Source organism: Somniosus microcephalus, chromosome 2 (genome assembly GCF_052327205.1).
Source record: "Somniosus microcephalus isolate GS21.2 chromosome 2, FLI_Smic_1.0, whole genome shotgun sequence".
Classification (NCBI taxonomy): Eukaryota; Metazoa; Chordata; class Chondrichthyes; order Squaliformes; family Somniosidae; genus Somniosus; species Somniosus microcephalus.
The window spans coordinates 348,042,830-348,114,918 of NC_140988.1; the positions used below are offsets into that span (position 1 = coordinate 348,042,830).

The window sequence follows — 72,089 nt, forward strand, 5'->3', positions numbered from 1 at the left end:
GGTCGACTGACGGGAGGGGGCCCTTGAAATCTAAGCTGAGCCACTCAAAGGGCCGTGTAGCTTTGATTAAGTGGGCTCTATCTGGGCGGTAGAACCGAGGCTTGCACTCAGCGCAAGTGCGGCAGTTCCTGGTCAGAGACCGAACTTCCTCAATCGAGTAGGGTAAGTTGCGGGACTTTATGAAGTGGAACAGCCGTGTGACCCCTGGGTGGCAGAGGTCGTTGTGGAGGGTCTGTAGCCGATCCCCGGTGGTGCTGGCACACATCCCTCGTGAGAGGGCGTCGGGGGATTCGTTAAGGGCCCCTGGCCGGTAAATGATGTCATACTCGAAGGTGGAGAGCTCGATCCGCCACCTAAGAATCTTATCATTTTTGATCTTCCCCCTCTGTTTATTATTGAACATAAACGCTACCGACCGCTGGTCGGTAAGTAGGGTGAAGCGTTTGCCGGCTAGGTAGTGCTGCCAGTGGTGCACTGCCTCCACGATGGCTTGGGCCTCCTTTTCCACGGAGGAGTGTCTGATCTCAGGCCCTTGGAGGGTCCTCGAGAAGAAAGCTACGGGCCGCCTCGCCTGGTTGAGGGTGGCCGCCAAGGCAAAGTCAGACGCATCACTTTCCACTTGAAAGGGAGTGTTCTCGTCCACTGCCTGTAGCGTGGCCCGCTCAATATCCTGCTTAATGCTTTTGAAGGCGGCGTGGGCCTCAGCAGAGAGCGGAAAAGAGGATGCTTTCAAGAGGGGGCAGGCTTTGTCGGAGTAGTTGGGGACCCATTGGGAATAATAAGAAAATAACCCCAGGCACCTTTTCAGGGCTTTGGGAGTGTTGGGCAGGGGCAGCTCCCGTAGGGGGCACAATCGGTCGGGGTCTGGTCCGATTTCCCCATTCTCCACCACGCTGCCTAGTATGCAGAGGCGCGTGGTGTTGAAAATGCACTTGTCCTCGTTGTAAGTGAGGTTGAGTTTTTGTGCGGTTTTCAGGAACCTCTCGAGGTTCGAGTCGTGATCCTGCTGGTTGTGACCGCAGATGGTGACGTTGTCGAGGTAGGGGAAGGTTGCCTGCAAGTGGTGGTCATCGACCATGCGATCCATCTCCCTCTGGAAGACCGAGACCCCATTCGTCACCCCAAAGGGGACTCTGAGGAATTGGTAGAGGCGTCTGTTTGCCTCGAAGGCAGTGTACGGGCGGTCCTCTGGTCTGATAGGGAGCTGGTGGTACGCTGACTTGAGGTCGATGGTGGAGAACACCCGGTATTGGGCAATTTGGTTCACCATTTCTGATATGCGGGGTAGCGGGTAGGTGTCTAGTTGGGTGTACATGTTGATCATTTGGCTATAGCCGATCACCATCCATTTCTTCTCGCTACCCCTCACCACCACCACTTGGGCGCGCCACGGGCTGTTGCTGCGTTCAATAACGCGCTCCCTCAGCAGCCTGCCCACCTCGGTCGCGATAAACCGCCTGTCCTCCCAGCTGTACCTCCTGCTTTTGGTCGCTATTGGCCGGCAGTTGGGAGTAAGGTTCGCGAATAGCGAAGGCGGCTTTACCTTCAGGGTAGCCAGACCGCACACTGTGAGGGGCGGCTGGGACCCACCGTAATTGAACGTGATGCTTTGGTGGTGGCACTGGAAATCCAGGCCCAAGATCACGCTCGCACATAGACTCTTCATGATTAGTAATTTAAAATTATCGTATACAGTTCCATTAACGGACAATTGTACCACGCAGTAACCCATAATGGTCGATGTCTGGGTTTTATCAGCCATAGAGATGGTGCCCCGAGCAGGGACCACCGTTAGAGAGAGTTGTTGTGCTAGTCCAGGGTGGATAAAACTCTCCGTGCTTCCACTGTCAATTAAACATTTAACCCCGCACCCGTTTACCTCGATGTCCACCATTGATTTGGATAGCGGGTGCGGTCTGGTCTGGTCCACTGTGACCGATGCCACTGTAGGGCCCTGATCGAGACAAGATGGCGTCCATGCTGTCTGCTCACAAGATGGCGGACCCCACGAGGTCGGGCAAGATGGCGTCCAAGATGGCCGCTCCCACGGCGCACACGCGGTGGTGGCGGGTTTTCCAGCGGGGTTCCCTCTGCACACCTTCCCGAAGTACCCCTTCTTACCGCACTTAAAGCAGGTGGTGCCTTTCACCGGGCACAGGTTTCTGGTGTGCTTCGGCTGCCCGCAGAAGTAGCAGTTGGGGCCCCGATGCATCGCGGCTGTCGTAGGGCTTCTGGGGGGAGAGCGTGGCCCCGACGGTGTCGGGCTTCCGGGCGGGGAAGATGCCTTCCAAGATGGCGGCGCCCTTGGTGCACACGTGGTGGCGTGGGCGGCGCGGGCTGAAGAGTAGGCATCCGAGTTTCTCTGGGCCACATCTAGGGATCGCGCTGTGTCCACAGCTTGTTTCAGGTCCAATCCCGTTTTTTCCAGTAGTCTCTGCCGGATGTAAGTGGAGCTGAGGCCTGTGATAAAGGCATCACGAACAAGCTCGTCAGTGTACACTGCGGCTTTTACATCTTGGCACTTGCAGTCTTTGCCAAGCGTTTTCAGGGTGACTAGGAACTCATCCAGCGATTCCCCAGGTCGCTGTGTGCGAGTAGCGAGCAGATGCCTAGCGTACACCTCGTTCGTAGGCTGCTGGTAATGCGCCTTTAGGATGTCGCAGGTGGCCGGGTACGTGTCGGCGTCTTGGATGAGGGGGTAAACCCGGTGGCTTACCCAATTCCGCAGGATTCCGAGTTTCATACTTTCAGCGTCCGTAGCGTCTGTGATGGCTGTGGAATTGTTCAGGAAGAATTCCATACACTTAAACCAGTGTCCGAATCGTGACAATGCTTCCGAAGCATGCGGGTCCAAATCCAAACGTTCGGGTTTCAAGAGTTGATCCATTGCGTTGAAAATTGAGTTAATAAAATTGATGTGCCTCAATGAATCCGAGACTCAATGTTAACGGAGCAAGGCAAGGCTTTTATTAACTCAGAAAGCAATACACAGTGGAGAAGTGTCTCTCATCCAGAGATCTGCTGTACTGCCTGTGAAACACGCTGGGGCCTGCTTAAGTAGGGGCCAGGTATGGGCGGAGCCCTACACACAATACAATACAGGTAAGGAAATGAAACTGAAACTAAACTCCCCTGCTTGTCACAGTCACAATCAAACACAGAGAATACAGAGTGCCTGATGAATGGCATATTTCATCACAATACTTTTGCAGAGTGAGTTTGTGGAGGGCAGGAACTGTTTCACAGGATTTACTTGTTCTCAATTGTTGAAGATGGGAATGTGACTGGGCCCACCCTTGAGGCTCCCAAATCAGGAGGTGGAGCAAAAGCAAGGAAGGCATCAAAGACCTGCACAGGCTGCAAGAAGAGGGCGAAGGAGGCAAGGGGGCCAGAAGCATCATAGCATGTGGGTATTCAGGAACAGGAGCATCATACTTGAACAACCTGTTGGAGTTCAAATTGGAGCCCAACAGCTCTGTCTGTGGCAGTGAAGGTCACCGTGGCTGTAAACATTTATACTATCCACACTCCCTCTTTCTACTTGACCCAGTCTGACACCCACCATATCAATGCCCTCAATATGTAAACTTCATCACTAAGATTATAAATACCAATAGCTATACCAAAACCAAACATTTTACTTCACTACTCCAGAAGACTCAATTTTTGGATCCACAAATGGTTACATAAGAAAGACTTGCATTTATATAGCGCCTTTCACGGCCACCAGACATCTCAAAGCACTTTGTAATGTGGGAAATGCGGCAGCCAATTTGCACACAGCAAGCTCCCACAAATAGCAATGTGATAATGACCAGATAATCTGTTTTTGTTATGTTGGTTGAGGGATAAATATTAGCCAGGACACCGGGGATAACTCCCCTGCTCTTCTTCGAAATAGTGCCATGGGATCTTTTACGTCCACCTGAGAGAGCAGATGGGGCCTCGGTTTAACATCTTATCTGAAAGATAGCACCTCCAACAGTGCAGCACTCCCTCAGCACTGCACTGGAGTGTTAGCCTAGCTTTATGTGCTCAAGTCCCTGGAGTGGGACTTGAACCAACAACCTTCAGACTCAGAGGCGAGGGTGCTACCAACTGAGCCACAGCTGACTGCTACATATCTATGAATCTAGGCCGCGACTTCCCCTACCTTGGCGGGTCTGGTGTGGCCGGGGTCGGTGGCAGGTGCCGACCTCGATGCTGGCTCCAGCTCGCTGTGTAGAATGATTTTACTGTGATTGTGCTTGTTAAGCCCGCCCAGCGCGTTTGCCGGCCAATTGAAGGAAGCGGGTCTGATGATGTCACTTGATGATTTGCCATTAGCCGGATTCCTTAAAGGGACCATGTGTAAATTGATTTTGACATTTGTGCTCTCAGTGTTCTACAGCATTGAGGTGCTGCAAACACTGACGAGCACTGCACCGAGGTGCACGGCTGCACCCAGGCTCTCCCACGACTCCCTCCATATGCTTATGGAGGAAGTCACAGCACACAGGGAGGCTCTCTTCCCTTCCAATGGGTGGGTGAGACCTCCCCAGGAGATCAACGCAGCCTGGTTGCACATTACACAGGAGGACACAAGCAGGGATGTTGTCAGGAGGACCAGGCTGCAGTGGCGCAAACCTTTCAATGATCTCAGTAGTTTACGAAACGTTACTGCAAAGCCGCACACAACCTCATTCTGCTGTGCCACTCATCACATCCCCATCACTCTGCCTTCCCTACCCTACTCCTGCATGTCCTTACTCATACCAACTTACCATGCATCTCCACCCATCCATCTCTATCTACATTTTCACTTCCCTATCTTCCCCACGAGGCACCCCTCACACTCACCCTCATCCTAGTCCAATGATACCAACTAACAGCACATTGCTGAACAGACAGTTTAACTCATTTTTAATAGGATTTCCTCTCACTTTATGTTGAACCATCTTTTTAGACTCCTGTTCTATAACTCTATTTATTCCCTTGCCATCAATGTCCTCTCTTACTTTATTCTTTCCTATACTCTCTTTTCCTGTTTTGTTTATATTTAGGCTGGTAACATTTCTTGTAGATCCCTACATTATCACTTCCCCATCTCACTAGCCAGCCCTCACACTCACCCTCATCCTAGTCCAATCATACCAACTAACAACACACAAGGGTAGGCACTTGTGTGTTTTAGCCAATGTTCATGTGAAGTTTCTGCTAATGTGCTGTCAAACATTGAAATCTTTATTTTCAACACTTTGCGTTCTTGGACAGATTTGTGTGCACTTTTGGAAGTGGCTTAGTGAGTTGCAGTGAATAGTGAGACATAACGGTATCCCCCGCAATGGTGATGAGTGAAAATAATAGCTTGGGCATTGTAGGGATTTTTTATGGTGTTGGGTGTGGGGTGGTGCCAACCTGGCGCATCATGTGGAGTAAATGTGGCTATGTTGAGGCCAGCCCTGGCAGCAATGTGGCCAGGTGCTGATGCCCTGTGTCCTGTGCAGCATCAGTTGATTGCGGAGAAGGTTGGTGTTGTTGTTAGTGCTGCTGGTGTGCCTGGTGCTGCTAGTGCTGATATATTTGATGTTGTGTGAAGTTGAGATGTCAGAAGCGATCTGTCAATGGTGAGAGAGGTTGTTCCAATGAGGTGATACTGGATAGAGAGTTTACTTCAAACACTTGCAACCTGCATAAAGCTCAATCATTCCAAATGCAGTAAGCAACAGCTTCTGAGCTTGGAAAGTGAACAGCTGTGAACTGGGAGCTTTTATAGCACATTTGCAGCTGTCGAGTAAAGAGATAATTTGATGGTAACACAACTCCCGACCTCCTTACCTGATGTGATCCCTGAGCAGCGTGGACCCATTGGGCGACCTCGTAAAATTTAAAGTTGAGCTCAAAATACTTTTTAAGTGGATCTTTTTAAATGGATATTCAAGAAGGAGTTGGATATATTTCTTAAGGCTAAGGGGATCAAGGGATATGGGGAGAAGGCAGGGACAGGGTACTGAATTTGGATGATCAGCCATGATCTCATTAAATGGCGGAGTAGGCTCGAGGGGCCGAATGGCCTACTCCTGCTCCTATCTTCTATGTTTCTATGTCTTAATGACCTAAATTGCCTCCCCTGCCGCAGCGTGTCAGGTCTGTTCAACGTTGACAGATCCAACATCTGAGAAAGTTGCATGGTGGCGGGTTGACAGTGGGTTACCGATCCGCTGTCAAAAAAATTTTCGCGCCCAACCCACCACCAAACGCACCCACTGACCCCCTGAAAAACTCCCCCCCTAGTGTCTGTCTTGTGTGCCTGGTTACCTATTCAAGTGCTCCTACAAGGTGGTTCCCCAGTGGCTACAGCCTGGGAGGTGGAAACTGCTGAAGTTCCGCTGTGGGCACTTGAGATGTCTGTGGTGGGTCACCTCGAGATGTCCAAGGTGGGTGACCTCAAGGAGCTCTGGCTGTTGAGGACCCAGCTGAACACTGCTAGGACTTGACTTCTGCCGAGCCAGTCTGGCCCAACTGGCTGACTGGCACCAATATGGGCACTGGTTGAGGGGCTGCTTGGGTAGCAGGTGTGCTGTCACCCTGAGAGAAGACAGAATGTGCTTCTCCCATGAAGCCAATGCCACATTCAGGAGGCTGAGCCTTGGCACTCCCATTGCTGTGTCCAAGAACAAATGCAGGCAGCCTGGGAGGCGCTTGTAGCTCTTCTCCACACTCTCCTTCAGGCTTTGTAAGCCAGAGGACGTGCTGGACCTCAGAGCCAAGCTGACAGCAGTCTGAGCATCCCGCGAAGCAGTCAAAATTGTCCCCAGAGGCTGCACCACTGTGGGTCCCCCTGCAGGTGTCATGGACCTGACAACTCACTCCATGTTTGCCCGCATGGTCTTGATGCCATGCACAAAGACAGTGCACAAGTTGGAGCTGGACTCCTCTACAATCTCGAACAATTTACGCAAGCTCGCTGGCGCATAGCACATTGCACTTCGAAGTTCCATGTGGATCTTCCTGGATTTACAAAAGGTAAATCATGCTTCACTAATCTACTGGAATTTTTTGAGGATGTAACTGGTAGAATAGATAAGGGAGAACCAGTGGATGTGGTGTATTTGGACTTTCAGAAGGCTTTCGATAAGGTTCCGCATAAGAGATAAGCATGCAAAGTTAAAGCACATGGGATTGGGGGTAAGGTACTGACTTGGATAGAGAACTGGTTGGCAGACAGAAAGCAAAGAGTTGGAATAAATGGGTCCTTTTCCGAATGGCAGGCAGTGACTAGTGGGGTACCGCAGGGATCGGTGCTAGGACCCCAGCTATTCACAATATATATTAATGATCTAGATGAGGGAACTAGATGTAATATCTCCAAGTTTGCAGACAACACAAAGCTGGGTGGGCATGTGTGCTGTGAGGAGGATGCCGAGAAACTCCAGTATGATTTGGACAGGTTGGGTGATTGGGCAGATGCATGGCAGATGCAGTATAATGTGGATAAATGCGAGGTTATCCACTTTGGTGGCAAAAACAGGAAGGCAGATTATTACCTGAATGGCAACAAATTGGGAGAAGGGGAAGTGCAACGAGACCTGGGTGTCCTTGTGCACCAGTCGCTGAAGGTAAGCATGCAGGTGCAGCAGGTGGTTAAGAAGGCAAATGGTACGTTGGCCTTCATAGCGAGAGGATTCGAGTATAGGAGCAAGGATGTCTTGCTGCAGTTGTACAGGGCCTTGGTGAGACCACATCTTGAGTATTGTGTGCAGTTTTGGTCACCTTATCTGAGGAAGGATGTTCTTGCCATGGAGGGAGTGCAGCGAAGATTCACCAGACTGATACCTGGGATGGCAGGAATGACGTATGAGGAGAGATTGGGTCAATTGGGCTTATAGTCACTGGAGTTTAGAAGAATGAGAGGGGATCTCATTGAAACTTATAAAATTCTAACAGGACTAGACAGACTAGATGCAGGAAGGATGTTCCCGATGGCGGGGGAGTCCAGAACCAGGGGTCACAGTCTAAGGATAAGGGGTAAGCCATTTAGGACTGAGATGAGGAGGAATTTCTTCACCCAGAGAGTGGTGAACCTGTGGCAGAAGGCAGTTGAGGCCAATTCATTAAATATATTCAAGAAGGTGTTAGATATATTTCTTAAGGCTAAAGGGATCAAGGGACAGGATACTGAATTTGGATGAACAGCCATGATCTCATTAAATAGCAGAGCAGGCTCGAGGGGCCGAATGGCCTACTCCTGCTCCTATCCTCTATGTTTCTATGTTTCCTATGTATGGTGGGTGGATCCTTTGCAGCAGGGCTAGGATGTGAGCTCTCCCTCTGGGGAGCTGCTTCCTTGGTTGTCCTATGCCCCTACCCTTGCTCCTGCATGCTCGTGCCGAGATCATCTCCATGTGTAGATGGACCCTCTGAACTAAAGGTGTTGAGTCTGTGATTTTCCAAATGTAGTTATGCTGAATAACTGGACACAGACAACAGAATACTTAAACAGGTCTTTCGTAATTGAGGGTCAGGGCTGAACTGAAATAGAAACTGCTCCACAGGGTTTATATACCTGTGTGGTCACCACCGGTACTACAATATACAGGAGCCATCAGAAAGTAGTTCATCACCTTAAGGTAGTCTCTTAAGGTGGTACAGGTTACATACACTACAATTCCTCCCCTTTTAGCTTAACAGTGTACACCCCAATTTAAACATAACATGGATAACATATATACAACTTTCATACAAAACTGTTCAAAGATTCAGTCTCTGAGGAGGCCTCCTGACCCGGGCCGGATAACGCCTTTCAGGGGTCTCTGGTTCTCGTTGCTGGGGTGACTCATCCATTTGATCTCTTATGGATTGAACATCATCATGTACGTTCGAGTCTGAGGTAGATGCTACAGGCTCGATAACTTCTTCAACTGGTGTCTCTGCTGTAGACATGGGGTCGACCCTTGTTCTCGATTCCACAAGTTGGTCAGCATGACGTCGTATTACGTTCTCACCAACGTCTACCGTGTACATCAAGGGTCCTTGTCGGGCACGAATTGTTCCGGATAGCCATTTATCATTCCTATAGTCCCTGGCCAACACTGGTTGTCCTATTTCGAAACTCCGAGTGCCCTTGTTATTTACGTGCTGGAATTGTTTGTTTTCGACTTCCCTACGCACATTGGGTTTTAACAAATCCAATCGGGACCGCAACCTCCTGTTATAGAACATTATGGCAGGGCTTTGATTTGTCACTGCATGCGTGGCGTTTCGATATGCCATCAGGAAATTGTCCACCTTGTGTTGTAGTGGAATATGGTCTTCGCTCATGGCCTTTATCGCCTTTTTGAACGTTTGTACAAATCTCTCGGCCAACCAATTTGTAGCCGGATGATATGGGGCAGATGTATAGTGTTTCACCCCATTCTTCTTCATGAATTTCTGGAATTCTTCTGACACGAACTGTGGTCCGTTGTCTGAACATATTTGTTCTGGCAGCCCATTCCTTGCAAATATGGTTCTTAGAACTGCGATCGTCTTTTCAGAGGTAGTGGTCAACATCTTAATCACTTCTGGCCATTTAGAATGTGCGTCTACCGCTATCAAAAACATGGAATCCATGAATGGACCTGCAAAGTCGATATGCACACGTTGCCATGGGGTTGAAGGCCATTCCCACGGATGCAGCAGTGCAATTGGAGGTGCATTTTGAACTTTTTGGCACCCTGAGCAGCTTTTAGTCAGATCCTCTATTTGTTTGTCGATACCTGGCCACCACACATAAGCCCTAGCAAGGCCTTTCATCTTGACTCCCCCCAGATGACCTTCATGCAGTTCCTTCAGAACTTTCTCCCTTAATTTAGGAGGAATAATCACCCTTGTTCCATACATCAATGTTCCTTGACAGACGGACAGCTGCTCTCGTCTGGCTGAGAATGCCGGTAACAGTGGTTCGCCATGTGTTGGCCATCCCTTCACTGTCAAATCGTAGACCCGAGACAGTGTCGGGTCATTTCTGGTCTCTCAATACTCGCATTGGTGACTGGTAAGCATTCGATGATGGTCGAGTGAAATATCTCGACTGGGTCAACTGCCGGTGCCTCTTCCGCTGTAGGTAGTGGCAGGCGCGACAGCCCATCAGCATTACCATGTTGCTTTGTACCTTTGAATTCGATATCATATTGATGTGCCCCTAGGAAAAGGGACCATCTCTGAAGCCTCTGCGCCGTCATAACCGGAACACCTTTCTTAGGGTTAAAGATGGAAACCAACGGCTGGTGATCTGTCAGCAGCGTAAACCTTTGGCCTTGCAGGTAATGGTTAAATTTCTTAACTCCCCACACGAGGCTGAGAGCCTCCCTATCTATCTGAGCATAGTTGCGCTCAGCGGAGGTCAATGATCTGGATGCGAACGCGACTGGCCTTTCCAAGCCATTTGGCAACTTATGTGAGAGCACTGCCCCGATACCATATGGAGAAGCATCACAAGCTAAACGAATAGGCAGCGTTGGGTTAAAGTGAGCCAACACTTCCTTAGAGGTGATCAGTGCCTTGCTTTTTTGAAAAGCCCGCTTACAGTCCTCGCTCCACTTCCATGGTACTCCCATTTGCAAAAGAGTGTTCAGCGGGTATAACACCATGGATAAATTTGGAAGAAACTTGTGGTAATAGTTAATCAACCCAAGGAACGACCTCAACTGGGATACATTTTCCGGAGCGGGAGCTTTCACAACAGCTTCGATCTTGTCAGGTGACTTATGAAGCCCCTCCTGGTCAATGACGTGACTGCAGTATGAGATTCGCTTCTGAAAGAACTCACATTTCTGGCGATTAACTCCGAGTCCATATTCTTTCAATCTGGTGAGCACCTGCTCCAAATTCGCGAGGTGTTCCTTATCATCATCTCCTGTAATCAGAATGTCGTCCAGGTAGCATTGTGTGCCTGGAATTCCCTGTAATACCTGCTCCATGGCCCTTTGCCAAATCGCTGGAGCCGATGCCACTCCAAAAACCAGTCTATTATACCGATATAAGCCCTTATGTGTGTTGATCGTGAGATACTGGCGTGACGCTTCATCAACTTCCATCTGTAAGTACGCCTGCGCCAGGTCTATCTTGGTGAAGTGTTTCCCGCCAGACAGCGAAGCGACGATATCCTCAATCCGCGGAAGCGGATATTGCACCGTGTGAAGAACCGGATTAACAGTGATCTTGAAATCGCCACAGATGCGAACCTTCCCAGGTTCCCCCGGCTTGTTGCTCAATGAACGCTTCATGACGGGAACAATGGGCGTGGCCCATTCGCTCCAGTCCACCTTTGACAGTACTCCTGAACGTTCTAGCCCTTCCAGCTCTGCTTCCACAGCAGGTCGTATCGCATAAGGTACCGGTCTGGCTTTGAAAAATTTTGGGTTTGCATGTTCTTCAACCTTGATGTTTGCCGTAATTCCTTTCAGTGTTCCCAGTCCCTGTTGGAACACCTCCTTAGCATCGTCCAATATTTTGGACAGTCGTTTAGGTTTGACATCGTCCTCTTTACAGGAATCTACAGTTAGTGCTTGTAAGGAATGCCAGTCCATATTTATTCTCCGGATCCATTCCCGTCCCAGTAGTGGTGGACCTCCCTCAGGTAACACATACAAGTCCATTCCCTGACTTTCTTTACCATTGTAGACCACCTTTACCTTTATCTTTCCGATGGGGTATACTCTTTGCCCCGTGTATGTTTTCAATACAATCTCCGTATCCCTCAGGGGAATGTGTGAGAATAACCTTTTGTACTCTTGCTTATTCATGACCGTCAATGCCGATCCAGTGTCCAATTCCATCTTCACTTGGACTCCTGCTATCCGAAGCATGACCCAGATCGTTTGGTGGTCTGCTGTGTTACCCACATTATGTATTTTTAGACAACCCAGTTCCTTACTGCTGGAGTCTGAATCCGTCTTTTGTTCATCCGAAATGTTCTCTGTCACCTTGTGTACTTTCTTGTACTTCTCCTGCAGCGACTTTTTGTTGCTGGTCTTCTTTCCTGACCGGCATACTTTCGCTATGTGACCAAGTCTGCCACATTTCCTGCATTCTTTATCTTTGAACCAGCACTGGTTCTGATCATACGTTGTCCTTCCGCAACGATAACACTTTGCTGCACCCAATGCCATTTCATTGGTGCTGAATTCCGATGGCCTTTGCTGCATTTCCACAGTGCCTCGTGCTGCTGCCTTGTGCGATGCTGCAATGCTGAAAGCTTTGTCCAGCATAAGATCCTTTTCCTCTAGCAGTCGCTTCTGGGTTCCTTCCTTTAGTAGCCCACACATGAACTTATCTCTCAAGAGCGTCTGCTAGTCCTGTACCGAACTGACAGTACTTTGATAACTTGCGCAGTTCGATTAAGAATTCAGCATTGCTTTCCTCTTTAAGCTGAATTCTTTTGTAAAATTTAAATCGTTCCGCTATCAGCAGCGGCGTGGGGTTTAAATGCTCTTGCAGGATAGTAACAATCTCAGCGAAACTCTTTCCTACCGGTTTATCTGGTGTTACAAGGTGCCTTAATAACCCGTACATCTTCGCACCCATCGAGTTTAATATGGTTAGTGCTTTCTTATCCGCCGGTACCTCATTCGCTGTACAGTAAACTTCAACGCGTTCCACATAAGTGGCCCAATCTTCTACATCGCTATCAAAAGCAGTGATGTTACCCGTTTTTGGCATCTTGTTGAGTTTCCTTTATTTTATTTATTTTTCCAAAATGGCGGCTTCCCGCGCTTGGCAGCTTTTCCCACGCTTATCTTCTTCCCCCGCCGACTAAAATGGCGATTACCGCGCTGTTGCCGTTCTTGCCTCCCAGCGGTCCTTATTTCCCCCGACGCTGCTGCTCTTGTTCCCCGCCGCTCCCGCGGTCCTCGTGGACATTAACGCTTTTCTGGCTGCTGCGCGTCTCTGCCCGATTGCAGTCCGGCCCTTTTCACCGGCTGCGGTCATGTTCTCCGCCCTTTTCTTCGGTTTCCCTCCCCTTCTCCCACTGACAACTCGGCCGACTTTCTCTCCGTGTCGCTAGATCGGGCTTACCCGCCGCTGTCGTAGAAGGGATGATCACTGCCTGTTGCTGATGGTAGACTTCGTGGCCAGCAATCCAAACCGGGTTCTCGATGCCTCCCATGCGATGCGGTGCTCAGCAGGATGATGAGGGCGGATGCCCCTTTTCGATGCCCGTTCTGAGGACGAAGCTTCCTTGGATGCAAAACTGCCGCTAGGTACGATCAGACTCGTCGCCACTGTTGAGTCTGTGATTTCCCAAATGTAGTTATGCTGAATAACTGGACACAGACAACAGAATACTTAAACAGGTCTTTAGTAATTGAGGGTCAGGGCTGAACTGAAATACAAACTGCTCCACAGGGTTTATATACCGGTGTGGTCACCACCGGTACTACAATATACAGGAGCCATCAGAAAGTAGTTCATCACCTTAAGGTAGTCTCTTAAGGTGGTACAGGTTACATACACTACAATAGGCAGTGCCAATCTCTGAGCTGGTGTCTGCAAATGCAAGGTCAAGTGATGCTTCCTCTTCTGCAGTGCTGCCCACTTCTTTTGCTTTCTTAAGGCTGTGTTCAACTTCTAGACATGAAACAGAACGAAGGGAGAAGCATTAGCATTTATTGTCATGGGGATGCAGAGACAGATGAGTGGCTTCTGAAGGCAGCTGCAATTTGTCATGGATCATGCGTAAGGGTGAGATTTAAGTGAGAAGGGAATGCAGGGAAGAAGGTTAAAAACCCTGCAGGACTTGTCCTCCAGCCTCACCCGATGCCATGGTCCTGACACACTCACTGTCTACAATGTCCATAACCTGCTCTTCAAGTGGGGACAGCACATGGATGAAACTCCTCTTGTGGCTGCCTGCTCCTTGTTATTGTGTGCAACCTTGCCCACAAAAAGAAAGGAAAGGAATGTGTCAGTGTTAGAGTAGCGAGAAGTTTTGAGGACTGCATGTCAGGGTAGAATAGCATCGCTGGTGTGTGTAAGATGGCAGAGGTGTGAGGAGGTGAAGGAAACAATAGTGAGGAGAGTAGCAGGTGCAGAGTGTGGCATTAAGAGATGAAGGAGGCAGAGTGAAATGTGTTGCCGTGCTGGGCCAACAGTTAATGCAAGGCTAAGCAGAGTAATAAGAGATACGAGTTAGGAGACTAACCTTAGCTATCCTTGTGAGGTCATTGAATTTTTCACTGCATTGCAGTCATATCCTGAGGGGGGTGTTGCTTCTGGCACTGACCTGCTCTGCCACCTCTACCCACTCGTGCCAAGCAGCTTGCCTTGATATCCTCCTGCCACCTGGTGGATAGATGTCCCTCCTCCTGCCGACCACGTCCACCAATACCTCAGAAACATGGTGGGGGGGTTCTTGCAGTTTCTGCTGTGCCTGCCGTGGTCCACAATCTTCAGTTATGATTGCCTGCAGTCAAAGTGCACCACCTCTAAGAGTTGCAGGGCGCCTTTAAATGGCTTCAGCAACACCGATAGAGATGCCAATGAACAGCGCCATGTCTATTTTGTTTTAATTCATCAGGGGTACCGATTGAGGGGAGGGGCAACGTTACGATCACGTGATTGGGGGCGCGCTTCGAGTGCGGTGGTCATTCTTGCTCTAATTTCAGCTTTCCAATGTTAGATTATACGCAATGTATGCAGTGAGGCTCTGTACAACCTTACAATTACTCAGAGTAACAACGTGGTCAATATTTTACCCTGCAATCCCCAGAGGCCAGTTTTCTGAACCAGACACCTAACTGGAAATCGACTCTTATTTAATTTACACACACGGGAAATAATTTTTTCTTTTTAATTATCATTGTTTTAAAACACACAGAATTACCGATTTTTCAGCCGCAACGTTACCATATACATTTTACACTTTCTGCAATGATACAAACAGCAAACAATAGAATAATCTACACCAATATTACTAAATAGTAAACACAAGGGAGACATTACAGGGAGAAAATGTTTTACATCCATCATTGTAGCATTTACCTGAAGAATATTTTGAACATACAAAATTGATTGGCAGGAAAAGACCAGCTGGTCCATCAAGCATGCCCCATGCTCCATGATGGCCGGACCATCATGTAAACACTTCTTCATACACCATCGCCACCCCGTCCCCCACCCCCACCTCCCACCTCCCACCCACCCCCGCAGCCATGTAATCTCCTGGGAGAAACAAAGGTTGAAGCCTGAAACACATCTAAATCTGCTAGGAATGGCTCGAAGACGTGTACCCTCTGAGTGCAGCGAGGTGCAAGTTTCTTCCCAGTTTCCAAAAAACAAAAGAAATAGAACTGCAATGAGATAGCAAGGTGGCACGTCGAGGTGAAACGTCGAGTTCAATGATATAAAGTTCTGACTGCAACTTTCAAGAGCACAAAAAAGTTCGAGATAACATTCTGGTCCTTCCTCTGCACGATGGTCCTGTGATGCATTTGATGTGTTAATTACCTGGAATAAATTTAAACAAAAATATGGAATGGTAAACCGTACCTAACAGTAACAACACGGAAAACAGAATCACAGCAAAAAAATGCACTAACATAACTTTAAGAACGTAAGAAATAGGAGCAGGAGTAGGCCATTCGAGCCTGCTCCGCCATTCAATAAGATCATAGGTCATAGCTGCTCTTCCACCTCAACTCCACCTTCCCGCACTATCCCCATTAAAAACATAATTATTGCCTCATCTACATGAAAGTTATTTGGAGGGAACTAAATACTTGGGGGGAAAAATCCGTTTGCTGTGTGCCTCCCGTTCGCGCCGTGATATTCCCTTGCAGCGCCCCCAAGAGGGAGGCAGGGCACTTCCAGCAGCACCCACCTCCCTCTTGGGGCGCTACCACTCAATTTCCATCGCGAGGGCGCAAATTTTTCCGGGGCGCTAAAAGTAGCGAAGTTAACCATAGGGCGCGCTACTCAATTTTTAGCCCTTAAGATCTAACCTCTCCCACTCACCCCCAACGCAGTGTGAAAGTGCACATAGTTCAAGTCTGATCGAAGGGGACGCATCTGAACCATCATAGCCTGCCTTTTATCTTCACAATGCCAATGGACCTGCTGAGCATTTCCAGAATTTTGTATTTCCTATTTCCAGTGTTTACAGTTTCCACTTTTTATTTAAATGTGACACAAGCTTGTCGATTACTGCGGTGATTGTAATGGAGGCTGTGACCTCAGAAAGTCTGAGCTCTGATCCACAGCTGTCATTGTACGACTGGCTAAATATGCAGATTCATCGTCTAGGAGACGCTGGCTACTCTCATTTGATAAAGCAGAAGCTTTTACAAAATTGCATTAGTAAATTTCTTGTAAGATTACAATAACTTGCGTTTTATATAGCAAATTTTGCGTCTAAACATCTCAAAGTGTTTTGCACAATGAATTACTATTTAAAGCAAAGTGACTTTTGTTATGTGGGCATAGTTCTAGAGTTTTTAATATAATTTTTAAAACCGAGAACAAATTCAACTTTTTGAAAGTGTTTTTTTCTGCAATGGAAGCTCTTCATTGGTTACTGCAAAGAGTTATCCCATCACAGGAGTGAAGTGGCCAACACAAAAACCTCATCATAAAACTGACCTCACCATTTTAGCTACTTGCATGTTTTTTGGTATTTATAATGCTTTTTATTGCGTTATTGAGATGATGTTTTGTGTCATATAACAATTCCTGGCTTTTTTAAGCAAGGTGCAGATCATTTAAACCATTAACCTCCTCTTTTATGATTGGAGCATCTATTCTGTTTGTTCTCCACTCCCTTACACATTTCACTCCAGGACTTGAGTATGTAATCTAGGCTGAGACTCCAGTGTAGTAGTGGCAGAGTGCTGTTGGAAAGGATGTATTTGATGAGCTGAGATGTCAAACTGAGGCCCCAGCTGCCTCTTCAGGTGGACGTAAAATATTTCATGACACTTGTTCCAAAGAAGAGCAGGGAATTTCCTGAGTGTCCTGGACACCAGTCACCCCTCAACCAACAACACCAAAAGCAAATGAACTGGTCCTTCGTCTTATTGCTGTTTGTGGGACTTGGCTGTGCGTAAGTTGGCTGCCGCATTTGCCTAAACAGTGACTGTACTTCAGAAGCAATTCCACCGCTGTGAAGCACTGTGGGATGTCCTGAGGATATCAAAGGCACTATATAAATGTAATTTTTTTGCTTTCCTTTCTCCCTACAGCTGCTGACTGACCTGCTGCACATTTCCAACATTTTCTATTTTTGTTTCAGATCTCCAGCCTTTGCAGTTGCTTTCCTTTTTTATTTATGCAAATTTAAATTCCTACTTATGTAGCTGATTTTTTTCCAAATCAAGGAACAACAATGTGGGTCCCACACTTGGGAATGGAGGTGGAGTTAATCTAACACACTGGAAAACCGGTACATTTAACATAGAAACACAGAAGATAGGAGCAGAAGTAGGCCATTCGGCCCCTCGAGCCTGCTCCGCCATTCAATGAGATCATGGCTGATCATCCAAATTCAGTACCCTGTCCCTGCCTTCTCCCCATATCCCTTGATCCCTTTAGCCTTAAGAAATATATCTAACTCCTTCTTAATATATTTAATGAATTGGCCTCAACTGCCTTCTGTGGTAGAGAATTCCACATGTTCACCACTCTCTGGGTGAAGAAATTCCTCCTCATCTCTGTCCTAAATGGCTTACCCTTAACCTTAGACTGTGGCCTCTGGTTCTGGACTCCCCGACCATCGGGAACATCCTTCCTGCATCTAGTCTGTCTAGTCCTGTTAGAATTTTATAAGTTCCAATGAGATCCCCTCTCATTCTTCTAAACTCCAGCGAGTATAAGCCCAATCGACCCAATCTCTCCTCATAAGTCATTCCTGCCATCCCAGGTATCAGCCTGGTGAATCTTCGCTGCACCCCCTCCATGGCAAGAACATCCTTCCTTAGATAAGGCAACCAAAACTGCACACAATACTCAAAATGTAGTCTCACCAAGGCCCTGTACAACCGCAGCAAGACATCCTTGTTCCTGTACTCGAACCCTCTTGCTACGAAGGCCACCATACCATTTGCCTTCTTAACCGACTGCTGCACCTGCATGCTTACCTTCTGCGACTGATGCAGAAGGACACCCAGGTTTCGTTGCACTTCCCCTTCTCCCAATCTATTGCCGCTCAGATAACAATCTGCCTTCTTGTTTTTGCCACCAAAGTGGATAACCTCGCATTTATCCACATTATACAGGAAACCTTTTTTTATCCGGCACCGACGGGACCGACGTGATGCCGGTTCATCACAAATTCCGGATAACCGAGAGCTATAGTAAAAGATACGGAGCTGAGAGCTCCGTATAAAGCAACAAACCCTGTTGCTTAGCAACAGGTTCAGAACAATGGCCACAAGTTCCAAGCGTCTCTGTAGCTTAGCAACAGCTGCAGCCACACCCTTGCACAGCAACAGATCGAGGAAGGCAAGTAATAAAACTTACCTGAACCTACTCCTGAATTTTGCCGGTTAACCGAGATTTCCAGTTATTTAGGTGCCGGTAAATCGAAAGTTTCCTGTACTGCATCTGCCATGCATCTGCCCAATCATCCAACCTGTCCAAATCATACTGGAGTTTCACGACATCCTCCTCACGCCCACCGAGCTTTGTGTCATCTGCAAACTTGAAGATATTACATCTAGTTCCCTCGTCTAGATCATTAATATATATTGTGAATAGCTGGGGTCCTAGGATCGATCCCTGCGGTACCCCACTAGTCACTGCCCACCACTCAGAAAAAGACCCGTTTATTCCAACTCTTTGCTTCCTGTCTGCCAACCAGTTCTCTATCCAAGTCAGTACCTTGCCCCCAATCCCATGTGCCTTAACTTTACACGCTAATCTCTTATGCGGGACCTTATCGAAAGCCTTCTGAAAGTCCAAATACACCACATTCACTGGTTCTCCCTTATCTATTTTACCAGTTACATCCTCAAAAAATTCCAGTAGATTAATCAAGCATGATTTACCTTTTGTAAATCCATGTTGACTTTGTCCGATCCTGTCACTGTTTTCTAAGTGCTCTGCTATTACATCTTTTATAATGGACTCTAGCATTTTCCCCACTACCGATGTCAGGCTTACCAGTCTATAATTCCCCATTTTCTCTCTACCACCTTTTTTTGAATAGTGGGTAACATTAGCTACCCTCCAATCCATGGGTACTGTTCCAGAGTCTATCGAATTTTGGTAGATGACCAGCAATGCATCTACTATTTCTAGGGCCACTTCCTTAAGTACCCTAGGATGTAGATTATCAGTTCCTCCCTCTCATTAGACCCTATGTTCCCCGACATCTCTGGGAGGTTATTTGTGTCCTCCGTTGTGAAAACAGAACCAAAGTATGTATTTAATTGGTCTGCCATTTCTTTGTTCCCCATTATAAATTTTCCTCATTCTGACTGCAAGGGACCTACAATTGACTTCACCAATCTTTTTCTCTTCACATATCTATAGAAGCTTTTACAGTCAGTTTTTATGTTCCCTGCAGGCTTGCTCTCATACTCTATTTTCCCCCTCTTAATTAATCCCTTTGTTGAATCCTAAACTGCTCCCAATCCTCAGGTTTGCTGCTTTTTCTGGTCAATTTATATGTCCTCTCCTTGGATCTTATGCTAACCCTAATTTCCCTTGAAGGCCACGGTTGATTCACCTTTTTTGTTTAATTTTTATGCCAAACAGGGATGAACAAATTCTGTAGTTCATCCATGCGATCTTTAAATGTTTGCCATTGCCTATCCACCGTCAACCCTTTGAGTAACATTCCCCAATCAATCGTACCCAACTCGCACCTCATACCATTGTAGTTTCCTTTATTTAAATTCAGGACCCTAGTTTCTGAGTTAAATACTTCACTCTCCATCTTAATGAAGAATTCTATCATATTATGATCGCTCCGCCCCAAGGGGCCTCGCACAACAAGATTGCTAATTTTTCCTTTCTCATTACATAATACCCAGTCTAAGATGACCTGATCTCTAGTTGGTTCCTCGACATATTGGTCCAGGAAACCATCCCGTATACACTCCAGGAATTCCTCCTCCACAGTATTGTTACTAATTTGGTTAGCCCAATCTATATGTAGATTAAAGTCACCCATGATAACTGCTGTGCCCTTATTGCATGCATCTCTAATTTCCCGTTTAATGCCATGCCCAACCTCCGCATTACTGTTTGGAGGTCTGTATACAACTCCCACTAATGTTTTCTGTCCCTTGGTATTTCTCAGCTCTACCCATACAGATTCCACATCATCAGAGCTATTGTGTTAATCCCCTCTTTAACCAGCAATGCTACCCCACCTCCTTTTCCTTTTAGCCTGTCTTTCCTGAATATTGAATACCCCTGGATGTTGAGTTCCCAGCACTGGTCACCCTGGAGCCATGTTTCCATAATCCCAATCATATCATATCCATTTACATCTATTTGCAGAGTTAATTCATCCACCTTATTATGAATGCTCCTCGCATTAAGACACAAAGCTTTCAGGTTTCTTTTTTTCACACCCTTAGACCTTTTAGAATTATTATTTACTGTGGCCATGTTTGAAATAAACCCTTGATTACTCTGACTGCCACTTTTGCTTTTCTCCTTTCTGTCTTTTGCTTCTATCCTTGTTTTCTACCACTGTGTGTGTAGAAGTGTTTCCTAATTTCACTCCTAAAAGGCCTGGCTCTAATTTTTAGACTATGCCCCCTAGTCCTAGAATCCCCAACCAGCAGAAGGAGTTAGATATACTCAAGAAGGAGTTAGATATATTTCTTAAGGCTAAAGGGATCAAGGGATATGGGGAGAAGGCAGGGACAGGGTACTGAATTTGGATGATCAGTCATTATCTCATTGAATGGTGGAGCAGGCTTGAGGGGCTGAATGGCCTACTCCTGCTCCTATCTTCTATGTTTCTATGTTTCCTTTCCTCTGTCTCCCTGCACAGGTTCCCAACCCCCTGCCATTTTACATAGAAACATAGAAGATAGGAGCAGGAGTAGGCCATTCGGCCCCTCGAGCCTCTCCACCAATCAATGAGATCATGGCTGATCATCCAAATTCAGTACCCTGTCCCTGCTTTCTCCCCATATCCCTTGATCCCTTTAGCCTTAAGAAATATATCTAACTCCTTCTTGAATATATTTAATGAATTGGCCTCAACTGCACTGTGTGGTAGAGAATTCCACAGGTTCACCACTCTCTGGGTGAAGAAATTCCTCATCATCTCTGTCCTAAATGGCTTACCCCTTATCCTTAGACTATGACCCCTGGTTCTGGACTCCCCGACCATCGGGAATATGCTTCCTGCATCTAGTCTGTCTAGAATTTTATGGCCTAGAAATTGGCCTGAGGCGCCCAAGCGGCGCAAAGTTCGCCTGGGCGCTGGAATTTGCGCTGCGATCGCCGCATTAGCGATCGCCGCAAATTCAGTTGAAGTGCCCCTAGAGGGAGACGGGGCGCGGCTCGAGGCGCTCCGCGTCCCTCTTAGGGCGCTGAAAGTGAATTTCGCAGCGCTACGTGCCACAGCGCCACACGCTGCGGCACTGCAGGCCTTCCTCCCACTGTTAAGGGGGAGGGGCCTGCAGCAGCACGAGCCCCAATCGCGAGTGCCGGCAAAAGAGCCCGGCACCAAGGAGAAGGGCCGGACTCTTGGGAAACAGCCGGCAATGCCGCGGGGGGTGGGACCAGGAGGCCGGGGACGGAGGTGCTGGCAGGCGGCCACCAAAAAAGCGGCCGCCCCGCACCTCCACCTTAACTTGCACCTCTGCCGGCGCAGCAAGGCCCCGTGAACCGGGCACGGGTAGCGAACGGCGCTACAGCAGCGTTCGCTACCAAATATCGCGATTAGGGCGCGAATGGGGCACTGCGCACACCGATGATGTCATCGGTGGCGGCGCAGCGCAAAAGGCTAACGCCACCATTAGCGCCCCTGCTGAATATTGCGGGAGGCGCAGCCAGTGGCACTACAGCCACTGACTGCCTCTTTAGGCGCTAACAGGTGGCGCTACTCACCCAATTTCTCCCCCTATAAGTTTCAATGAGATCCCCTCTCATTCTTCTAAACTCCAGCGAGTATAAGCCCAATCGACCCAATCTCTCCTCATACGTCATTCCTGCCATCCCAGGTATCAGCCTGGTGAATCTTCGCTGCACTCCTTCCATGGCAAGAACATCCTTCCTCAGATAAGACGACCAAAACTGCACACAATACTCAAGGTGTGCTCTCACCAAGGCCCTATACAACTGCAGCAAGACATCCTTGTTCTTGTACTCAAACCCTCTCGATACGAAGGCAAACATACCATTTGCCTTCTTAACTGCCTGCTGCACCTGCATGCTTACCTTCAGCGACTGATGCACCCTCCCCCACAGCACCATCAAACATTCCCCCTAGGACCTCGGTCCCAGTCCTGCCCAGTTACAAACCGTCCATTTTGTACTGGTCCCACCTCCTCCAGAACCGGTTCCAATGTCCCAGGTATTTGAATCCCTCCCCCTTGCACCATTCCTCTAGCCACGTATTCATCTGAAATATCCTTCTATTTCTACTCTGACTAGCACGTGGCACTGGTAGCAATCCTGAGATTACTACCTTTTGAGGTCCTATTTTTTAATTTACCTCCTAACTCCCTATATTCAGCTTTTAGGACCTCATCCCGTTTTTTACCTATATCTTTGGTACCTATATGCACCACGACAACTGGCTGTTCACCCTCCCCCTCCAGAATGCTCTGTAGCCGCTTCGAGACATCCTTGACCCTTGCACCAGGGAGGCAACACACCATCCTGGAGTCTCGTTTGTGGCCGCAGAAACGCCTATCTATTCCCCTTACAATAGAATCCCCTATTACTATAGCTCTCCCATTCTTTTTCCTCCTGTCCTGTGCAGCAAATCCACCCATGGTGCCAGGAAGTTGGCTGCTGCTTAACATTTATAGGTTTAAAAATTGTGGAGAAATAAGGTGAAAAAATGGTAAGAAAGAAAAAAATAATAAATATAACGCGAGTTAAAATTGTGAAAGAAAAGAGAAACTAGGTAAGGTGATGAAAAGATGGGGAAAAAAGTAGACGTGGGCTCTGAACAACCTTCTTCCACAATACTATAAGTAAAGTTTGAAAACTTATTTAATTTGAATAAGTGTTTAATTTCAACAGTGAGTAGGTTTATTACTGTAATGTTAGGGCATGTTTCAACATCATAGTGCATGAGCTGAAATGCTAAGAAAAACTGACTAGTCCAGGAAGCCTTTCCCTGGAACTGTTAGCAGTTTCAGAGCTAACACTTGTCCTACATTATCCCCAAAGTTGAGACTAAGGTCACACAAATGTCAATCTGGTATCTTGGTCACTAGGCTGGTTGGCAGTTGTTTATGGTCCTGAAGAGAATACGTAATAGGATTCTTCTCTTGCCAGCTTTTGTTAATAAAGGCTATGATAGTATCATGTTGATGAGTTGGCGGCTATAGTGTATGATTGTATTTTTGTACAAGGTTTGACCTAGGCAGTACCAATCTGACCTACTGACCATTTCAAAAGTAACTTGTTGATTGCCAAGCGATTTGGAATGTCCTGAGAACACTACATAAATGCCAATTCTTTCCTTTACTGCACTATTTCTGTCTTTTCCAAGTCAGAAATGCAGTCATGATAATCTTCTTCCCACTAATGAGAAAAATGTCACTTTCAATATCCACGCAAAGAAAGTTTGGAAACAGAGAATTTAATAAGTAGAGCATGTGGTTTGTAATTGTAATCGTATCGGTTTCAGTCTGAGCAATTATGTCTCTACACCACTTACTTTTTTAAAGAGAGAAATTCTCAAATGTAATGTTTTCCAGTTCTTTGTATTAGTGAAAATATGTTTTACTTTATAGAGTATTTTATTGTTTCAAATATTCATACATATGATAGTGGAATCAACAAGTCCTTTGGGAAAAGTACTTTACATGTATGATTCTTTTACTATACAGCATTTAAAAAAAAAATTAGTTCCTGGGATGTGGGCATTGCTGGCGAGGCCAGCATTTATTGTCCATTATTAATTGCCCTCGAGAAGGTGGTGGTGAGCCACCTTCTTGAACCGCTGCAGTCCGTGTGGTAAAGGTACTCACACAGTGCTGTTAGGGAGGGAGTTCCAGGATTTTGACCCAGCGACGATGAAGGATTGGCGATATACTTCCAAGTCAGGATGGTGTGTGACTTGGAGGGGAACTTTCAGGTGATGGTGTTCCCATGCACCTGCTGCCATTCTAGATGGTAGAGGTCACGGGTTTGGGAGGTGCTGCCAAAGAAGGCTTGGCAAGTTGCTGCAGTGTCATAGAGTCATAGAGTAATACAGCACGGATAGAGGCCCTTCGGCCCATCGTGTCCGCGCCGGCCATCAAGCCCTGTCTAATCTAATCCCATATTCCAGCATTTGGTCCGTAGCCTTGTATGCTATGGCATTTCAAGTGCTCATCCAAATGTTTCTTAAATGTTGTGAGGGTTTCTGCCTCCACAACCCTTTCAGGCAGTGAGTTCCAGACTCCAACCACCCTCTGGGTGAAAAAGTTCTTTCTCAAATCCCCTCTAAACCTCCCGCCCTTTACCTTGAATCTATGCCCCCTAGTTATTGACCCCTCTACTAAGGGAAAAAGCTCCTCAGCATCCATCCTATCTATGCCCCTCATAATTTTGTACACCTCAATCATGTCCCCCCTCAGCCTCCTCTGCTCCAAGGAAAACAAACCCAATCTGCCCAGTCTCTCTTCATAGCTGAAGCGCTCCAGCCCTGGTAACATCCTGGTGAACCTCCTCTGCACCCTCTCTAACGCGATCACATCCTTCCTGTAGTGTGGCGACCAGAACTGCACACAGTATTCCAGTTGTGGCCTAACCAGTGTTTTATACAGCTCCATCATAACCTCCTTGCTCTTATATTCAATGCCTCGGCTAATGAAGGCAAGTATCCCATATGCCTTTTTTACCACCTTATCCACCTGTTCCGCCGCCTTCAGGGATCTGTGTACTTGCACACCCAGATCCCTCTGACCCTCCGTCTTGCCTAGGGTCTTTCCATTCATTGTGTATTCCCTTGCCTTGTTAGTCCCCCCAAAGTGCATCACCTCGCACTTTTCCGGGTTAAATTCCATTTGCCACTGTTCCGCCCATCTGACCAACCCATCTATATCGTCCTGCAGACTGAGGCTACCCTCCTCACTATTTACCACCCTACCAATTTTTGTATCATCCGCGAACTTACTGATCATACCTTTTACATTCATATCCAAGTCATTAATGTAGACCACAAACAGCAAGGGACCCAGCACCGATCCCTGTGGTACCCCACTGGCCACAGGCTTCCAGTCACAAAAACAACCTTCGACCATCACCCTCTGCCTTCTGCCACTATGCCAGTTTTGTATCCAATGTGCCAAGGCACCCTGGATTCCATGGGCTCTTACCTTCTTGACCAGTCTCCTGTGCGGGACTTTATCGAAGGCCTTACTGAAATCCATGTATACCACATCCACTGCGTTACCCTCATCCACACACCTAGTCACCCCCTCAAAAAATTCAATCAAATTAGTCAGACATGATCTTCCCTTGACAAAGCCATGTTGACTATCCCTGATTAATCCTTGCCTCTCCAAGTGGAGACAAATTTTGTCCCTCAGAATTTTTTCCAATAATTTTCCTACCACTGATGTTAGGCTCACTGGCCTGTAGTTCCCCGGTTTTTCCCTACTACCCTTCTTGAATAATGGTACTACATTAGCGGTTCTCCAGTCCTCTGGCACATCCCCTGTGGCCAGAGAGGTCCTGAATATATGTGTTAGAGCCCCCGCAATCTCTTCCTTTGCCTCACACAGCAGCCTGGGATACATTTCATCCGGGCCTGGGGATTTATCCATTTTTAGGCCAGCTAAAACCGCCAATACCTCCTCCCTCTCGATGTTAACATGTTCGAGCATATCGCAGTCCCCCCGCCCTATTTCTATGTCTACATCGTCCTTCTCCATAGTGAAAACAGATGCAAAAAATTCATTTAGAACCCCTCCTACATCTTCCGGCTCCACACACAGATTGCCACTTTTGTCCCTAATGGGCCCTATTTTTTCCCTAGTTATCCTCTTACCCTTAATATACTTATAAAACATCTTAGGATTTTCCTTTATTTTGCTCGCCAGTGTTATTTCATGGCCCCTCCTTGATCTCCTAATTTCTTTTTTAAGTATCCCCCTGCACTTTTTGTACTCCTCTAGGGCTTCCTCCGTCTTTAGCCTTTTGTATCTACCAAAAGCCCTCCTTTTTTTCCTAATCCATTCTCGTATATCCCCTGACATCCAAGGTTCCCTGTGGTTTTTGGAACCACTCTTGACCTTTACGGGAACATGTTGCCATTGTATGATCTCAATCTCCCTTCTGAAAGCCTCCCATTGCTCCGATGCGGATTTTCCTACAAGTAGCTGATCCCAGTCCATTTTGGCCAGATCCTGCCTTATCCTATTAAAATCGGCCTTCCCCCAATTTAGAACCTTCCGGCCCATCCCTGTCCTTTTCCATGACCACCTTAAATCTTACCATATTATGGTCACTATCACCAAAGTGCTCACCTACTAGCACTTTTTCCACTTGGCCGGCCACATTCCCTAGAATTAGGTCCAGTACCGCCCCCTCTCTTGTAGGACTTTCTACATGCTGGCTCAAAAAGCTCTCCTGGATGCACTTTAAGAATTCTACACCCTCTGAGCCTTTCACACTCTGACTATCCCAGTTAATATTGGGGAAGTTGAAATCCCCCATTATTATTACCCTATTATTTGCACATTTCTCTGAGATTTGCCTACATATCTGTTCCTCTATCTCCCCCTGACTGTTTGGAGGCCTATAGTACACTCCCAGCAAAGTGCTTGCCCCCTTTTTGTTTTTAAGCTCTACCCATATGGCCTCATTAGAGGAACCTGCTAATATATCATCCCCCCTTACTGCAGTAATTGACTCCTTAATTAATATTGCGACACCCCCTCCTCTTATACCTCCCCCTCTGTCTTGCCTGAAGATTCTGTACCCCGGAATATTGAGCTGCCAGTCTTGCCCCTCCCTCAACCATGTCTCCGTGATAGCAACAATATCATACTCCCATGTGTTTATCAACACCTTCAGTTCATCCACCTTATTTGCAAGACTCCTTGCATTAAAATAGATGCCATCCAGCCTTGCCCTTATATATTTGCCCTGTTTACCAAGCTGACTTGTTTTTTTCTCTATAATTGGCAGCACATCACCCCCTATTTCAGCTCCCCTCTGTATCCCATCGCGTAGATGGTACACACTGCAGCCACGGTACGCCGGTGGTGGAGGGAGTGAGTATTTAAGGTGGTGGATGGGGTGCCAATCAAGCAGGCTGCTTTGTCTTGGATGGTGTTGAGCTTCTTGAGTGTTGTTGGAGCTACACTCATCCAGGCAAGTGGAGAGTATTCCATCACACTCCTGACTTTACCTTGTAGATGGTGGAAAGGCTTTGGGGAGTCAGGAGGTGAGACACTCACCACAGAATACCAGCCTCTGACTTGCTCTTGTATCCACAGTATTTATGTGGCTGGTCCAGTTAAGTTTCTGGTCAATGGTGACCCCCCCAGGATTTTGATGGTGGGGGATTCGGTAATGATAATGCCGCTGAATGTCAAGGGGCGGTGGTTAGGCTCTTGCTTGTTGGAAATAGTCATTTCCTGGCACTTGTGTGGCGCGAATGTTACCTGCCACTTATCAGCCCAAGCCTCAATGTCGTCCAGGTTTTGTTGCATGCAGGCATGGACTGCTATATAATCGGAGGCATTGCGAATGGAACTTAACACTTAACTCAGCAAACATCCCTACTTCTGACCTTAAGATGGAGGGAAGGTCATTGATGAAGCAGCTGAAGATGGTTGGGCCTAGGACTCTGCCCTGAGGAACTCATGCAGTGATGTCCTGGGGCTGTAATGATTGACCTCCGACAACCACCTTCCTTTGTGCTAGGTAGGAGTCCAGCCAGTGGAGAGTTGTCCCCCTGATTCCCATTGACATGGTACAATTTTGTTCAATTGACAAACTAAGTGAAGAAATATCTCCAAGTAAATGGGTGTTGTACACTTTAAATGGGAAGAAGAGTAGTAAAACATTGAATGATGATTTTGATCCAGTAAAACTTTCTATGGTCTTTATCAGGCCTTCTCTGTTTCTAAACTCTTTCTGTGGGATGTTGGAACATTGATTGGTTCTTTCATTAAAGAGAACGATCAAAAATATCATAGAACAGTGCTTGAAGCTACATAACACCCTCCAGAATTTATCCTGTCCATTTGATAGAGGGAGTGAGTCATTTAGAGGCAATGGGACTGACTGTAACAGATTTAACTCAACTGAAAGTGGATGTGGAAAAATGAATTAAAACATTTTAGAATTTATGTTGTTTTGTGATCAAAAATTACCATTTCTCATCATCAAAAAGAAATAGGCTGGTACCCTAACCTTAAAAACCCAATGCACTTTACAGAGTTTAATGTAGAAATAGGAGTGGATTTGGCACACAGGCACAAGAGGGATCTGTTTTATAAGTCCCCTGTTACCTCAAGAAACCAGGTGGGTATCTGATTTAAATGCTGAATTCAATTATTCAACATTTGCTGAATACAATTATTATTTTTACTGAATTAAGAACAGTAATGCAAAGCCAAAATCTGACAATTCACTAAGAAGTGTGGTTTATATTATCATGAGTCTATTTGTAAAAAATGAACAGCCAACCAAAAATCACAAGAATATGTTACTATCCCTGTAAAGCATGACATAACACTAACTTATTTGAATATGTTAGGGGACTGCATAAGGGTGGTGACTGTTATTGTTTAAACCTCTATCGCCCTTAGCCACTGGGAACAGCTGTTTTAATTGAGCCTTGGATGAAACATAGAAACATAGAAGATAGGAGCAGGAGTAGGCCATTCAGCCCTTTGAGCCTGCTCCGCCATTCAATGAGATCATGGCTGATCATCCAAATTCAGTACCCTGTCCCTGCCTTCTCCCCATATCCCTTGATCCCTTTAGCCTTAAGAAATATATCCAACTCTTTCTTGAATATATTAAATAAACTGCCCTCCACCGCCCTCTGTGGCAGAGAATTCCACAGGTTCACCACTCTCTCGGTGAAGAAATTCCTCCTCATTTCAGTCCTAAATGGCTTAGCCCTTATCCTTAGACTATGACCCCTGGTTCTGGACTCCCCGGCCATCAGAAACATCCTTCCTGCATCTAGTCTGTCGAGACCTGACAGAATTTTATAGGTTTCGATGAGATCCCCTCTCAATCTTCTAAACTCCAGTGAGTATAAGCCCAATCGACACAATCTCTCCTCATATGTCATTCCTGCCATCCCAGATATCAGCCTGGTGAATCTTCGCTGCACTCCCTCCATGGCAAGAACGTCCTTCCTCAGGTAAGGCGACCAAAACTGCACACAATACTCAAGGTGCGGTCTCACCAAGGCCCTGTACAACTGTAGCAAGACATCCTTGTTCCTGTACTCGAACCCTCTTGCTACGAAGGCCAAAATACCATTTGCCTTCTTAACCGCCTGCTGCACCTGCATGCTTACCTTCAGCGATTGGTGCACAAGAACACCCAGGTCTCTTTGCACTTCCCCTTCTCCCAATCTATTGCCATTCAAATAATAATCTGCCTTCCTGTTTTTGCCACCAAAGTGGATAACCTCACATTTATCCACATTATAGTGCATTTGCCAAGTTTCTGCCCAATCACCCAACCTGTCCAAATCGTACTGGAGTTTCACGACATCCTCCTCACAGCATACCCTCCCACCCAGCTTTGTGTCGTCTGCAAATTTGGAGATATTACATCCAATTCCCTCGTCCAGATCATTAATATATATTGTGAACAGCTGGGGTCCTAGGACCGGTCCTTGCGGTACCCCACTAGTCACTGCCTGCCACTCGGAAAATTACCCATTTATTCCAACTCTTTGCTTTCTGTCCGCCAACCAGTTCTCTATCCAAGTCAATACCCTGCCCCCAATCCCATGTGCCTTAATTTTGCACGCTAATCTCTTATGCGGGACCTTATCGAAAGCCTTCTGAAAGTCCAAATACACCACATCCACTGGTTCTCCCTTATCTATTTTACCAGTTACATCCTCAAAAAATTCCAGTAGATTAGTCAAGCATGATTTACCTTTCGTAAATCCATGTTGACTTCGTCCCATCCTGTCACTGCTTTCCAAGTGCTCTGCTATTACATCTTTTATAATGGACTCTAGCATTTTCCCCACTACCGATGTCAGGCTTACCGGTCTATAATTCCCCGCTTTTTCTCTACCACCTTTTTTGAATAGTGGGGTAACATTAGCTACCCTCCAATCCATGGGTACTGTTCCAGAGTCTATCGAGTTCTGGAAGATGACCAGCAATGCATCTAAGTACCCTGGGATGTAGATTATCAGGCCCTGGGGATTTATCGGCCTTCAGTCCCATCAATTTTCCTAACACCATTTCCCTACAAATACTGATTTCTTTCAGTTCCACCCTTTCATCAGACCCTATGTTCCTCGGCATCTCTGGGAGGTTATTTATGTCCTCCTTTGTGAAGACAGAACCAAAATATGTATTTAGTTGGTCTGCCATTTCTTTGTTCCCTATTATAAATTCCCCTGATTCTGACTGCAAGGGACCTACGCTTGACTTCACCAATCTTTTTCTCTTTACATATCTATAAAAGCTTTTACAGTCAGTTTTTATGTTCCCTGAAAGCTTACTCTCATATTCTATTTTCCCTTTCTTAATTAATCCCTTTGTCCTCCTTTGTTGAATCCTAAACTGCTCCCAATCCTCAGGATTATTGCTTTTTCTGGCCAATTTATATGTCCTCTCCTTGGATCTTATGCTATCCCTAATTTCCCTTGTTAGCCACGGTAGAGTCACCTTTTTTGTTTTATTTTTATGCCAAACTGGGATGAACAAATTCTGTAGCTCATCCATTCGGTCTTTGAATGTTTGCCATTGCCTGTACACCATCAACCCTTTGAGTGACATTCCCCAATCAATCCTACCCAACTCGCTCCTCAGACCATCGTAGTTTCCTTTATTTAAATTGAGGACCCTTGTCTCTGAGTCAACTACTTCATTCTCCATCTTAATGAAGAATTTGATCATATTATGATCGCTCCGACCCAAGGGGCCTCGTACAACAAGATTGCTAATTAATCCTTTCTCGTTACATAATACCCAGTCTAAGATGGCCTGATCTCTGGTTGGTTCCTCGACATATTGGTCCAGGAAACCATCCCGTAAACACTCCAGGAATTCCTCCTCCACAGTATTGTTACTAATTTGGTTGGCCCAATCTATATGTAGATTAAAGTCACCCATGATGACTGCTGTGCCCTTATTGCACGCTTCTTTAATTTCCCTTTTAATGCCATCCCCAACCTCCGCCTTACTGTTTGGAGGTCTATATACCACTCCCACTAACGTTTTTTTCCCCTTAGTATTTCTCAATTCTACCCATACAGATTCCACATCATCAGAGCTAATATCCTTCATTACAATTGTGTTAATCCCTTCTTTAACCAGTAATGCTACCCCACCTCCCTTTCCTTTTTGCCTATCTTTCCTGAATATCGAATACCCCTGGATGTTGAGTTCCCAGTCTTGGCCATCCTTGAGCCACGTTTCCATAATCCCAACCAAATCGTATTTGTTTACCTCTATTTGCGCAGCCAATTCATCCACCTTATTACAAATGCTCCTCGCATTAAGACACAAAGCCTTCAGGCTTGTTTTTTTTAACGCTCTTAGACCTATTAGAATTATTATTTACTGTGGCCACGTTTGATTTAACCCGTTGATTTCTCTGACTGCCACTTTTGTTTTTCTCCTTCCTATCTTTTGCTTTTATCCTTGTTTCCCTTTCCTCTGTCTCCCTGCTCAGGTTCCCAACCCCCTGCCATTTTAGTTTAAACCCTCCCCCACAGCACTAGCAAACACTCCCCCTAGGACATCGGTTCCAGCCCTGCCCAGGTGCAAACCGTCCGGTTTGAACTGGTCCCACCTCCCCCAGAACCGGTTCCAATGTCCCAGGAACTTGAATCCGTCCCCCTGGCACCATTCCTCTAGCCACGTATTCATCTGAAGTATCCTTCTATTTCTACTCTGACTAGCATGTGGCACTGGTAGCAATCCTGAGATTACTACCTTTGAGGTCCTGTTTTTTAATTTATCTCCTAACTCCCTATATTCCGCTTTTAGGACCTCATCCCAATTTTTACCTATATCGTTGTGCCTATATGCACCATGACAACTGGCTGTTCACCCTCCCCTTCCAAGATGTTCTGCAGCCGCTCGGAGACATCCTTGACCCTTGCACCAGGGAGGCAACACACCATCCTGGAGTCTTGTTTGCGGCCGCAGAAATGCCTATCTATTCCCCTTACAATAGATGCATGTCCCATGGTTGAGATAACCCATCTAGTGAGACCACTCATGTGTCTAACGTGGAATATCGTGCCAAAGGTTGATCTCAACATGTCAATGAAGTGATCATGTCAATTTTTGCCATGTACAATGGCCAAGAAATTCGGGTCTCCACGGGTGAGTACGCATGGGGTACTCACCCATAGGCCCAATGGAAGTGCTGGTTTTGTGCATGCACTGCGCATGCGCGGGAAACCGGCACTTCCGTTCCCCTGAAAGAATGGGCTCAGAGGTGGAACGCGTGCGCCAGAGAGGCAGCGCATGCGTATTGAACTTACCCTCCCGGAAAAACCTGGGAAAAAAAAGGTGAGTCTCCAACAGTTACACATATAAAAAGCAGGCGCAAGGCCTGCTTTTAACAAGGTAAGTGGTGAATTAATTAAAACATTTTTTCCACAGGTTTATTATTTTTAAATACTGTAAAGAAAGGTAAGTTTATTTTTAGCCCCGTTAGAAAATGTAATTAATTTTTTCAAAAATTTAAATTATTGTTTAAAATAGTTATTTCATGCAATTTATAGTTATTTTAAAAATGTGATGTTTTTAAAAAATGTATTTGAAGTTTTAGTGATGTCTTGGGGCTTATAGTATTTATAGGTTTGACAGCTCTTCCTGTCAAACTTATGAATGAAGCATTCCCTGCTACCATTGGCTCTCCATGGCCCACGTGATCCCAGGGGACGCATCGAACTAACTGCACCCCTGGGATACGCAAGCACTGCGCACCAGCAGTTGGAGCAGGCCCGGGATCAGAATCCCACGCGGGCCCACAGCTCAACGGCCGGCGCACTAGGTAAGTGCAGGTCGGAAGCTTGCACTCGCGGGAAGCCCCCGACCCGAATTTCTGGACTATTAATTGGCCTTTCAAGTCAGATGTCAGCTGATCAGAGGCCAACCTTTTCAATGTGGTTACAATACTTGCATTTATATGTCACTTTATCACTTCAGAACATCTCAAGATGCTCCATACAATTAATTACATTTTTGAATTACAATGACTGTTATGTGAGAAAATGGGATCTTGTAGGAATCGACAGATCCCTAACTGAAGTACTGAGGTCGAGTCAGTCTGATAATTAAACGAAGTTTAATGTAAACTAGAGAACAAACAATGGTATGCAGGAGAAACAATCAACAGGTCTTTTCTTAATGCTGGCTTCACGAGGTCTGACCTGGGAACCTCCCAGTCTGACGTCATGACGTCATCACATTTCCCGCCGTTCGGGATGTCACGTGACCAACGTGATGATGTCATCGCGCTGGTTCTGGGACCTACCCAGAACTGGCTATTTACATACATTAAACAACTTAGGTGCTGTAGCACTCTTGTTAAAGGCAGTTATACAGGAGTCCCTTGGTGGCTTTGCCACATGCGCCCCCCCAGAAGTGTCTTTAACCACAAAAGTCAATCGCAGAGGCGGTCGGACAAGCCTGTTCGAACGACTCCGATATTCCCGGAGAGGAATGGGTTGGGTAGACGATAAGCTGGTCTGCGGAACAGTCTGGTCAGGCATGGCGGCCATGGGCGGCCGCCCACGACACGGTGGCTGCGCTGCCTCGACCGGTCACTCGAGGTCCAGGTGTGCGGCCTTGAGGCGGTCCACGGAAATGTGGTCAGGCTTGCCCCCGATGTCCACTAAAAAACTCTTGGCGCCCGCCTGTAGTACCTGGAAAGGGCCCGTAAATGGAGGCGTGAGAGGACTATGGTGGGCGTCATGCCTGACAAAAACGAATTTGGCCCGCATGAGCTCCGGCGGAATGCGTGACGTGGGCAACTCGTGATGTGACGTCAGAATGGGCCGGAAAGATTGAGCTGCGGCCCGGTGAGCCTGCAGTTGTTCGGCCGCCGACCAAGGACGCGTTGGTGATGGAAGAAACTCACCGGGCACCCGGAGCGGTTGTCCATAAACCATTTCGGCAGCCGATGCCTGCAGGTCCTCTTTAGGCGCTGTGCGTAACCCGAGCATCACCCAAGGCAGCTTGTCCATCCATGCGGTCCCCCTGGAGGCTGGCCCGCAGCGACGCCTTCAAGGACCGATGAAAACGCTCACATAATCCATTGGCCTGCGGATGGTAAGCCGTGGTCCGATGGAGCTTGGTGCCCAAACCCAAGGCGACAGCGTTCCACAAAGCAGACGAGAACTGCGGTCCGCAATCCAACGAAATATCAGACGGAACGCCGAACCGTGCAACCCAGGATGAGAGAAAAGCCCGGGCGACATCCGCGGAGGTGGTGGACGTCAAAGGGATGGCCTCCAGCCACCTGGTGGTACGGTCGACTATAGTCAAAAGATGTGTGAAACCTTGTGACGGTGGCAGTGGGCCAATGAGGTCGACATGGACGTGATCGAAACGCCGCTCCGGTACTTCGAAAATGGCGACGGGAGCTTTGACGTGTCGCTGCACCTTAGCTCGCTGGCACACGACGCAGGTGTTGGCCCAGTCACGGACATCTTTTCGCATTCCTCTCCAGACGAACTTGGACGCCAGTCGTTTTTGTGAAGCCCGCACGCCAGGGTGTGCAAGCCCGTGAATGGCATCGAAAACGTTCCTACGCCAGGACAGCGGAACGATCGGGCGGGGGTTCCCTAAGGAGACGTCGCAGAGCAGGGAGGTGCCAGCCGAGTGGAAAAGCACATCCGCTGGCTGAAGGCAGGAGGAGTCGGTGCGGAAAGCTTGCGTTTCCGGATCGGCCGCTTGGTCAGCAGCCATGAGTGAATAATCGAGTCCCAGCTGGATGGCCTGGACAGTCGCGTGCGAGAGGCAATCGGCGACCACGTTGTCCTTGCCGGCCACGTGCCGGATGTCGGTGGTGAACTCGGAAATAAAGGTGAGTTGTCGTTGTTGTCGAGCTGACCACGGCTCAGCCATCTTGGCCATAGCAAACGTCAGGGGCTTGTGATCCACAAACGCGGTGAATTGGCGTCCCTCCAACAGAAAACGGAAATGGTGGATGGCCAGAAACAACGCCAACAGCTCCCTGTCGAACGTGCTGTAGCTACGTTCATTACGACGCAATTGGCGACTAAAAAACGCCAGCGGTTGCCACGTCCCTTCGACCCATTGCTCCTGCACGGTGCCTACGGCGTAGTCCGAAGCGTCGGTCATAAGCGCGATGCTGGCGCCAGGCTACGGGTGCGCCAACATCATTGCGTTTGCGAGAGCATCTTTCGTGTCCACAAAAGCGCAATCCATCTCTGGTGTCCAGACCACAGGTTCTTTCCCCGGTTTCCCTCTGAGTGCCTCGTAGAGTGGCCGCATGAGCTGTGCGGCCCAGGGAACAAACCGATGGTAAAAATTTACCATACCGAGGAACTCTTGGAGCGCTTTAACGGATTGTGGGTGTGGAAAAGCAGCAATTGCCTCCACCTTCGACCGAAGTGGCACTGCTCCTTCCGCAGTGATGCGGTGGCCCAAGAAGTCGATTTATCGCAGCCCGAATTGGCATTTGGCTGGGTTATGAGGCTATGCTGATGGAGGTGGTGAAAAAGGAGGCGCAGGTGGCCGAGATGTTCCTCTTTTGAAGTACTGGCGACCAGGATATAATCGAGATACACAAACAGGAACTTGAGATCCCGCAGCACTGAATCCATAAGGCGCTGGAACGCCTGCGCCGCATTCTTGAGCCCGAACGGCATTCGGAGGAACTCAAACAGTCCGAACGGGGTAATAACAGCCGTCTTCTGGATGTCCTGGGGGTGGATGGGCACTTGATGGTACCCCCGGACGAGGTCGATCTTGGAAAAAAATGAATTGCCCACCAAATGTGCAGAGAAATCTTGGATGTATGGTATTGGGTACCAGTCGGGCGTCGTGACCTCATTGAGGCGCCGATAATCGCCGCAGGGCCGCCAACCACCGCTGGGCTTAGGAACGATATGAAGTGGTGAAGACCAGGGACTATCCGACCGGCGAACAATCCCCAGCCGCTCCATGTTGGCGAACTCCGCCTTTGCGGCCTCGAGTTTGCTGGGTTCCAGCCGCCAAGCCCGGGCATAGACCGGAGGGCCGGTCGTCGCGATGTGGTGCTCCACACCATGTTTAGCGGTCGTTGCCGAGAAGATGGGCCGAGTTAGATCCGGAAATTCCCTGAGAAGGCGGGCGAAGTCATCGGGTGCCGGTACGGTGCAGGAAACCACGTGAGTCGCGCCGTAACCCCGAAAGCACGGGATGGAGGCAGACGTGGCGGCGTGAACCAGATGGCGATTTCGTAAATCAACCAATAAGTCATTGGCACAGAAGAAGTCAGGGCCGAGGATTGCCTGATCGATTTGGGCGGTGATAAACTCCCATAGGAAACGTTGCCCGCCAAAACACACTGGGATCTGCCACATCCCGAACGCACGAATGGCGCTGCCGTTGGTGGCCCGGAGTGGAGAACCGCGCCTCCCAGCCCTGATGTCGAGGATCGAAGCGGGAAGGATGCTGCACTGGGCGCCCGTGTCACACAAAAACCGCCGGCCCGAAATGGAGTCGGAGATATGAAGTAACTTCCCAGAATCTCCAACCGCCATCGTAGTTGCGAAACGAAACTACAGGGATGACGGCAGCATCTGGCTTTTGGGCCGAAACGGGCGTGGTAGTAACAGAGCCCAGATGGTGGAGGCGCCAAGGCGGGGTTCTTCGGGGCGCGATGCTTCGAGGTGGCGCAGTACTGCTGCATCACCGCATAAATGGTGTCGGCTTCGGTCGCGAGCGCTACACCGTCCGTAGCCTCCGACCTGGCGAGGGCTGCTTGCACCTGCTCGGGGAGCTGGCTCAGGAACAGTTCCCGAAACAGGAAACACTGCGGCACGGAACCGAGGAGCGTGAGCATCTGGCTCATCAACTCAGACGGCTTGGCGTCGCCTAACCCGGGCAGTGTGAGTAAACGTCGCGCGCGCTCCGCTTTTGTGAGGCCGAAAACCTGCATTAGTTGCACCTTAAGCGTATCATACTTGTTATCTACGGGCGGGGTCTCCAGCAGGCTGATGATCCTTGAAGCCGTCGAGCTGTCCAGTGCGGAGACCACGTAAAGATAACGGGTCTGATCCAGCACGATGTTCCGAAGCTGGAACTGAGCCTCCGCTTGGACGAACCAGGAGGCCGCCTGTTGTTCCCAAAATTGAGGGAGCTTCAAGGTCGCTGCATTAACATCCATCATTTTGTTCTGCGTGTCCTCCGCAAAAATCGTCCGCAAAGCTTCAGGGTCACCAATGTAGGAATCGACAGATCCCTAACTGAAGTACTGAGGTCGAGTCAGTCCGATAATAAAACGAAGTTTAATGTAAACTAGAGAACAAACAATGGTATGCAGGAGAAACAATCAACAGGTCTTTTCTTAATGCTGGCTTCACGAGCTCTGAGCTGGGAACCTCCCAGTCTGACGTCATCACGTTTCCCGCCGTTCGGTATGTCACGTGACCAATGCAATGACGTCATCGCGCTGGTTCTGGGACCTACCCAGAACTGGCTATTTACATACAGTAAACAACTTGGTGCTGTAGCACTCTTGTTAAAGGCAGTTATACAGTTATACAGGAGTCCCTTGGTGGCTTTGCCACAATCTAATACATTAGGTAGATACTATTTTATCTTGATTGTAACAACAGAAAAAAAGAGAATGGAGAAAAACAGAATGGGATCAAAAGAGAAAACAAGAACAGATAGTGTTCAAATAGAATCTTAAGTAAAACATGCTATGTGTTTCTTTTGTTAGTGTGAGGTTAGTATTGCAGCAATAATTCTATTTCTGATCTCAGCTGCCAATTTACTGTAATATTGTTGCTTATGTAGCATCTGGCTTGAGCTGAAAAAATGAAACTGGAATTTCTCAGGACTGTGTCTGAAAGTTAACAGAGCTGTACAAATATTTCTTTAAAAGGGTACAAATTAATTCTGATTATATGCGTTTCTTTAAAAATGCATACAATCAGAATTCATTTCTTTAGTAATTTTAGGAACACGAGTAGGCTCTTCAGCCTCTTAAGCCTGCTTCGCCATCCAATTAGATATTGGCTGATCTGTACCTTGACCTCATTTACCCGCCTTTGTTCCATATCCTTTGATACTCTTACTTTAAAAAAGTATATCGATCTCAGTTTTGAAAATTTCAAATGACCCAGCATCCCCAGCCTTTTTAAGGGATGAGTTCCAGATTTCCACTACCCTTTGTGTGAAAAGATGTTTCCTGATTTTGCTCTGAAATATCCTATCTCTAATTATAAGATTATAACAACAACAACAACCTGTATTTATATAGCACCTTTAATGTAGTAAAACGTCCCAAGGCGCTTCACAGGAGTTTTATAAGACAAAAAATTTGACACTGAGCCACATAAGGAGTAATTAGGGCAGGTGACCAAAAGCTTGGTCAAAGAGGTAGGTTTTAAGGAGTGTCCTTGTACACGAATCACTGAAAGTTAACATGCAGGTACAGCAAGCAATTAGGAAAGTAAATGGTATGTTGGCCTTTATTACAAGAGGATTTGAGTATAAGAGTAAAAGGCCTAGAAATTCAGTAAGGCCCCGCCAGCTCGCTTGCGCCCAAAAGTTAGCGCTGCGCGTGGAGCCAGTTGCGACCGTCAGAAATTCAGTTTTTGCGCCCCAAGTCAGAACCGGGCGCTATTCCAGGGTGTGCCCGCCCCCGCTTGGGGCGCTGAAACTGAATTTCAGCGCTGTAGGTGCCGCTGTGCCACCCGCTGCGGAGCGGCAGGCTGCGGTACTGCAGGCCTCCTCCTTCTCTTAAGGGGGAGGTGCCTGCAACGGGGAGATCGCCGCTTGATAGTGCCGGCAAATGAGCCCGGCACCACGGAGAAGTGCCGGGCTCGCGGAAAGCAGCCGGCAATGCCGCGGGGGGGAGGGGGGGTGGAGGAGGCCGGGGAAGGAGGTGCGGTCGGGCGGCCGCCGAAAAAGCGGCCGGCTGCACCTCCGCCTTAACTAGCGCCACTAAGGCTGCAGGACGGCCACGGTTGCAGAACGTTGTTTGCGGCCGCTGCGGAAGAGGCGGTCGCAACTAAATATGGGGGTCGGGCCGGTATTGGGGCGGAACCGGGGCACTGCGCACACCGATGATGTCATCGGTGCCGGCGCAGCGCTACCGGCTACCGCCGCCATTACCGCTGCGCTGAATATCAGCGCAAACTCCTCTATTGGCGCAGAAGCCCTCTTTGGGCGGTAACTGGGTGCAAAGCTGGCGGGGCCTTACTGAATTTCTAGCCCAAGATGTCTTACTGGAATTATATAGGGCCCTGATGAGACCACACCTGGAGTATTGTGTACCGTTTGGGTCTCCTTACCTAAGGAAGGATATACTTGCCATAGAGGGAGTGCAACAAAGGTTCACCAGACTGGTTCCTGGGATGGGGATTGTCCTATGAGGAGAGATTGAGTAGACTAGGCCTATATTCTCTGGAATTTAGAAGAATGAGAGGTGATCTCATTGAAACATACAAAATTCTTACAGGGCTTGACAGGGTTGATGCTGGGAGGATGTTTCCCCTGGCTGGGGATTTTAGAACCAGGGGTCACAGTCTCAGAATAAGGGATCGGCCATTTAGGACTGAGATGAGGAGAAATTTCTTCACTCAGAGGGCGGTGAATCTTTAGAATTCTTTACCCCAGAGGGCTGTGGAGGCTCAGTCATTGAGTATATTCAAGACAGAGATCGATAGATGTTTGAATATTAAGGGAATCAAGGGATATGGGGATAGTGCAGGAAAGTGGAGATGAGGTAGATCAGCCATGATCTTACTGAATGGCAGAGCAGGCTCAAAGGGCCAAATGGCCGACTCCTGCTCCTATTTCTTATATTCTTATGTCTTAAAGGAGGAAAGAGAGGTAGAGGTGGAGAGGTTTAGGGAGGGAGTTCCAGAGATTAGGGCCTAGGCAGCTGAAGGCACGGCTACCAATGGTTGAGCGATTATAATCAGGGATGCTCAAGAGGGCAGAATTAGAGGATGCAGATATCTCGGGGGGGGGGGGGGGGTTTGTGGGGCTGGAGGAGATTACAGAGATAGGGAGGGGCGAGGCCATGAGGGATTTGAAAACAAAGGATGAGAATTTTGAAATTGCGGTGTTGCTTAACTGGGGGTCAATGTAGGTCAGCGAGCACAGGGGTGATGGGCGAACGGGACTTGGTGCAAGTTAGGACTTGGGCAGCCGAATTTTGGATAACCTCAAGTTTATGGAGGGTAGAATGTGGGAGGCCAGCCAGGAGTGCGTTGGAATAGTCAAGTCTAGAACTTATGCCTTCTTGTTCTGGAGTATCTCATCAGAGGATATAATTTCTTTGTATCCACCCTATCGAATCCCTTTACCATTTTAAAGCACTTGATTAAATTACCCCTCTACCTTCTAAACTGAAGGGAATTTAATTTGTAGTTAAACAAATGTAACGTAATCAAATTTAAAACATTTTAATTCCATTTGTCACTCGGGTGTCCTTTTTACCCTCGGGTTTAACATGGTTATGTGTACCTCACCTCATTATGATTAATAGAAAACTTCTTTCATTAGTCCCAGAAAGTTGGAAGAATTAAATTGGAAGAATCTATAATAAGGTAATCCCTCCAAGATATTTTGACATACTGATCTCGGGTATTACAGTGTTCACAGTGGGTGGAAATATATCCAGGGTCATGAAAGCCAGTGTGCCCATGCTGGTGCTAGCTTCTGAAACAACTACTACTAATTATTATTATAAATAACAATATCAACAAATATATACGAGCAGGAAGTCATCTCAGTGGGCTTTTCTATTATAATCCCACTTCCTTATTCTTCCCTCATGCCCTTTAAAAATAGAATCCTCTCAACGGAAAATGATTTGAGTGATTTCAAGAACTCTTGCATACCACTCTCCCACCCAACAGAACCCTTGCATGGGTCGGTTCCAGAGCTCATAAGACGATACACACTGACAATGAATCATCAACATAAAGAATATTAAGAAATACTCAAGCAACCAAAGGGCACTGTTGCAAAGCTACTGCAAAGCACCTTACTTGTGTCTTTCCAGAAACCACTGCTGTTGAGTTTGTAAATGAATATGGCGGTTTAATCAGTATGAAATGCTACCTTTAATTTAATGAAGGAAATGATTGAAAGCATAGCTGTATTTTCAAGGAGTTGTTAATATTGTAAAGGGCATCACTGGATTAGTATTCTACTTCATCATAAAATGCTTAGATAAACTTTTGCAAATATTGTAAAATATATTGAGCCTAGGTAATGTTAACCTAATTGGTAAAAATGAACAGTAGTTTGTATTTTTTTACATAGACTGCAGCATTAGTGCAGGACTTATTGTATTTAATGCAGTTTCCTGTGATAACAACAGAGCTTAGGATTCCCTTAACGATAGAAAACTCCACCACAAAAGTGATGTGTCTACTATGATTTGACTTATACACAGGTGAAGAGCCAATGCCCATAATGCAGAGTGAAAGACTAGGAGAGAATGTGAACTCGGGTTTTAAAACCATATTGATCACAGGAGTGGAGAAACCCACAGATGGAAGAGTTCCACACTTTTTATGACCGAAAGCAACAGATAATAGAAATTGGCCTGGAATTTGCGGTCAGCGGCGGAGCGAAGCGATTGCTGGCTTTGTTGTGGTGGGGGGGCCCACAGCGCAGGCCATGTTAGAACTCACAATGACAGACTGCAACTTCAGGATTTCGCATACACCAAATCCCGAAGTTGCGGACAGTTTCCAAGGCGGAATGCCGGTGAATGCTGCCAGTTCACTGTCATCCCAACTAAAAATTCCAGGCCAATATTTTAACAGGCACAATCACTGTTCCTCAACACTCAGCTACTAGCTCCTGCTTTAAGGAAATAAAGTACGGAATGAGGAACAGCCATTTAGCACAGTAAACCTGTTTTTCTTAATGATCATGTACAATTTGTTGAATCTTGGACTCTACCAAGCTCACTTATCCTCATGAGGAAGTGCTGAAATATTTCTCCCTATTCCTAAAGGTAAAGCAAGTAAATCTTCAGGATATCTAATGTAATTTTATATCTCATTATTTATATTTGAATGGTTGTCATCCTGTTCATATTGCATTTCTATAGGAACATAGGAACAGGAGTAAGTCATTCAGACCCTTGAGCCTGTTCTGCCACTCATTAGATCCTGTCTGATCTGTACCTCAGCTCTATTTGCCTGCTTTTACTCCATATCTCTTGATACCCTTACCTAACAAAAATCTCTCAATCACAGTTTTGAAAAACTCAATTGATCCTGCATCCACAGCCGTTTGGGAGAGACAGAGTTCCAGATTGTCGTTCCCATTTCTGACATGAATTGCTACAGAGTTTTACTCCTGAATTATCTCGCTCTAATTTTAAGATTAGAAACATAGAAACATAGAAGATAGGAGCAGGAGTAGGCCATTCGGCCCCTCGAGCCTGCTCCGCCATTCAATGAGATCATGGCTGATCATCCAAACTCAGTACCCTGTCCCTGCTTTCTCCCCATATCCCTTGATCCCTTTAGCCTTAAGAAATATATCTAACTCCTTCTTGAATATATATAATGAATTGGCCTCAACTGCCTTCTGTGATAGAGAATTCCACAGGTTCACCACTCTCTGGGTGAAGAAATTCCTCCTCATCTCAGTCCTAAATGGCTTACCCCTTATCCTTAGACTGTGACCCCTGGTTCTGGACTCCCCTGCCATCGGGAACATCCTTTCTGCATCTAGTCTGTCCAGTCCTGTTATAATTTTATAAGTTGCAATGAGATCCCCTCTCATTCTTCTAAACTTCAGCGAGTATAAGCCCAATCAACCTAATCTCTCCTCATACGTCATTCCTGCCATCCCAGGTATCAGTCTGGTGAATCTTCGCTGCACTCCCTCCATGGCAAGAACATCCTTCCTCAGGTAAGGTGACCAAAACTACACACAATACTCAAGGTGCGGTCTCACCAAGGCCCTGTAAAACTGCAGCAAGACATCCTTGTTCCTGTACTCGAATCCTCTCGCTACGAAAGCCAACATACCATTTGCCTTCTTAACCGACTGCTGCACCTGCATGCTTACCTTCAGCAACTGGTGCACAAGGACACCCAGGTCTCGTTGCACTTCCCCTTCTCCCAATCTATTGCCATTCAGATAATAATCTGCTTTCCTGTTTTTGCCACCAAAGTGGATAACCTCGCATTTATCCACATTATACTGCATCTGCTATGCATCTGCCCAATCACCCAACCTGTCCAAATCATATTGGAGTTTTTTGGCAACCTCCTCACAGCACACATGCCCACCCAGCTTTGTGTCATCTGCAAACTTGGAGATATTACATCTAGTTCCCTCGTCTAGATCATTAATATATATTGTGAATAGCTGGGGTCCTAGGACCAATCCCTGCGGTACCCCACTAGTCACTGCCTGCCAATCGGAAAAAGACCCGTTTATTCCAACTCTTTGCTTCCTGTCTGCCAACCAGTTCTCTATCCAAGTCAATACCTTGCCCCCAATCCCATGTGCCTTAACTTTACACGCTAATCTCTTATGCGGGACCTTATCGAAAGCCTTCTGAAAGTCCAAATACACTACATCCACTGGTTCTCCCTTGTCTATTCTACCAGTTACATCCTCAAAAAATTCCAGTAGATTAGTCAAGCACGATTTACCTTTTGTAAATCCATGTTGACTTTGTCCGATCCTGTCACTGTTTTCCAAGTGCTCTGCTATTACATCTTTTATAATGGACTCTAGCATTTTCCCCACGACCGATGTCAGGCTTACCGGTCTATAATTCCCCGTTTTCTCTCTACCACTTTTTTTGAATAGTGGGGTAACATTAGCTACCCTCCAATCCATGGGAATTGTTACAGAATCCATAAAATTTTGGAAGATGACCAGCAATGCATCTACTATTTCTAGGGCCACTTCCTTAAGTACCCTAGGATGTAGACTATAATAATAATAATAATTCAACTTTATTGTCATTGCACAAGTACATGAACAACGAAATGTGATCTTGCAAGCTCCCATGACTGGGAGAAGCAAAGCCGCTGCGTCGGTGCGCGCCGCCATTCCATTTCCACCATTCCGACAATCTTCAGCCCAACGCCCGGGCCTGCTCACCAGCCGCTCCTCCTTCCGTGACCTTCTCACCAACCGCCCCTCCTCGGGGCTCCTTCCGTGACCTTCTGCACCTGGTCTTTCCTGATGGTCACCCCTCCAGGTACTAACTAGGCCTGGCTCTGCTTAGCTTCACAAGCCTTGCCAGTGACCCTGTCCCTAGTCCCAGGAACAGGGCTGGGGAATCAGGCCCTGGGGATTTATCGGCCTTCAATCCCATCAATTTCCCTAACACCATTTCCCTACAAATACTGATTTCATTCAGTTCCTCCCTCTCATTAGATCCTATGTTCCCCGACATCTCTGGGAGGTTATTTCTGTCCTCCTTTGTGAAAACAGTCCCCTTTTTTCTGGATTCCCCCACCAGAGGAAATAGTTTTTTTCTGTATCTACCCTGTCAAATCTCTATCATATTAAACACCTCATTAGATCTCCCCTCAACCTTCTAAACTCAAGGGAATACAAATCAAGTTTACACAACCAGCCCTCATAATTTAAGCCTTTATGCCCTGGTATCATTCTGGTGAATCTATGCCATACCCCCTCCAAGGCTAATACATCCTTCCTGAGGAGCGGTGTTCAAAACTGAGTGCAGTACACCAGAGGAGGTCTGACCAAAGCTTCGTATTCCAACCTCTTGAGCTAAAGGCCAGGTGGTAGAAGAACCAAAGACCAGCTGCACCATTGTTATACATTGACAGTGAATGTAATTAAATGTTCTGATGCACTTGTTAATGCACTGTACTGTATTCTAACATTCAGTGTCTCAAAGTACATACAGTATATTAGTAACATCAGGTTGGCTGCAGGGAAGGAGGCGAGACAGCAAGGAGCAAAGGAAACAAGCCGAGAAAGAGAAAAACAAAAGGGAAACACTTACATTTCCATAGCACCTTTGTCACGTGCTCAGGATGTGACGAAGCACTTTACATCTAATGAATTACTTTTGAAGCATTGTCACCAGTATTTGTAGACAGATATGGCAGGCATTTTGCTCAGAGCAAGGTTCCACAAACAGAAAATAAATTGAATTTATTCCTGAATTTATTTTTGCTGGTGTTGGGTGAAGTAAGACGTCCCTGTCCCTCTTCAAATTTGTGCCATGAGATCCACCTGAACAGGGTTTAGCATCTGATCCAAAAAGCAATGGAGGGCTCCCTCAATTGAACTGACGTGTTAGCCTAGATTATGTACTCAAAACCTAGAGCAGGGCTTCCAACCAACAACCTGGGCGCTCAACGGTGCCTCCCCGGTGTCCTGGTTAAATGTTTACCCCTCAACTAACATCATTAAAACAGATTATCTGGTCGCTATAGCAAATTGTCTGTCGCGTTTCCTACATTACAACAATGACTACACTTCACAAGTACTTCCTTGGCCTTCAGTTAAGACAGGACCCAGTTAGACTTTAACACGAACACAGTGTGGTTTGACCCGGTATTAATTTGTTTGTCGATACTAAAATGTTGTCCTGTTGGACACCTGGCTTATCTTCGTCCTTCTGTAAGGATTGTTAAACATCTGGAGTTAGTGCCCTTGGCCGATCGCCCGTGGAACAAAAAAGTGCCTCCGATTATTTTAAAGTACTGCTGGAGATGGTCAGATGTTCGCTTCGTTTCTAAACTATATCGATCTTCGGGTGTTTAAACAGCAATGTGTGTGAGTTTCTCTTCTATTAATATCAGCAAAACCCGAGACTAAACTGAACAAAGTCTAACTGAGAGAGTTAGGGCAATAGTGGCGGAGACTCGCCCCACCTGTCCCCGGGGTATAGGGCAGACCTCTGAGAACAAACGCCACTAAATTGATACAACGTCGCTTCCATATTTGACCAGAAGCACTCGTGCTATCCATTCCCTCCCAGCCCACACCTCACTTAAAGCTGTGCAAGATTTAGCCGCCTTACCTTTTCTGAAACTGGTGGGGACATCGCCTCCGGTAATCTAGACAGGAAAGAGAAACGGGGATCTCGTGAGCAAAGAAATACTGCGATGACTATTGAAATATATCAATGCCGATATTAACATACGACATCAGAGCCTAATATCGGGACTTACTCTTATTCCTACGACGGATGACGAAAGCAACGATGGCGGTCAGTAAGAGGAGGTTGCAGGCAGTCAATGGTCCCCAAATAGTCCAGTTGCAGACATACCCTGGAAGAACAGCACAACTGCACATGAGCAATCCTTACCCCAATGCAACACAAACCTATTTCACCTATTACAGGGCAAGGCATCCCATGTTACTGGGCAAAATAACACGACGCAAACATCCCCCCGAAAACAGAAGCTTTTGGATAACAGGACTTCGAACTTCTAGCGAGGAGGTTGTTGTCTTTAGCTGCAGATTGTTGGTGAGATGTTCCGCCAATGGTCCGGGTTAAGCAGCTGGATCGAAATGGCCTTTTTCCAGTCCTGTATGTTGCTGAATTCTACAACAGGTCAGTATTATGCGATCAAATGCAGTGATCCCGTCACCTTTTACACTACTGCTTTCAGATATTAAAGCTAATAAGGTCATAGAATAATAAAACAGGCTGTTGCCCAACACTGTTACATTCTACATCCACATTCTCTTTTTAGGGGAGTTCTTGTTAAACCTAATCATGGCTGTAATTCTATCGCTGCTGGACCATATGATTTTAAAACAGAATTCCTTTGAACGGACATTTCTTAAAGGTTTTGCCGTCAATATTGTTAGCTTTAAGCTAATGATTTTAAAATGGATGCAGGGTATTTGTGTTATATGTACCTTTAGGAAGACAGGAAAGTACAGCACTAGAAAGACTCCGGTTGCTCCCAAACATGAATGTCTCTCAATCACCAGCTCCCTCAAATATATATTCTCCCTTGATTTTACAACCCCCACCATCTCCTCTGTGGCGTCTTTGGGTAGTACACGCACCAGCCTCTGACTCAATTAGTTGAATCAAAACTTGGTCCTGCACTTTCCCTCTTCTAAGATTAAACCTGGTTCTAGAGTGTCTGCCTCTGTTATCTGTTGGCAGATAATGCTATAATATATGGCCATGTTGTCTGACAGCATCAGGAAGCAAACAAGTTAAGCAAAAAAAGAAATGGTTACAGCACAGAAGAAGGCCATTCGGCCGGTCGAGCCTCTGCCGGCTCTCTGCAAGAGTGCTTCAGCTAGTCCCACTCCACCGCCCTTTCCCCATAGCCCTGCAAATTGTTTTCCTTCAGGTACTTATCCAACTCCCTTTTGAAAGCCATGATTGAGTCTGCCTCCACCACCCTTTCAGGCATTGCATTCCAGATCCTAACCACTCGCTGTGTAAAAAAACTTTTTCCTCATGTTGCATTTGGTTCTTCTGCCAATCACCTTAAATCTGTGTCCTCTGCTTTGTAGGTACAGCTGTATATTCAGAACTTGTATTTATATAGCGCCCCTACAATCTCAGGGCATCCTAAAGTGTTTTACAGACAATTAAGTACATTCGATGTTGTAATGTAGCAAAACCGCAGTCAATTTGTGCACAGCAAGGTCCCACAAACAACATGAAATTAAATAACCAGCTCATCTGTTTTGCGTGTTGGTTGAGGGATAAATATTGGCCAGGACACCAGGAGAACTCTCCAGCCCTTCTTCTAATAGTGCCTTGGTATCTTTGACGTGCACTTGAGAGGACAGGACCTTGGTTTAACATCTCATCTGAAAGACGGCACTTCTGACAGTGCAGCTCTCCCTCACTATCGCACTGAGGGGACAGCCTGGATTGTGTGCTCAAATTCTACAGTGGTGCTTGAACCCACAAATTTCTGACTCGGAGGCAAGCCTGTTATCATTGAGGCATAGAAACAGAAAAAAATAGGAGCAGGAGTAGGCCCTTCGAGCCTGCTCCGCCATTCAATGTGATCATGGCTGATCCTCTATCTCAATACCATATTCCTGCACTTTCCCCATACCCCTTGATGCCTTTTGTGATTCTAGAGACAAGGCTATTGATCCTGGTTGGAGAGTTCCATGCTTTGTAGATACAGCCTGTGTATTAAGAAGCTTTACTGTAACTACAATAAATAATTTCTGTTGTTTTCTAAAGCTGCTAATAGAAATCCGAAATAAAAGCAGAAATCTTAGAAATACCCAGCAGCTCGGGCTGGTGAAAGAGTTCCACCCACTGACTAACCTGCTGTGTGTTTCGGGTTTATTCATTCTGCAGCCCATGGCGACCCGGGGAGAATGGATTCATAGAAGAAATATCAATTGTGTGTGTTTTTTTTAAATAACAGTAACAAACCAACCCTTCTCACAGGGCCTGTCATTTGTTGGGCTCTAGAAATATTCCAGGAATTTTAATGTGGTCTCGGTGACTTCAGTGTTTTATACAATAAAGGATCCCAGAGGGAAATTATTGTCCATGGAAACCTATTTGTGTCCCATCCTACTTCATAGAGTCATACAGCACAGAAGGAGGCCATTGGGCCCACCGTGCCTGTGCCAGCTCTTTGGTAGAGCTATCCAATTAGTCCCACTCTCCTGCTCTTTCCCCCTAGCCTTGTAAGTGTTTTCCTTTTCAAGTATATATCCAACTCCCCTTTGAAAATTACTGTTGAATCTGCTTCCACCGCCCTTTCAGGCAGCACATTCCAGATCACAACAACTCGCTGCATAAAAAATAAATCTCCTAATTTCCCCCTTGGAATTTATTTTTTGCCAATGATTACTTGTTTGGTTATTTTTGGCAACAGATTCACTTTTAAATTATCTTCATAAAACCTTGTTAAATTTCAGAGGAACTCTTGGATCTAAAGAAGTGTTCGGTCCCTCATTTTAATCCTTCTCAGGGCAAGTGGTGTGGCCTCAACCCACAGCTGCCCTGTTATTGCATTGTGAAATAACAACAGAAAAAGCTGGAAAAACTCAGCAGGCCAGGCAACATCCGTGGAGAGAAATTAGAGTCAACGTTTCGGTTCAAACCCTTTGTCGACAAACCTTGTCTTGACAAAGAGTTTGCCCTGAAACGTTGACTCTATTTTCTCTCCACGGATGTTGCCTAGCCTGCTGAGTTTTTCCAGCATTTTCTGTTGTTAGTTCGGATTTCCAGCATCTGCAGTATTTTGCTATCGTATTATTGCATTGTGACTTGGATTCAGGAATTCACACCCGTGGCGTTTCCGTTCCAACCAAGTGGAAGCAGGTTCAGACTGGGTTCTGACGGGCGGTAGTGGAAAGGTTCACCATACCTGCCCCTCTCCACAGGTGCTGCCTGCCCTGTGGCGTGTTTCCAGCATTTTCTGCTTTTTAGTTTCTGTTCTTCTTCATCCCGCCAATACATCCATTACAATTAACTTGTAAATGCAACGATTAGTTCGTCATTTTATAATGATGGCAATGTGCATTTTAAAATGAACGATATTCAGTGCAAAATTGGGATAGACTACGGGAAAAATCTGTAGCTGATCAATCATAACTGAAAGAGCGTGCATTGCATCTTTTAAGGGGCGGGGATACCCCATACACATTTAAAGTAAAGGAAGACACGAGGCGGTGGGGATAAGTGAGATAGTTTTGTTTTACTCCAGCAAAGAGCCAACACAGACACGATGGACAGAATGGCCTCCTTCTGTGCTGTAAGCTCACTTGTAAATTAAAGGGTTTGCATTGCACATCGGGAGGGTTTTCCTGGGAACAAGGCATCAGCACTCCCATTCAACTGAGCAAAAAAAACCTCCATCCAATTGTTTTATCGAAGGAGGCAAGAAGTCATCCTTCGCATATTGACCACATACGGCAGCTCCCTGGGAAATCCGCCACCATTCACTGAATTCATTAAAGTTCCGAGGTAACAAGTTAAAAAAAACTCTTCCATTGTACTTTAAAACCAACGTGTTTGTTTGTTTTTTAAGTCTAATTTTATCTCACTGCTGATAATTCGAAATTGGATGAAAAAATCAACGAATCCTGAGTGAAAGGGACCTGCAGGGAATACTGTGAAACAATTCCCAATACAAGTAGCTCAATATCAGGGCACATCCCATAAATAGCTTTAGAACATTTCAGTGATCATACATACATATATATATAATAACCCTTCTGGATTCACTCACCTCTAAATCAAAGTTATAAACATGAAATACTCTCGGCACCTCATTGGTTTGTATGGGCGGTTTAGAATCTGAATAACTCGCAACACATTTTACTAAACATCTAGTGCCTGGCTTGTCATGTTAAGAGTTCTCTGGCAATGCTGTGTTGGTAAAGGATCGGAGCCATTCAAAGCCCCATCCGCCCTCAGTATGGGCAGTTTTAATAACCAATTGGTCTATAAGAATTGAAATGAAAAGCAACCCTATTTATCACCCAGATATATGTAATGGGGAGACAGTCCCAGCCTGACTATCTCTCAGACAGTCCCAGTCTTTCTCTCTCTCAGACAGTCCCAGCCTGACTATCTCTCAGACAGTCCCAGCCTGTCTCTCTCTCACAGTCCCAGCCTGACCATCTCTCAGACAGTCCCAGCCTGACCATCTCTCAGACAGTCCCAGCCTGACTATCTCTCAGACAGTCCCAGCCTGACTATCTCTCAGACAGTCCCAGCCTGTCTCTCTCTCTCAGTCCCAGCCTGACTATCTCTCAGACAGTCCCAGCCTGACCATCTCTCAGACAGTCCCAGCCTGACTATCTCTCAGACAGTCCCAGCCTGACCATCTCTCAGACAGTCCCAGCCTGACCATCTCTCAGACAGTCCCAACCTGACTATCTCTCAGACAGTCCCAGCCTGTCTCTCTCTCTCAGACAGTACCAGTCTGTCTCTCTCTCAGACTGTCCCAGCCTATCTCTCAGACATGAATATTAAGGGAATCAAGGGATATGGAGATAATGCAAGAAAGTGGAGTTAAGGTAGAAGATCAGCCATGATCTTATTGAATGGCGGAGCAGGCTCGAGGGGCCAAATGGCCTACCCTTGCTCCGAGTTCTTATGCTCAATGCTCACAGTTTGACATCAGCCTTACCATTCCTGTTCACGTTCTTCTTGCCACGCTCGATCGGGTACTTATGCCGATTGATTCTGCGGCGTTTTGTAGTTGGAGGCGGCGAGGTCACCTTCTGTTTCTCTGGAACTGAAATAAACAGCGTTTTGTGAGCATTGCATTCTAGTGCGTGTTGTACCCAAGCGTCTTCTGTCAAGTAAAAGCCAGTATCCCTGGCCGCAAACAGCAGTGTGGGGACGGCGGAGGATTATTTCCATCGTATCTATCGCCGTCAATAACTGACTGCAATTGAAAGCCTGACTTTGTTGGACTTGAGACTTGTGACAAGTGATGATAATGACTTCTCTGAGAAGCCGTAGCCAGTAAGTAGAACAATATTAACGAAGAGCAACCATTTCAAAATTTGATCACAAATCATTAGGGGAAACCGGTATAATCTGAATATACAGTGGAGTTCCTAATTAATAATTTTGGCAATTGTACAGAACAAACGTTTACAAAACCGAAATGTCAGAAATCACAACAGTGCCGCAAGATTTCTTTTCTTTTCTGAAGGCCTGTAATCTGAATCTGCCTCTAGATTTATTTAAAAAAGGTTCTGACGAAGGGTCATCGACCTGAATCGTTAACTCTGTTTAACTCTCTCCACAGATGCTGCCTGACCTGCTGAGTGTTTCCAGCATTTTCTGGTTTTATTTTTTTAAGGTTATTTTCGTTGCTTTAAAAAATCTGCTGTTTTTGTTGTTGTAATGTCACAATTTACAGTATCCAAATTCGAGATCTCCTTACCTACAGTCACCACACTGCCACCTCCCAGGATTATGGCTTGAGAGCTGGGCATCAGACAGTGATAGGTGCCATTGTCGGAGAGGCTCAAGTTCTTGATTGTTAAACTGAAGGCCAGTCGAAAGGAATCTCTGGTCGAAGTGAACCGTTCAGTTATTCCAGCTCCTCGGGCCTGTTTGTTCAGGATCGAGGCTGACATCAAAAATTGCGCTTCGGAGTTTTCGTTCACTTTGTACCAAAATACCCGATCAAGCGCGGAACTTTTCAAAGTGCAGGAGAGTTCGACCTGCGCGCCTTTGGCCTCCAGTATTTCGCTTGGAGTCTGGACTAAGGTCGGTTGGAGCTGAGCACCTGGCCAGAAAAATACACATTTATTTTTCAAAACATTCAACATTCCTTACCCCCTTTCTGTCTTTCCCGGATAAGCGAATCCAGAATCGACAGTAGCTTTTAAAAGATAATTGGATACATACTTGAAGGGGAAACATTTGCAGGGCTATGGGGGAAGAGCAGGGGAGTGGGACTAATTGGATCGCTCTTTCAAAGAGCCGGCACAGGCACGATGGGCCGAATGGCCTCCTTCTGTGCTGTATGACTCTACAATTGTACATGACATTTATCCAGTTGAACAGTCCCTTGCTCAAAGATCGCTCAAGAAAGTATTGCCATAACAGCATAAACTCAGCATGTTCACACAATGGAACTTTGATTTCTAAATGTACTTACTTTTTATCCAACAGCTCAGAATACAAACATATCCAAGAAGTTTCATTTTGCCCAAGCGAAAAACTGCTGTTTACTGAAGACTAGGGGAGAAGTTCTGTTCGAAGGAGAAACCAGTCGCCTCTCAATAACCAACCAGAAGGCAACCTGACACTCGGCACCACTCAGCAGCCAGCTCAGGGCCACGTCATTCACACACCCATTATATGCAAATATGTTTTATAAGCTCAAAACTGGGGAACAGGCTATATGCTCCCAAAGCTACTCCTAGAACCTGATCAAAGGTGCAAAATGTTAGTCTTCCACATTTAACAGCTCCACAACCGCCGAGATATCTGCGCTCCTCTAATTCTGCCCTCTTGAGCATCCCCATTATAATCGCTCATCCATTGGCGGTCGTGCCTTCTGTTGCCTAGGCCCTAAGCTCTGGAATTCCCTCCCTACACCTCTCCACCTCTACCTCTTTCCTCCTTTAAGACGCTCCTTAAAACCTACCTCCTGCCCTATGTGGCTGGGTGTCAAATTTTTGGTCTTAAAATACTCCTGTGAAGCACCTTGGGACATTTTACTACTTTAAAGGCGCTATATAAATACAAGTTGTTGTTTCAACAGGTCACTGTTAGGCATTTGACTGTAAGGAACATTACAGAGCATGAAAGAGACAAAGGCCCCAACAGGTCCCATCATGCCCATTCCTTTCACAGACCGTTCAATCTCTTCACGGATCCGATTTCGGACATGCAAGACAACGTCCTCCAGATGATCCTATCAGGAGAATGCATCTGGAGGTCAGTTGGTTGCTAATCCGAATGCGTTATTCCGACACAAAGACAAAATACTGCGGATGCTGGAAATCTGAAATAGAAACAGTAAATGCTGGAAATACTCAGCAGGTCAGGCAGCATCTCACCACAAATACTGCCTGACCTGCTGAGCATTTCCAGCATTTTCTGTTTATATTACGTTATTCTGACACTGTCTAAATAATTGGAAGTCAAATTTGGAATAGTGTGCGGTCTTCTGAGCACTCTGCGCAGATGCATTGGAGAGGATTCAGAGAAGAGCAGGCACTTGGGGCTCCAAGAGATGGGGAGAAATAAGAAATCTGGACTGTGTTCTTTTAGTGGCAAGATCCAAATGTTTCAAATGATACACATGAAGAAGGTAGACACAGCAGGTTGTTTAACGCTGACTGCAAGGGTATAAACAAAGGCGGAACTCAAAGCTAAGAAGCCCCGAGTGAGATAAGTGAGAATAAAGCTCCAGTGAGGTAGTCAATCCACTGGCTAACCCAATACATTGGAAAGGAACCATGCGGTAGATTCAGTTGGGTTAGTGAGTCAAATTAATGTCTGCGGCAGATACACTTCCTAAACATTTTCTGCTAAACTGGATTCATTCCCAATTCAGCGTTAGTGTATCCGATTGTTTCAATTGTTCCAAGTATAGTCAGGTACAATCAAATACTCCAAGGAGCGCAAAGGGTCCTGTTCTACAGAGAACAAGGGTTCATCTGAAAGGAGTCAGCTAGGGTTGAATAATGGACGTTGGGATTGGATAGATATTTTGCTTGTAGGGATTAGGTAAAACGTTGCAGAATGTCCCTTAAGGAAATTATCTGAGTGAAGTAGAGTCCACGATAAGATAGACTGTATATAGTCTGTGGAAGGAGCGCGTTTGATACCCCTAGCCGCCTCTTCTCATTCTAAGCTTTCTGAACTCCTGATTTAAATCAAACAGAATTTCTAACCTGACATTCTACATTACATTCGACTAATCGCTATCCTCGGCACCATATTTACTAAGCCCCAATAGTTGAAATGATCAAGTTCCACATAGTGTCCTGTAATGTGCACCAGTACTTGTATAAACCTTCCAATGGGATATGTTGTTCAGCATCAATGGTCAGCCTCATGTGGGAGCAACAACCCTCATCTCAAGTCTTGTGTAAGGCTTGCTCATTTTATACCTTGAGCACTAGGCAGGTACTCGACTAAAACAGGGCAATTTGATATATTCACGTGGCTTACTGAAACAAAAGAATATACGATTCTACGATTCTATGTAACAGGCCCTTTTCCGTTATCTTAATAAACTGAACGCATTTACCATTTACTTCCTTTACCCATTTTTTATTATATAACATTATGACAGCGCTCCGTTATTTATACCAAAGCCTCTAATTCAATTATTAAATAATTACTCTGCAAGGATATGTGTGTGCACGTTACTTGCCCCAGATTTAATCGGTGAGTACATTCCAATGGAAACTCGCCTCTCTGTTACTGAGGACGGTTTCTTTCTGACACACACTTACCCTAGAATGCCCATCAGTAAGTGAAGAAGACTAGTTAAGACAGACGCGGTACTGAGAACAGTTGCCAGTCTTCAGTAATTTGAAATTTGAAATAGCCTGTTTGAAAAATGCACCAAGCAGCGAATATCCAGATTCCCTGCGCTATTTCTGTAGTACTTAAATGCATCGGGCCTTGATATATGATCAAGTAGGAGCTCTGAGCACCATCCTGAAGCAATTGACAGGAAACGGCGATGTACTGCAAATTCTTGCCCTAATATTACTCCATAATATTGAAGACATTCTTTTTCAAACCGTTTTTATTATTTACAAAGGGCGCCTCCCACCTCAGTGACACTGGGAATTTATCCTGATAATTAGCTTTAATTAGGAAGAATACCGGCCCAGGGATAAAATATAAATGTCACATTGCATAACAAGACCTGCAATTCTGGGAGGGGACCGGTTACATTCAGGCATTGTACTGACCCTTTAAAGACGAGTACAATTGAACGAGCTTTTTATACCAAGAAGCCTTTTAATCACTAGTACATTTCCTTAGCCCTAAATATAAAGTAGAACGGAAGTGACCTCCACCTCAAAATACCTTCTTGGTATCGCCTCCACCCCCTCCTCACCCCTCCATACAAAGACATTTTGTTCCTGAACCCCCAGGGATTGAGATAGAATAAACCCTCAGAGAGCTACCGATTTCTAAACAGACGGAGCAATCAGGCGGTGACTAGTGGTGTCTGAAGGGAGTTCTGGCATCCTATTTGGTAGCAGCTCCAGATTCAACGCGGTCATCTTTTATTGAGGAGAGGGACTGTGGAAAAAGGTCGAAACCGAATCAACGGGCGAAAGAGGAGTGGCTGTGATCTGGAGACCCGCTCACCTTCATCATGAAGTCCCGGAATACTGGTCAAAGCGAGACCGCTGGAACACTGCATTGCTCGGGTGAGTGAAGGTGAGGGGTGTTTGTGTTCCAGTGTTTTAGGTAGATGGCGAATGTTGTGCTTTTGCACGGTGCTTGTTGAGAGGGAAGGGGTGCATGCAGATACACAATTCATTTAAACATCTCCACATTTGGTTAGTACACTCTGCTGCCAGACTCACCAATCTTCAATTCTACCCTAACCCAGTAATACACATGTGAACTACATAAGTGCCAGGTCTCAATTCTCAAACCTTGTAGGTGTTATGGAACAAGTGCCAAATCCTTTGTTACCTCTAGACTTGACTATTCCAATGCACTCCTGGCCAGCCTCCCACATTCCACCCTCAATAAACTTGAGGTCATCCAAAACTCGGCTGCCCCTGTCCTAACTCGCACCAAGTCCCTTCACCCATCACCCCTGTGCTCACTGACCTACATTGGCTCCTGGTTAAGCAACACTTGGATTTCAAAATTCTCATCCTTGTTTTCAAATCCCTCCACAGCCTCACCCCTCCCTATCTCTGTAATCTCCTCCAGCCCCACAATCCTCAGAGATATCTGCGCTCCTCTAATTGTGGCCTCTTGAGCATCCCTGATTATAATCGCTCAACCATCGGTGGCCCTGCCTTCAGCTGCCGAGGCCCTAAGCTCTGGAATTCCCTCCCTAAACCTCTCCGCCTTGCTATCTCTCTCTCCTCCTTTAAGACGCTCCTTAAAGCCTACTTCTCATCTGCCCTAATATCTCCTTATGTGGCTCGTGTCAAAATTTTGTTTTATAACCATCCTGTGAGGCGTCTTGGGGCGTCTTACTGTGTTAAAGGCGCTATATAAATACAAGTTGTTGTTGTAAGTCCAGCAGCATCCTACTCGGGAACGACTAACTCCCGGGAGAGTAGCCCAATCAATAAGGATTCAATAACAGTGTATCAATTTGAAAATCCTATTTTGTTTAGAGGAGCCATCGCTATTGGTGTCTCGGAGATTTTATGCGCGACTTCCAAAGAGATTTCTTTGACTGCGGATTGCAATTTCTGACTAAGGTGCAGACAGTACACATTTTAGAAATAGATAATGTATTTGAATAACCCTAAAATAACACAATGATCGGAATTGTGTCAACGGTTTCCTTTTTTTTTGAACGGGTTCTTAACTTTCTCCCAAGCCGCAAGCCGTGTGGGCGAGCTGGTACAAAGAGCTAACGCGGAGGGGTTTGTGGAGGTGTGGAGATACTTCGGAATTTGCTGAAACATAAATGCCTTGTGTTCGAAGCGAGCTCCAAAAGCGTGTAAACGCTGCACTGAGAACGGTAAACATCGCAGTCCTGCATCATAAGCAAGCATGTCACCGCCAATACTTTGAATTAAAGACCATTTAAGGTCTAGTAGATCCTCACACCTCACAACCTTCACAACATTTTATAATTGCAAGTGACCTGGGGAGTCTATAAGGATTAATCGAGTGGATGAGGAAGGACCTGTGTCTTTCACTACCTCTGGGCGTCCCAAAACACTTCACAACCAATTATGTACTTTTGAAGTGTATCACTATTTTAATGTAGGGCAACATATTGGTCAATTTGTGCACAGCAAGCTCCCATAAACAGCAATGAGATAATGGCCAGATAATCTGGTTTTTTTTTTAAGTGATGTCAGTTCAGAGATAAATATTGGCCACAACACCAGGAGAGTTCCCCTAGTCTTCTTTGAATAATGCCATGGGATCTTTTATGTGCACCTGAGAGGGCAGACGGGCTTTGGTTTAACGTTTCTACTGAAGGACGGCACTCCCTCGGTACTGCACTGAAGTGTCAGCCTAGATTATGTGCTTTTGGTGATCTGGAATATTATGGATATTCAAGCTTCTAGTTTTTTTTAATGATCATTGCTTTTTGTTCCTTGTTTCTGGAATTGAATTCTCAAGAAAATACATTCACATATACAAAGCCATTGCACATTCAATTACTTTGAAATTTAAAAAGGGAGGCATATGATAAAATTGCGTGTGAGCTGTTGGTAGCACCCTTGCCTCCGAGTCAGAAGGTTGTGGGTTCAAAGTTCCACTCCAGAGACTTGAGCACAAAAATCTAGGCTGACACTCCAGTGCTAGTATTGAGGGAGTGCTGCACTGTCGGAGGTGCCGTCTTTTGGATGAGACGTTAAACTGAGGCTCCTCTGGTCTCTCCCGTGGATGTAAAAGATCCCATGGCACTATTTCAAAGAAGAGATGGGGAGCTATCCCTGGTGTCCTAGCCAATATTTATCCCTCACTCAACATCACTAAAACAGATTATCTGGGCATTATCACATTGCTGTTTGTGGGATCTTGCTGTGTGCAAACTGGCTGCTGTGTTTCCTACATTACAAAAGTGACTACACATCAAAAAGGTACTTCAATGGCTGTAAAGCACTTTGGGATGTCCGGTGGTCATGAAAAGCACTGTATAAATGTAAGTCTTTCTTTTTTTATAGCTAACAGTATAAAAGAAAGCCACGAGGGCTGACAAGGATTGTGAATTAAAAGGCTAGCAGATAGTACAATTGGAAATACTGAAAGCTTTCGTAAGCATATTAAAAAGTAAAATAATGGTTAAAGAGAGGGTAGGACAACTCAGAGATGAAAGAGAATGTAATTGTGGAGGATGAAGCTATGGTAATGGTATGAAATAAATATTTTGTATCATGTTTTACAAATGACGGGGGAAGTGAGCATATAGGTGTACTAGAGGAAGGTATGAAATAATTAAAGATAACTGCAGAAAAGGAATGGATTGTCAAAGAAATATCAGTAGAATTTAAGGTGAATAAGTCACCGGGGCCCAGATGGCAACCAACGCTGTTGAAGGAAGTCAGAGAAGGAAATAGCAGAGGCACCGGCTCCATTTTCCTTAAATATGCAAATCATGTGTGGGACTGAAGAGTAGCAAAGGTTAACACTATCGTTCAAGAAGCGAGAAAAGGATAGAGACCAGTTGTGGGCAGACACTTAGGGGGGAATTTTTTGGGGGGGTCAGTGGGCGCATTCGGTCGTGGGTTGGGTGGGAATATTTTTTTTTGACAGCGGGTCAGGACCTCACTGTCAACCTGCTAACATGTGCCTTTCCCAGATGTCAGATCTGCCAAGGGTGAACAGACCCAACACGCAGCGGTGGGGGAGGCAATTCAGGGCGTTATGACCTTGTTAACAGCCCATTAAAAAGTATTTTGAGTTCACTGTAACATTTTACGAGGTCACCCACAGAGTTCACGCTGCTTGGGGATCAAGTCAGGTAAGGAGATCGGGAGTTATATGACCATGGAATCATCTCATTACTTGACAGCTACAAATGTGCTATAAAAGCTCCCATCTCACAGCTGTTCACTTTCCAAGCTCAGAAGCTGTTGCTTACTGCATTTGGAAGACAGACTGAGTTTTATGCAGGTTGCAAGTGTTTGGAGTAAACTCTCTATCCAGTGTCACCTCATTGGAACAACCTCTCTCACCATTGACAGATCGCTTCTGTCATCTCAAGTTTACCTGCCATCTACAGTATTACATCAGCATTGGTGCCCTTGAAGTTATCTCACCTTGGTCGTCAGAATCCCACCATGATCAGCCCCAACACCAGGCACACCAGTAGCTCCAACCTTCTCCGCAATCAACTGATGTAGCACAGGACACGGCATCAGCACCTGACCATATTGCTGCCTGGGCCTCACCATGGCCAGATTTACTTCACTTGATGCTGTACACCCTGGCTGCCACATGATGCACCAGGTTCACACCACCTCACACCAACACCATAAAGCATCCCTACAATGCCCAAGCCATTCCTTTCACACTCATCATCATTGCGGGGAGTACAGTTATGTCTCACCATTCACTGCAACTCACTAAGCCACTTCCAAAGGTGCACACAGATCTGTCCAAGAACGCAAAGTGTTGAAAATAAAGGTTTCAATGTTTGACACCACATTAACAGAAACTTCACATGAACATTGGCTAAAACACACAAGTGCCTACCCTTGTATTTTGTTACTTGGTATGATTGAACTAGGATGAGGGTGAGTGTGAGGGGTGGCTAGTGAGATGGGGAAGCAATAATGTAGATAGAGAGGGATGGGTGAAGGTGCAAGGTAAGTTGGTGTGAGTAAGGATGTGCAGGTGTAGGGTAGGGAAGGCAGAGTGATGGGGATGTGATGAGTGGCACAGCAGGATGAGGTTGAGTGTGGCTTTGCAATAACATTTCCTGATCTACTGAGATCATTGAAAGGTTTGTGCCACTGCAGCCTGGTCCTCCTGACGACATCCCTGCTTGTGTCCTCCTGTGCAATGTGCAACCAGGCTGCGTTGATCTCCTGGGGAGGTCTCTTCCACCTATTGGAAGGGAAGAGAACCTCCCTGCGTGCTGTGACTCCCTCCATAAGCATATGGAGGGAGTCATGGGAGAGTCTAGGTGCAGCTGTGCACCTCTGTGCAGTGCTCGTCAGTGTTTGTAGCACCTCAATGCTGTAGAACACTGAGAGCACAACTGTCAAAATAAATTTGAGCATGGTCCCTTTAAGGAAACCAGCTGATGACGCGTCATCAAATGACGTCATTAGACCCGCTTCCTGCAATTGGCCAGCAAACGCACTGGGCAGGCTTAACAAGCCCAATCAACGTAAAATCATTCTACACAGCGGGCTGGAGCCAGCAGTGGGGTCAGGACCCACCACCGACGTCACCCGCCACAGACCCGCCGAGGTAGGGGAAATCGTGGCCTTAGAATCCATAGTTTAATGTAAAATTAGTGAGATGCATGGGTTAATCAAGGACAGTGTGCACATATTTGTGAAAGGCAAGTCATGTTTGGCCAATTTAATAGAATTCTTTGAAGAGGTGACCATTTAGATAAATAAAGGGAATGCAGTAGGTGTGGCATATATGGATTTTCAGAAAACATTTGATAAGTATCAAAGGAGGGTTATTACAAAAATCCAGGTGTAGGGTGTAAGAAGAAATGTAGCGGTATGGATAGAAAGTTGGTTGACAGACAGGAATCAAAGGCTTAGGCTAATGGGTACTACTGAAATTAGAGAAGGGTTGAAAGTGTTGGCTTCACTTTTGACCTCAGTATATATGGATGATATTGGACTATGAATTAGGGAGCACAAACATGAAATTTGCTGATAATACAGAAGCAAGAGGTTTAGCAAACAGTGATGAGGATTGCCTATGACTTCAGAAGGATATAGTGGAATCGGCAGCTAGGTGCCAGATGGAATAAATATGGACCAGTGTGAGCGTATACATTTTGGGATAAAATGCAAGGAATGGGAGTGTACACTCAATAGAAAGATGCTGAAGAATGCAGACAGAGAGACCCAGGTGTTCAAATGCAGAAGTCACCTGAAATTGCAAGCATAAGAAAATAAGAAATAGGAACAGGAGTTGGCCATTCGGCCCTTCGAGCCTGCTCTGCCATTCAGTGAGATCATGGCTGATCTTCTGTCTCAACTCCATTCACCGGCTCTATCGCCATATCCCTTGATGCCTTTACTAGTCAGAAATCTATCGACTTCTGTTTTGAATATACCCAATGACTGAGCCTTCACAGTCCTCTGGGGTAGAGAATTCCAAAGATTCACCACTCTCTGTGTGAAGAAATTTCTTCTCATCTCAGTCCTGAATGGCCTACCTTTTATCCTGAGGCTGTGGCCCCTGGTTCTAGACTCCCCAGCCAAGGGAAACATTCTCCCAGCATCCATCCTATCAAGCCCTGTAATAATTTTGTATGCTTCAATGAGATCCCCTCTCATTCTTCTGAATTCAAGAGAATACAGGCCTAGTTTACTCAATCTCTTCTCATAGACAGTCTCGCCATCCCAGGAATCAATCTCATAAACCTTTGTTGCACTCCCTCTATGGCAAGTATATCTTTCCTTAGGTAAGGAGACCAAAATTGTACACAGTACTCCAGGTGTGGTCTCACCAAGGCCCTATATAATTGGAGTAAGACTTCTTTACTCCTGTACTCAAATCCTCTTGTAATGAAGGCCAGCATACCATTTGCCTTCCTAATGGCTTGCTGCACCTGCACATTCACTTTCAGTGACTCATGTACAAGGACACCCAGGTCCCTTTGAGCATCTGCGTTCCCCAATCTTTCACCATTTAGGAAATACTCTGCCTTTCTGTTTTTTCTACCAAAGTGGATGAATTCACATTTATCCACATTATATTCCATCTGCCATGTTCTCACCCACTCACTGAGCCTGTCGAGATCCTCTTGAAGCCTCTTCACATCCTCTTCACAACTGCCACTGCCACCTAGCTTTGTATCATCAGCAAATTTGGAAATGTTACATTTAGTCCCCTCATCCAAATCATTGATATAGATTGTGAATAGCTGGGGCCCAAGCACTAGTCACAGCCTGCCATCCTGCAAAAGACCCGTTTATTCCTACTCTTTGTTTTCTGTCTGTTAACCAATTCTCAATCCATGCTAGTATATTACCCCCAATTCCATGTGACTTAATTTTGTTCACCAACCTCTTGTGTGGGACCTTATCGAAGGTCTTCTGAAAATCCAGATACACCACATTTACCAGTTCCCCTTTGTCTACTCCATTAGTTACATCCTCAAAGAACTCCAATAGGTTTGTCAAACAGGATTTCCCTTTCATAAATCCATGTTAACTCTGTCCAATCTTACTATTAGTTTCTAAGTGCCCAGTTATTGCATCCTTTATAATAGATTCCAGCATTTTCCCAACTACTGATGTGAGGCTAACAGGTCTGTAGTTCCCCATTTACTCTCTCCCTCCTTTCTTAAATAGCGGGGTTAAATTTGCTATCCTCCAATCTGCAGGAACAGTTCCAGAATCTATAGAATTTTGGAAGATGACAACCAATGCGTCCACTATCCCAATGGCCACCTCTTTCAAAACCCTAGGATGTAGGTCATCTGGATCTTGGGATTTATCGACTTTTAGTCCCATTAATTTTGCTAGTACTGTTTTTTTTACTAATAATAATTCCTTTAAGTTCCTCATTCTCACCACACCCTTGGTTTTCTCATATTTCTGGGAGGTTTTTTGTGTCTTCCTCCATGAAGACAGATAGATAAAGTCATAAAAAAGACCAACAGCATTTGGGGCTTGTAAATGGGGGCATTTATTGCCCATGCCAAGTTGCCCTTGAGAAGGTGTGAAGAGATAATTACTAGTCCTAGCCCCTTTAGGGCTACCCCGGATCAGGCGTATTCCTCAGACGTTCACTTTCAACTAAAGTTTGAGGTAGCCGAATCCTAAAGACGCTTAATTGGATCTAAGGTCCGGACTATCTCTCCCTAAAGGAAAGGAACAACCTGAAAATGTTACCGTTTTCCAGATAGCACTTTTAATAAGTTTAGCTAGACTGTAACATTCCAGATATATGAGGGTCCGGAAAACCCCCCCAGAATTCTGTAACTCCTCACCAAAGAGTGTACAGAGATTGAGTTCGCGAGTTTGATACAGAAGTCTTATGTGAGACAATTCTACAAATATAAAGATTTATTAAAGAACCGACATGTAATTTACAGTTGGTGAGTCAATTGCAACATTGTAACCGGTTTTTGCGGTGGCCAATTTCCTATGGGCCCTGCCGCAAGTGCCAATTATTGTAAGCGGTTTTGCCCCGCCCGTAGCGAGCACACAAACCCTCTTACTACAAGTTCTGGACGATAGGGATTACTGAGGACAGATTTGAACACAGACAGCATTTTCAGGCTCACCCGTACAGTGTTTATCAAGGTTGACAAAAACCACTCCACTTGCATACAGTACAAGCAGTGTGAACACAACAGTACAGTTTAAAACAGTACAACCCTGACTTGTCCAACAAGCCCCTGCCGTGCTGACTTACCATGGCCTAAAAACACCCTCCCATGAACTAAACTATCACAGGACCCTTCGAACGCTAAACCCCCTCTGGTTTGGTAGGAACATACAGGCACCCCCTCACACAGCTAAGTGATCTTGTGGGTGTGTAGGCTTGGCAATGCTCACTGAGATTGCCCCTTTGATCTTGCTTGTAGCTTTCTCCCACACATCTCGGCTGCCTTGTTCCATGCCAGCCTTGCAGCATGCGAGTCCCAGCCTTAGTCGAAGTCCGTCTCGGTTGGAAGAGCAAGGCTCTGATGTTCCGTTGTGTGGAGGGCTGAAGAGAGAGAGAGAGAGAGAGCTATCCAAACTGCTCTCTAATATACCCCTCCAATACACAGACTGCTGTCTGTAGTTTTAATGGACACATGGCCTCAGGAAATGGGTTTTGATCTTCCTTCCAGGTTTGAATGGTTTTTGATCTCATTTCGATCTTCCAGCCGATTAACTTAACGAGTTCATCTTTACCAGAACAATGAGTCGTCAGCCTTGTTAATCCAGATTTGGGAGTGAGCCTCTCGGGCCATTGTTCCCAAGGGCAGTTCGTTTCCATACGAATGAGTCATCTCCAGCTTGAGTGGTTTTTCACTGCTCCCCCCAAACCACCCCCCCCCAAGCAGCCTGTCCAGTTTTTAATAAGGGTTCATAATCTAAAAAAAATCTATGGAGTCTGCGCCGACTGCTACAACATTAACAGTTCCAAAAAGAGAAAGCTTTACAATCCTATTATCAGTGATCCTTACTCTCAAATCTTAACTTTGCTACAGTTTTACAGTTCTTAGTTTTCTACAGGATATCCACAAAAATCAAATACCTTTGATCCCCGAGAGTTGGAGACTTACAGAGCCGCCTCTGAAGCCAAGAATCGCTTTGCCCGATTACAGCGAGTCTACTATCCCATTTGAGAGTTCAATATTTATACCCTTTTCCAGTGGTATTTCCTTTAAGGTTTTCTGCTCATGTAAGCTAATTATCTCTAGTAATTTTTCTGCTGACCCCTGCAATTCTTACAGTCACCTCAGCTGGTAGCATTACAGAATTATGTCTCTTCTCTAGGTGTTCTAAGTTTACCATAAAAAATGGCGTTACGGCAGGTGCATAGAAACATAGAAACATAGAAGATAGGAGCTTGAGTAGGCCATTTGGCCCCTCGAGCCTGCTCCGCCATTCAATGCGATCATGGCTGATCATCCAAATTCAGTACCCTGTCCCTGCTTTCTCCCCATATCCCTTGATCCCTTTAGCCTTAAGAAATATATCCAACTCCTTCTTGAATATATTTAATGAATTGGCCTCAACTGCCTTCTGTGGTAGAGAATTCCACAGGTTCACCACTCTCTGGGTGAAGAACTTCCTCCTCATCTCTGTCCTAAATGGCTTACCCCTTATCCTTAGACTGTGACCCCTGGTTCAGGACTCCCCGACCATTGGGAACATCCTTCCTGCATCTAGCCTGTCTAGTCCTGTTAGAATTTTATAAGTTTCAATGAGATCCCCTCTCATTCTTCTAAACTCCAGCAAGTACAAGCCCAATCGACCCAATCTCTCCTCATAAGTCATTCCTGCCATCCCAGGTGTCAGCCTGGTGAATCTTTGCTGCACTCCTTCCATGGCAAGAAAATCCTTCCTCAGATAAGGCGACCAAAACTGCACACAGTACTCAAGATGTGGTCTCACCAAGGCCCTGTACAACTGCAGCAAGACATCCTTGTTCCTGTACTCAAACCCTCTCACTACGAAGGCCAACGTACCATTTGCCTTCCTAACCGCCTGCTGCACCTGCATGCTTACCCTCAGCGACTGGTGCACAAGGACGCCCAGGTCTCGTTGCATTTCCCCTTCTCCCAATCTATTGCCATTCAGATAATAATCTGCCTTCTTGTTTTTGACACCAAAGTGGATAACCTCGCATTTATGCACGTTATATTGCATCTGCCATGCTTCTGCCCAATCACCCAACCGGTCCAAATCATACTGGAGTTTCTCGGCACCCTCCTCACAGCACACACGCCCACCCAGCTTTGTGTTGTCTGCAAACTTGGAGATATTACATCTAGTTCCCTATATATTGTGAATAGCTGGGGTCCAAGGACCGATTCCTTCGGTACCCCACTAGTCACTGCCTGCCACTCAGAAACAGAGCCGTTTATTCCAACTCTTTGCTTCCTGTCTGCCAACCAGTTCTCTATCCAAGTCAATACCTTGTCCCCAATCCCATGTGCCTTAACTTTACATGCTAATGTGTACCCTATCGAAAGCCCTCTGAAAGTCCAAATACACCACACCCACTGGTTCTCCCCTATCTATTTTACCAGTTACATCCTCAAAAAATTCCAGTAGATTAGTCAAGCACGATTTACCTTTTGTAAATCCATGTTGACTTTGTCTGATCTGGTCACTGTTTTCCAAGTGCCCTGCTATTACATCTTTTATAATGGACTCTAGCATTTTCCCCATTACTGATGTCAGGCTCACTGGTCTGCAATTCTCCGTTTTCTCTCCACCACCTCTCTTGAACAGTGGGGTAACATGAGCTACCCGCCAATCCATGGGTACTGTTCCATTGTTCAAGAAGGGTAGTAGGGATAAACAAGGGAATCACAGGCCAGTGAGCCTAACATCAGTGGTAGGGAAATTATTGGAAAAAATTCTGAGGGACAAAATTAGTCTCCACTTGGAGAGGCAAGGATTAATCAAGGATAGTCAGCATGGCTTTGTCAGGGGGAGATCATGTCGAACCAATTTGATTGAATTTTTTGAGGGGGTGACTAGTTGTGTGGATGAGGGTAGTGCAGTTGATGTAGTCTACATGGACCTCAGTAAGGCCCTCGACAAAGTCCCGCACAGGAGACTGGTGAAGAAGGTAAGAGCCCATGGGATCCAGGGCAATTTGGTACATTGGATCCAAAATTGGCTTAGTGCATTTTACTTGGTGTCATTTTTATGAAGACAGATGTTTGTGCTTCTTTACGAGGTGTAAATTAGAACACCTTGTCCAGGATGAACCATTGTTTTGTTCCAAAGATCAACCTGTTGGGAGCCTTTAACCTTCTGTTTCAATAAGGCTATTGATTCAGTGTCAACAACTTATCTTATCTCAATAGCCAGAATGCTATCACAGCTTTTTCATCATTAGGTTTCTAGATTTCCAGACCCAGTTTGTCATGTTTTAAATAAGGCCAGAATTTTTTCATAGAATGGTGTATTTTTCTGAATAGGTTATTTGGCTTATTCCTTCACAGGTGGTGATGGACCTTCCTCTTGAACCGCTGCAGTCCATGTGGTGAAGGTACTCCCGCAGTGCTGTTACAGAGGGAGCTTCAGGATTTTGAACCAGTGATGTGTGGGAACAGTGATATATGTCCAATTCAGGATGGAGTGTGATTTAGATGGTTCCCCTACTGCTCTAGTCCTTCTAGCTATTTTACAAAGTAGCGTTATCAGGGAAAGGACTCATTAGCGTTGGGAGCAGTCCTATATCTGGGAGCAGTGGGGAAAAAGTGGCCAGGATCTGGTCATATTGGGATGGGGTGTTCGTGTCTTTTTCATATTTTAAGGGAGGTCCCATAGTTACAGGAACACTGGAGAGGGAACTTCTATAAATATTGGGGCAGGCCCTGTGTTAAGGTAGCAGGTTCATGGAATCTGATCGCAATGGTGAAGCTGGTCTGAGGTTCTTGGGCATTGGGAATGGCTCACGTATCAGAGAGCACAGCCTAAGAATTTGTGAGCACTGAGAGGGGATCTGGGAGGACAGGATTCTGGACCGAGAGGCTCAGGAAGATAGTCCCAGAGAATTGAGGGAGCCAGTGTCTGACAATGTTGTGGGCTGCTGGAATCTTACAGTATTGGAGGGGAGCAGGATCTACCACCCTTGTGGGAAGCGGGCCTAGGAGAATGGGACCTAAATCGCCCTTGAGCCCTTTATAACCATCAGGCCCCAACCCCCGGTGCATTCCTGTCCATCAGCCTCCTCCCTTGACCCTTCCACAACCCCTTTTTGCATGAAGTACCTCCGCTGCTTTTCCCATTGTCAGCTGGTTCCTATCTTTACGATCCTGCTTTAAAGCATTGAAGCATAAATATTCTGTTTCTTAAAATGAGAGGTTATTAGTGAGTTTGCAAACTGAAACATGCTTCAATATATAAGTTTCTATAATTAAACAAAAATTATCTCATGAAACAGACAAGACATTTATCATTTACGCAGTATCCAGTTTTCTTTATGTAAAATATTTCTTAAACCTCAAAAATGGATCAGAAAAGATTGAGATTATATTGAGTGTATGTAGCTAAAATAAAGAGGCGAGTGACTAATAATAAATCTATTCTCGTTAAGTAATTTATTTCTTTTCTTTTCTAATCATTCACAAAGAGATCGCAGTCACAAGCTAAATGTACAATCTCGGGAGCCGCAAGCCTACATTTCGTTGTACTGCACTTGTGCACTAACAATGACAATAAAGTTGATTATTATATTATTATTATTAACTAATCAGGTGTTTCTGACCACAGGTGCTGACTGAACCGTTCATAATAGACAATATTTATTGATAAATTGATCCAGCTACCTGAAATAACAGCTTTGAGAATTCCGTTTCCAGTTTCATTCAATGGCCCAGAAATTCGGGTCGGGGTCTTCCCGCGGGTGTAAGCCCCCGACCTGCACTTACCTTGCGCGCCGGCAGTTGAGCTGTAGGGCGCCGTGGAATTCCGATCCGGGGCCTGGCCCAGCTGCCGGTGCGCAGTGCTTGCGTGTCCCAGGGGCGCAGTTAGTTCGATGCATCCCCTGGGATCACGTGGGCCATGGAGAGCCAATCGGAGCAGGGAAAAGCCCATTCATAAGTCTTGACAGGAAGTGCTGTCAAGACTTATAAATACTACGGCCCCAAAACAGCACTAAACATTCAAATAAAAAAATTTTTAAATCACATTTTTTAAATAAACTATAAATTACATTAAATAACTATTTTAAACAATAATTTAAATTTTTGAAAAAAATAATTTTATTTTCTAACAGGGCTAAAAATAAACTTACCTTGCTTTAACGTATTTAAAAATAATAAACCTGTGGAAAAAATGTTTTAATTTTAATTAATTCACCACATACTGTACCTTGTAAAAAGCAGGCCTTACGCCTGCTTTTTATATTTCTAAATCCTGGAGGCTTACCCTCGCCTGAAAACCTGTAAGAAAAGCCTAAGTTTGATGCGCATGCGCATCCTCCCCCGGGCACGCGTTCCACCTCTGAACCCCTGCTTTCAGGGGAACGGAAGTGCCAGTTTCCCGCGCATGCGCAGTGCATGTAGGATATCGGCACTTCCATCGGGCTTACGGGCGAGTACCCCGTGCGTACTCACCCGTGGAGACCCGAATTTCTGGGCCAATGTCTTTTGGGGAAAGGAAAGAAACTCATAAATCCTCACAGCATTGAGTGAACACTGTTTTCTACCTTTCTTGGTGATGCACAGATTGAATGTTGGAAAATTCTGCAAACTATGCATGCTCAGGACTCACACACAAGAAGTCTTACACAATTATATAGGGTATTGGTGAGGCCACACATGGAGTACTGTGTACAGTTCTGATATCCTTATCTAAGGAAAGATATGTTTGCCTTAGAGAGAGTGCAACAAAGGTTCACTAGACTGGTTCCTGGGATGAGGGGATTGTCCTATGAGGAGAGATTGAGTAGACTAAGCCTATATTCTCTAGAGTTTAGAAGAATGAGAGGTGATCTAATTGAAACATATAAAATTCCTAAGGGGCTTGACAGGGAAAATGCTGGGAAAATATTTCCCCTGGCTGGGGAATCTAGAACCAGGGGGCAGTCTCAGAATAAGGGGTCGGCCATTTAGGACTGAGATGAAGAGGAATTTCTTCACTCAGAGGGTGGTGAATCTTTGGAATTCTCTATCCCAGAGGGCTGTGGATGCTCAGTCGTTGAGTATATTCAAGACAGAGGTCGATACATTTTTGGGAAATAAGGGATATCGGGATAGTGCGGGAAGGTGGAGTTGAGGTAGAAGATCAGCCATGATCTTATTAAATGGCGGAACAGGCTTAAAGGGCCGAATGGCCTACTCCTGCTCCTATTTCTTATGTACTTATGAGTTACCTCATCAGTGGCGCAGAAAGGGTTAAAATGCACAGATGGATGGAAAAGCATATTGTTCACTTAGGTGGCAATTACAGTACGAGAAAAATGAGCATAAAATGAAAAGGCTTCAAGTTAGATTAGAAATGATGGCTCCAATAATTATAGGGAAGTGGGGAGGGAGCGTGTTTGCAGGGGTGGGGGATCCCAGAAATCCCGAGAAGGCAGCAGTCCCACCAAATTTAATGACAGGACCTCATCATTTTTATACTCTGTTTCCCGCCAGATTAGCAGGTTGGCTTACTGCTGGGTGGGAAATCTTAAGGTGGACGGTCACAGCCAGTGATCGTTGGGGATGATCCCCAACAACTGGGAATGATCGAGGGGTGGGGGGGAGTCGGACAGGCAATTGGAAGGGAGGGGGGACCGGGAGAGATCACAGGGTTGGTGGGGAGTGGGGGATAGGGGGTTTGGCTGATCGTGTCAGAAGATTTGCTTGAGGGGCCAAGGGGAGCATTCCTGCTCCTCCTGGCCCACAGGAAGTGCCACTTTACTGCTGGATCCGGTTGCTCCCACCTCCCTTTACCTGCTGGGTTTCCCGAGCCCTGGGAAACCTGGCATGCAACCATTAACATACTATAACCACTGACCCGCCTCTCCAGAGTGGTTTACTTGGACACCCCCAAACCTACCTCTATCTACCTACATAGAAGTAGACACATTTGTGGTCCATACCTCGGGAGCTTACTGTCAACAAGGGCAGACGTTGATGACGAAGTCCAACACCGCCTTCAGTGTGCCAGTGCAGCCTTCGGTCGCCTGAGGAAGAGAGTGTTTGAAGGCCAGGACCTCAAACCAGGCACCAAGCTCATGATCTACAGAGCAGTAGTGACACCCACCCTCCTGTATGCCTCAGAGACATGGACCATGTACAGCAGGCACCTCAAAGCACTGGAGAGGTACCACCAACGCTGCCTCCGCAAGATCCTGCAAATCCATTGGCAGGATAGGCGCACCAACGTCAGTGTTCTCGCTCAGGCCAATATCCCCAGAATCGAAGCTTTGACCACGCTCGACCAGCTCCGATGGACGGGCCACATCGTCCGTATGCCCGATAAGATACTCCCAAAGCAAGTGCTCTACTTGGAGCTCCGACACGGCAAGAGAGCCCCAGGTGGGCAGAGGGAACGCTTCAAGAACACCCTCAAAGCCTCCTTGAAAAAGTGCAACATCCCCGCTGACACCTGGGAATCCCTGGCCCAAGACCGCACAAAGTGGAGGAGAAGCATCCGGGAAGGCGCCAAACTCCTCGAGTCTCTTCGCCGGGAGCAAGCGGAAGCCAAGCGCAAGGAGCGCATGTCAACCCAAGCACCCCACCCACCCGCCCCTTCAACCACCATCAGCCCCACCTGTGACAGAGACTTTGGGATGGATTTTCATTCAGGTGCAGGTTGGTGTCGTGTAATCCGCATTTCGTGTTATCCACACGAATCTAATCCGATGTGGTAGATTGATGCAATTTTAACTAAATTGCCCAATTGAGTTCCAGCATGTGGGAACCCATGGCAAATGAGTATTTCCAGTCAGAAAGTTGCATAATATGACGTCATTATTGCTGCTGCATTTAAGGTCTACAACAAGCTTTGCTTCTTCTGCAGGCTGCCAACCTTTTGGCATTTACTGTTAGAGGAACCTGGAGTCACAATGGCCAGCGACAGACCTAGGGCTGCTCCCAGGTTCGATGACGTTGCCCTGCAGGCTTTAGTGGAGGGAGCAAGAGCTCACAAGGAGATGCTCTTCCCTTCATCAGG

At 46.1% G+C, this 72,089-nt stretch overlaps 1 protein-coding gene across 1 annotated transcript; it reads right to left on the bottom strand.

Moving 5' to 3' along the window:
• Positions 1–15,160: 15,160 nt before the first annotated feature.
• On the bottom strand, positions 15,161–53,154 carry LOC147123671 (uncharacterized). Its single transcript, XM_086004816.1, has 6 exons — positions 53,069–53,154; positions 52,346–52,693; positions 51,578–51,685; positions 46,661–46,759; positions 46,510–46,546; positions 15,161–15,468 (listed from the first exon to the last, which is right to left on the bottom strand). The coding sequence occupies exons 1-6, from the start codon at positions 53,112–53,114 to the stop codon at positions 15,465–15,467; spliced, it is 642 nt and encodes a 213-aa protein (XP_085860942.1). The 5' UTR covers positions 53,115–53,154; the 3' UTR covers positions 15,161–15,464.
• Between the last annotated feature and the right edge of the window lie 18,935 nt (positions 53,155–72,089).

What these genes read in the sequence shown, in the direction of transcription:
- LOC147123671 (XM_086004816.1), bottom strand. Translation starts at nt 53,114, where the DNA reads ATGAAACTTCTTGGATATGTTTGTATTCTGAGCTGTTGGATAAAAA. An exon ending in TCTGAGCTGTTGGATAAAAA is followed by an intron (nt 52,694 to 53,068) that starts GTAAGTACATTT and finishes TTTTCTGGCCAG; the next exon opens with GTGCTCAGCTCCAACCGACC. An exon ending in CATCCGTCGTAGGAATAAGA is followed by an intron (nt 46,547 to 46,660) that starts GTAAGTCCCGAT and finishes TTTCCTGTCTAG; the next exon opens with ATTACCGGAGGCGATGTCCC.